General features: G+C 37.4%; 1 protein-coding gene and 2 long non-coding RNA genes across 3 annotated transcripts; 1 reads left to right on the top strand and 2 right to left on the bottom strand.

Annotated features, from left to right (window-relative positions):
* Positions 1 to 26,592: 26,592 nt before the first annotated feature.
* LOC145069281 (uncharacterized) lies at positions 26,593 to 29,575 on the bottom strand. The gene is made up of 2 exons (XR_013689415.1): positions 29,451 to 29,575; positions 26,593 to 29,337 (listed from the first exon to the last, which is right to left on the bottom strand). It is a non-coding gene; the product is annotated as an uncharacterized LOC145069281 (long non-coding RNA).
* Positions 29,576 to 30,358: 783 nt separating this feature from the next.
* Positions 30,359 to 31,450, bottom strand: LOC145070306 (uncharacterized). Its single transcript, XR_013689892.1, has 3 exons — positions 31,119 to 31,450; positions 30,910 to 31,024; positions 30,359 to 30,768 (listed from the first exon to the last, which is right to left on the bottom strand). It is a non-coding gene; the product is annotated as an uncharacterized LOC145070306 (long non-coding RNA).
* Positions 31,451 to 49,683: 18,233 nt separating this feature from the next.
* Positions 49,684 to 53,966, top strand: LOC145066396 (putative chlorophyll(ide) b reductase NYC1, chloroplastic). The gene is made up of 10 exons (XM_079013627.1): positions 49,684 to 50,112; positions 50,419 to 50,497; positions 50,587 to 50,722; positions 50,992 to 51,066; positions 51,182 to 51,377; positions 51,686 to 51,754; positions 51,853 to 51,992; positions 52,344 to 52,466; positions 52,974 to 53,166; positions 53,439 to 53,966. The coding sequence occupies exons 1-10, from the start codon at positions 49,807 to 49,809 to the stop codon at positions 53,625 to 53,627; spliced, it is 1,506 nt and encodes a 501-aa protein (XP_078869753.1). The 5' UTR covers positions 49,684 to 49,806; the 3' UTR covers positions 53,628 to 53,966.
* Positions 53,967 to 72,089: the final 18,123 nt, after the last annotated feature.

Genomic DNA, 72,089 nt, shown 5'->3' with positions numbered 1-72,089 from the left:
TTTTTCTCAATGGAAATTATTTGAGACATGATTGGTGTTGTATTAATAATAATAACCTATTTTGTTATCATATTAACGGTATTTACGACCTTTGATATGATATTAGTCATATTTATTTTTTTAAAAATTCAACAAATTACCAATTAATGGTACCCGATTAATCCCCCGATTAATCTCCGCCTAGCCGATTAATCCCTAGACCCCAGTCCACCGACTAGCCAACGTCGAGCGTTTTTTGCAACCTTGACCCTAGTAATGTTTTGAAAAGTTCAAATCACTCCCTTATGGTTTTATTAATTAATTAAGGTGTATAATTAAAAGAGGTTTAAGAAATCCATAAAATTTTAGGTTAACAATTTAATTGAATTAAAAGTATAATTGTTAAATTAAACCACCTAGTATTTTAAAAGTGTAAAATACACCCAATACTATATATAAAACATTAAAAGTCTAAACTTATATATGTATGAGTAAAAGTCAGTCTTACCGTTAGTAGGCCCCATTCACAAAGCTGGTCTATAAGGGGTGTTTAAGGAAATTGCCTATAAAATGGTGATTGAATGGGTATCCACTCTTACCCACCGCACTCTTGACTAGTGGAGGGTCGTTAGCCGAACGGGTAGGATAGGACGAAACCTTCCATTATAAGTATAATGAATTATTAAAGTAACTAAATGTTTTCATAAAATTCCTAATCTTAGTTACTTAAGCAAAAGTGAATTGATGCAATTCCATGAAATTACACTTTGTGCCCTTGCAAAGACGTTAGTGGAGTGTGTGTGGTTTACCGGCACACTAAATGGTTCTAAGCACAGGTAGCAAAGGGTGACTCAATGTTTGTCATAGTTCGGTGGAGAGTGTGTGGTTTACCGGCACATCGAATAGGTGACTGTAACATGTGAGGGCACCGTGTAAGTTTGCATGGTTATTCACACCCGCTTTGTGATCCTCGGCATCCCAGTCACAAACAAGAGGGGCATATCGAGATTTAAACATGCCATTGAAAGTTTAATGAATCTCAAAGGATCTAGGAGTTTTCATAGATTTAAAACTTAAAATTTCTTTTTTGTTTTTCATGGTGGAAATTAGTGAATCGTCATTCACTTACCTTCAAATGTTCTGCAATTTGGGTTACGGCATCCCTCTCCCGAGTTGTAGAATATTGTGTTGGTCCTAGCATTAGTATCTCATTTGGGTGATTTACTAAGGACTCAATCAATCAACTAACTTCAATTTATTTTCTCCCGTTTTGTAGATGTCAAAGTTTGACAACTATGGTCTTCTCAAATCCCGTGGAACAAGCATTCCACATTAAGATGATATTCCACGATTCGATCAAGGAACAAGAGATCATACTTCACTTCCTCCTCCTCCTCCAATTATTCTCCCTAACCCACAAGTTCGAAGGCTTGAAAAGTTCAAGATCACTCAAGCCCTTTTGGTAAGTAAACATAAAGAAGGAAATCCGATGTGTGCACACGTCCTAGGGATGAAGTCACACATTGATAGGTTAAGAATGTTGCGATCCGTTGTCTGTGAGGAAATGGCTGTTGATTGGGTTCTTCAGTCACTTCCTAACTCATATAGTGAGTTTGTAAGAGAGTACTATATGATGAACCGCGACGTGACCCTTATAGATCTCACCTATATGCTTATTGCTGCTGAATCAACAATGGTTTGGCGCAATAGAAAAGCAAAGTTGATTGGTGAATCTGCCTTCAAGACCTCCATGGATATAGACAATGACAACGAAAGACATGCTATGATCGAAAAGTTTGATCATAAGAGAAAGGCAATGTCTGAAGTAGTTCCATGTCATGTTCCAAAAGAGTCAATTTGTTTTTATTGCCAAGAGAAAGGGCATTGGAGACGAAGCTGCCCCATTTACCTAAGAGATCTAAGAGATGGGAGAGTCGAAACGTATGGCTCTAATATAGGTAAAATCCATTAATTAACTCTTTTAAGCTTCTATTCTAGATTCTTAATACATAATGTGATAAGATCACAATTGATGGAAGAAGTGAGCAGAATCTAACCGTTAAGGAATGGATTTCGATCGCATTTCTCAAAGATTAGATTCTTGAGCTACTACTTAGAGTTAGAATTAGATTGCTAAGAAAGATGTATTAGAATATTTTTTCAATGAATTGCATTGTAAGGACAAATTTTTCTGCAATAAAATAAATTTTGATTTTATATTATTTATTTATCCTTGCAATGGCATATATGAAAAATTGATGTTTGAATATTAGCAATAATGGATTTGGTTCTTATTATGTTATTTATGGAAAGTCAAGAATTACCAAATAGGGAGAGTTTCTCATCGCCCAAGTTTCAATTGGACAGAAACTTGGAATCATGCAACTTGGTTGCACGATGAATGAGAAATTTCATATTTGGAAATTAGACTAATTCATTGACAAAGTGTCAAGTGAAGGACTAGGAGATCGAGCACACAAAGTTGTGTGTTGATCAAGTTCACCATAAGAGTAACAAAGATATTCGTCATGATTTACTAAAGGTTTAGTAAATATGATTATACTTATAAGATTAAATGTAATTCGGAATTGATTAAAAAGGTTTAAATCAATAGCAAAACGAATAACAAGAATCAAGTAGGCAGAAAGATAAAGGTTTCTCCATTCTAAGAAGAAGGGAGAGTGGCTTTTATGCTTTATGATAAGTCTTAATGATTAAGAACCATATCTCAATTGATCCTCTAAGTGAGTCTTAGTACAATTGTATGTTTAAGAAGAGGAATCAAGGATTGAAGAAATGGTTAAATCAAGAAGTCAATCATACTTCGTTCCAATAACAAGTCTTAAAGTTAAGATTGTGACATTGAGTGAAAAGTATTAAGAAGGTTTGTAATATTCATCAAATGTGGAAAGTTGTGATGTCTTGGATAAGACAAAGACCAACTAGGACCAATTTATGAAGAGTTTTGATAAAAGCTACACTAACTCTTGAATATTTGTTTGTCAAGAAATGTTTTGACAAGAGAATCTAATATGTCAAGGAGTCAGTGGGAGTCTTAATGGTCTTGAAAGGTTTCAAGAACAAATCAAATAAACCTTATCAATCATCACCAGCACACGAGTTGAGGTTTACAACCTATCGTGTTGACATTATTTTGTTTTTGTGCCAATCCAATCGAGTTAATTATGCATGTGAGTCCTATGAGTTCTCATTTGAATGCATAAAAGGCAAGGAACTTGATCAATGAAAAGTACATTGATAAGAAAAGGTGAGTTGCTTAACTACTTGGAAGACGTGGTGGGCAGCTGTGCTACCATAAGGCAAGAAATCGAGATTAAGAAAGTTCAGTCCATATGAGTTTGAATTTGTCGTAAACTTTGGTTTTGACAAATTCACATGGATAGGAACAAATACACAATTTAAATCTAAGTGTCATAATATTTCCTCCTTCATGAAAATGATTGTGAGGAAATACTTTCACTAAGAAAGATTTTAAGAAGATAGTGATTGTAAAATTGCATTCTTGAATTCAATTATGGTTACAGTATCCCTTTCCATAATTTGAATTGTGAGGTTTGGCAGTTAGTCTTAATTGTTTAGACACACATATGAACTATCTAAGGCAAAGGTGTATAAGTTTAAGAGGCCTTGATAAAAGATTATCAAAGCATTAAGTATTAGAAACATGGACTTAAGAAATTCAATAGGTATTGTTTTTCTAGAAGTTAGTTGTTTCTGAATACATGTCGAAGCTAGTGGGAGCATAAGTGTTATGTTTATAATAATCATCATGATAGTAGGAACATAAAAGTTATGATTGTATGATTATTAAGGCACGTATTGCAAGTTGGGAATATTAATTATAGAGAACAAGAGTTATACCTTGCAAAGTCGTAAGGGTTGTAAAGTTGTTTTGCTATACTTAAGGGAGAGAATATTATGCTTCATTTCAAATCTAAAGGATTAGGTTGAGAAATGTTAATAAATTTAGTCAAGGGTACATAGTGTGTTCTTAAAATTTCGATTATGATTACGGCATTCCTCTTCACAATCCGAATTTTGAGAACATAGCAAATAAAATATTATGGCAGAAGATTGATGAAGTATCAAATCTTTATGCATCGTGTCCCATACGCTTCGGGTATTGGATCGATTGCAAATGCTATGATATTTGACCATTCTAAAATTTTCCAAATGTCTAGCGCATTTAGAGGGAAAAAGGACGAGAATCAGTTTTGACTAAAATAATTAAACAATTATCAAAGGACAATCCAAAGTTAGCCGATGATTGGTCACTTGTGAGTAGTTGGAAGTATAGTATTGGAAAATATGGAAATGTTTCCATATTGGATGGATCATATCGACATTATTATGAGTAGATGAGATTCTATTAAGAATGAGTTGTCATATGGAAAATATGGAAACGTGTCCATATTGGGAATTGAATATTGAAAATCTATGTCTAGATTAGAAACTTTTATGCAAAAGGATGTTCAAAGGAATGTACTTTGAGTGAGAGACATCATATCTAAGGAATTGTCTTGTAACAATCTCCGATAGAGGACTTTGTAATATCATTGGCAATAGTCTTTGTGACTTTGCTGCAGTGAATTTACGAAAGGACAATTGCATAAAATGTTAGAATCTAGCATATTCTATAAGTAGCAAGAATTTGATATTCTTTCACTTATGAAAAAGGATTTGGAGTTGTGAAACGAGAATGATTGGAAATGTGCTCAATTTAGTCTATTTCACAAAGTAAGAACCATAGGTAAACATTGTGTGCATGCTAGGAGCATGGGACAAGTGTAATAATTCAAGTAAGAAGTTAATTACCCGAAACAACAAATAATGAGTAATCGATATGGTGATAAATAAAAGGTGTTTTATTTATACTCAAAGGTTTGAGGCCATATGGGATTAGTATTATTCTTGTGTTTCACATTTGCATGTTTTGACTTCCAGAATAATTGAATTTATTAAGAATAATCGAATTATTCGAACGGGCCACAGTCGTTCATATGTTGGAAGTAGATATGAATGAAGACTGTCGTGAATTGGTGTGTGGATTGTCTAAGAGAGTATTAGACATAAGCAAATGTTTGCTGCAACGTTCATGAGTGCTTATGAATATGATTTGAGCATTGGATTAAACCCACGCTCACTTGGATCACTCCATGGATTGTATCACGAGTGATTGGTGAGACGATAACATCTTATATTCTTGAAACCGAGATGTGTGAGTTGTATCTTGCAAATCGGTTGCACATTGATAATATGTAAACGCACTAGTAAATTGGTGTCATAAAACATATTGTTCTGTGTAATTCGGTGCGTGAGTGCAGGCGAGCATTGTGTGTAATTTGGGCCCCTCGATGATTTAGTGATGACAAACGTAAATGCTCGGCCGGGCTAGGGCTAATTTGATTTGTTCAATTAGTCAGTCGTCATAAATCGGGAATCGAGATATAGTACAAAGATAATGATTTGAAATCATATCTCATATGATATCTAGAATGGAGGAATATATGATCCCTTATCTAAGGACACGCGTATCTGATAAGATCAGAGCTGACAGCGGCTTTCGAAAGCTACGATTGCAAATCATGATCTGAAGTCATACGCATAATAGTTATTAGACTTATCCAAGTGGGAGACTGTTGGATTAGTGTCTAAGTCCATAACTATTTTGGTATGTACTTGACCCGATGGTGCATGGTCCTTTTGGGTTGCCTTCACCAAAGCAACTTGATTGGAGAGATAACTAGAGAGAGAGAGATTATTATGATTTATTAATATGTTATAAGAATAATATATTAAAGGAGAAATCATATTTGTTTAATTAATATTGGTCAATAATTAATTAAGAATTAATTTTATGGTCAAATGTAATTAATTAAACTAGAGGGGCTGAATTGTAATTATGTGATAGTTACAAAATAAGGTAAGGATTATCTTAAGGATAGGTTGGACGAATTTGAGGTGATAGGGCCTTAGAATTCGACCATGATAAGGATTCAAGGCTTATCTTATGGGTTGCTTGGTAAGCAAGCAACTAGATAAGGATAAGGACTGAAACCCTATCTCTACACCTATATAAACCCCCTTTGGCTCATGATTTCATCCAGACCTTCCCAAGGCTTCTTAGGGACGAAATATTATACCTATCATCTCTCTTTATACCTTCTCCATTTGCTCTTGGTGTTTGTAAGCCATTAGAGGAGTGACACTTGTGACTCTAAGCCTTCCAAAGTCAATACAAGGAGATTTGGGATTGTTATTGCTACATAACAATCAAGGTAACATTATAAACCTATTCTCATGTTAATATGATTATTTGAATGCTAGAATTAGGGTTTATAGTCTTGGATAACTTGCATGTACAATCGAGAAACCTAGATCCAAGCATTAGGGTTTGTATGAGCACATAGGATGTCTTATGACCAAAACCCATTATTAATTTAGGTTAATTTTAAAATTTTTGCATACCAAAAGTATTACTTAGGATTTAATTTAGAAAATTTTGGTAAAAGTGAAATTAGGATCCCATGTTAGAGTTGTGTTGATAATTGCATGAAGACCCAAATGTTTAGTTGAGCCTATATACGTTCTAGTGCATTTGTGGCTTCCTTATTCCAGTGAAATCATGGGACAAAAACACGACCCTGCTCAGCCCGAGGGATGCAATATGTTTAGCAGCCTAAACCTGAAACGTATCCAGGAAGATTGTTATCGTTAGCCAATAAAGGTTGAGATTGAGCGCCCCTGCTTAAGCATGTAGGGTTTTGAGTGAAAAAAAAGTGATGTACATGTAAAAAAAAGAGAGAATTACAAGAAAAGTTGAGGAATTTTTGGAGCAATCAAAGTGAAGATTAGAAGATCAAAATTCTGAAGAAATTCAAAAGTTGAAGATACCAAAAATCAAACAATAAAGGTGGTGAATTCAAAGAGATCAAAGATCAAATTACCAAAGGAAGTGAAGAATTCAAAAGAGCTCCATAGTGGTATCAGAAAAGTTGTAATTCTAGATTATGTATGCTTGGGTTGCTCAATTAAAAACACCTTGAGGGTAAGAGGTTTTCTGCGGATGGATTCGGAGGGTTGCATAAAATGAGCATAGTTCGGGATGAGTGGGCAAGTGTTTATGAGGATTGTGAGTATTTGGAGTATGGGAGGTCTTTAGGAAAAATTTTAGACACAAATGCATGCGTTGCGGTTTTGGCATAATGGCTGGGTTAGATTGGAGTTGTCATATGTGATTCTAATATGTTTAAAATTTAGTTTTGCTTGGGGGCAAGCAAAAGACAAGTGTGGGGTATTTTGATATGTGCATAATTGGTTCATATTAAGTATACATTATTATTCATTTATTAGCTAAATTATTGCATATTATGGACAAAAGGTACCTAAAAGTGTTTAAATTATGTTTTTCAATCCAAAGATGAAGCTCGGAAGCGAAAGGAGGCGGGAGAAACAGTTAGAAGATCGAGGATGAAATAAAGAAGAAAAACACTAAAAATGGCACTGACTCGGCGAGTCAGATCGACTACTCGGCGAGTCCAATCGAAGAATCGAGAAGATAATGACTCGGGATCCCAGAGAGTTATCACAATACGGGGAATGTGAGAGAGACTCGACGAGTCACCACCCGACTCGACAAATCGGTTCGTATATATAAAGATATTCCTCAGAACGATAGAGGGGAGTTCTAGAACGATTCAGAAGAGTTTAGCTGCGATTGAGAAGGCAGAAAAACCCTAGAAGACGACGAAAGAAGCTAGAATTCAATCCAGGAGAGTAATTGAGGCAAAATTTCATCATTCCACTTATTCTTTTGTTTTATCATTATGGTTAAGCAATTTGACTTTGTTTGTTTGCTGTTATTTACTTCAATTATGAGCTAAAACCTTTAGACTTCTGTTTGGGGATACAAAGTTGACAATATGGTTTGATTGATTGGTAGGATTAATTCTAAGTTGGTGAATTTTTGTTATTTTAGCTTGCTAAAGAACCTTGTGTGTGAATAATAATTAATTTTCTGTTAATAGGAAGATAATTGATTAGCATGAACATCTATTGATTATTAACCTCATATGCTATGTGATCACTATGCCATATGTCTAGGATTAATGAATATGAAACTAGAATTAATAAGAAAATTGAGTAAATCCATGTGCAAGCTTGTAAGATGACCATCAAACAAGAAGTTAATTAAAAGAATAAATTAGTTAACTATTGCAAGTCTAACTTAACCCGAATAATTAATCTAGTGAATTTAATTAAATTAGACAATTGGCCACTGTTTAAGTTAGTTTATTTGCTAAGGATTAGGGTAGTGAATACGAATCTAATCATTTGAATCGGTAATCAACGAAAGAATTAATCCATTGCACCATTACCTTGAAATCAACCATAGAGTCAACCAAGTTGAACTAAACAGAAGTTCCTTTCCAATTATTGAATCTAGTTAAGTCTTTATTTTCTAGTTCTTAAATTAGTAATAGTTAGTAAGTTTCTAGTCTTGTAAAACTAGAGAAAACCCCTACTTATTAATTAACTTAGATAAAATTAGTTTTTAATTATAATTTACCGTTCCCTGTGATCGATACCCTGCTTATTTAGCTATACCACAATTGATAGGTTCACTGCCTTTTGTGTGTTATTTGATAATTAAAAGTAGGTTTAAAACTAAGTGAGTTTTCACACATCAATCTCCTTCCCCGATGGATCCCTGAACTCCATAAGCATCGGGCTCTATACGAGCCCCAATCTGTCCTGAAACTATCACCGCCTTAAAGGCCTCAAGATGACTGTCTATACGCTCCATAATGGCCTCTCTAACCGAGCTGAAAATCACAGGAGTTTGATCAATGATGTTGCGCATGATCTCTGCGGAAATGAAATCCCTCATCTGATCAATAAGCTGCCCGACTCCAAAGCCCGAGCCAGATCCCTCCCCGATACCTGAACTGCTAACTGGTAACTCGCGCAATGTCACCATGTTGAAAATATAACAATTCCTGATCAATTTACACACTACTGCTGAGGGATCTCTCACACACTCTACTAGTTCCCTGGTTTTGCCTTGGCCCCTCTTGAATCGAGTACGGATCCTCTGCTTTTAGTAGTACGGGCCCATACTACCTTCCACATTTATCCTTACTTTCCTCAAGAGTTACCTCAACTCCACCAAGTCCTCTTTTCTCTACTACTGATCTCTGCTACTCTCATCCTAGGCTTGCCCTAGGAAACCTCTGACTCCACCCAAACAGTCCTCAGCTGCTGAAGGCCTCCTCGTAATGCCAATTAGGCACCACCTGAATACCATCACATGTGACGAGGCTCAGATAATCCTTCGAGTAAAAGACTCGTCCCCACAACGGTTAGACTCAGACGAGAGCTGCGCTATAGGGCCAAATCCAGCACTCTGAGATTATTCAAGCCTGACCACATATGAGGTAACGTATTCACCTAATGGCTAACTCCCATCACTCAGAGTCCCACTAAGCACAGAGCAAGCAGCATTCGGATAAGGGGAACACACCCGTGTAAACTATTCTCATAATCAAGAAATTGTACTAGCATACAATGCTGAACTCATACTATCAGGCAAAACCTAAACATGCTATCCTACTGTTGTCTACTCAATACTAGCATGCAATTCTCATAAGGCTGAAACACATAAGCAGGCACATAAGGCATCCTCCTAGGTCCTTAGTCCTATACTAGCATGTTGTTCTACTGAAACCGAAACTGGAACTAAAACTGAAACCGAAACTGATAATCATAAACTTGTATGGATAATTTGGGAGTACTTACTTGAGCTCGGCTGATTGCATGCACCACACCCTTTTCTCTTACAAAAACTCCTTTCTTTCTGAATTCTTTTGCTTTACTAAAACTGTTTTCTTTCTCAAAACTCTTTTTACAAAACTGTCTTTCCCTTTTGAAAGCCTTTATTCCAATCCCTTAGTTTGAGTTCAAACACGCCCGAGGGTATGTCTGAATCCCTCAAACCAAGGCTCTGATACCAACTTGTAACGACCCAAAAATCATGACTAAATTTTTTTTTTAAAAACATTACTAAAACCATATTTATAAAAACGTATCATAAGTCATAACATAACTTTCGAGTATTAAATTCAAAACATAATCTCATTATCAGAGTAAAACATTCCCCATGCTAACTGACTATGGTGTGTGCACTGCAATCTCTCCGAGCTCCTCTTTTGAAAACTGAGTACCTGAAACCAAAACTAAAAATCGTAAGCATGAAGCTTAGTGAGCTCCCCCAAACTACCACATACCATACAATAACACATAAAACACATAGTGTGCCTTGCCCACTGCATCGGACCGAGGTCCGGACTAACTAGGGCCTTGCCCCTTGCATCGGACCGAAGTCCGGAAACTGACTAGGACCTTGTCCCCTGCATCGGACCAAAGTCCAGACTAATTGGGGCCTTGCCCGCTGCATCGGACCGAAGTCCGGACTAACTGGGGCCTTGCCTCCTACATCGGACTGAAGTCCGAAAACTGACTGGGACCTTGTCCCCTGCATCGGACCGAAGTCCGGACTAACTGGTGCCTTTCCCCCTACATCGGACCGAAGTCTGGAACTAACTGAACATAACATAACATAAATATATCAACTAGCATGAACACACATATACTGCATACTGCATCGGGCCGTAGCCCGGAACACATAACACATAAATCCTGTCTGAGCCACGAAGGCATCAAACATACTAACTACTGCATCGGACCGAAGTCCGGAAACTATTGCTAGCTAATCGGGCCGGCATTATGGCCGTAGACCCGTTCCTACTGGAAGGAAACTCACCTGAATCGCCGAGTCAGCCTACTGACTCGCCGAGTTCATAAGCTCAGAAACCCCTTCATTCGCGACTCGACTCGCCGAGTCAGCCCCTGACTCGCCGAGTCTACCGATTTCCGAGTCCTGACCTGACCAACTCGCTGAGTCCCCACTCAACTCAATGATCCGAGTCTTAACTTGAAGGGTTTGGGGTTTCGCGACTTGACTCGCCGAGTCCAAGAACAAACTCACCGAGTCCGAGGTAATCTTCAACAGACTCGCCAAGTTGTTCGTCCAACTCGTCGAGTTCATCTCCATCTTCATACTACTCGCCGAGTCCACTCGAAGGACTCGCCGAGTCTATTCAGTCCTTCATATATTCAGAGGCTTTTGAGTCATGCATGGACTCCAAACTGTAGATCCACTCTTCTAAAGCCTATTTCTTACGTAAAGTGGCAAACTTTACGTGTAGCTAAGGAGATCTAGGTTGAAAACACTATAAACTAGAGTTTGAGACAAAGGGGTTTAACAATCAACCCATAGACTGATGCTTTATGATTCTCTAGGCCAAGATACACATAGATCTGAAGTAGCAACTTCAGATCTGGGCTTCTAACTCGAAATAGTTCATAAACTTGTCCTAAAAGCCCCAAATCTCATGATAAAGGTTGATCTATATGCAAAAGAGGGAAGGTAGCGACTCATTACCTTCAAATGTTCTGGAAGACCTCACAAACTCTGGATCTACTGCCAATCCTTGAATCCCCAATGGGTGCCTTCTTCCTTCTTCCTTCAAATCACCCAAAATGGCATGAAAGCTTGAATGAGCAACAATGGAGGCTTAGGGTTTCTGGTTCTGGACTATAGGGGCCGCAAATGAGCCCTAGGGAAGAGAATAAGCTGCTTAAATAGGGTACCAAGTCCCGAAATTAGGGTTTCCCAACCCAGACCAGACTCGCCGAGTCCACTTGCCGACTCGCGGAGTCGGTCACTTACTTTACACCCGGATCCCGCTCCGACTCGCCGGGTTCCTTCTAGACTCGCCGATTCAACCCTCTTTAACTTAGGGTTTCTCCTTTCCTTTCTTGACCTTTCAGATTTCGGGTGTTACATTCGATTGCCAACTTACCAACTTCCCATCCAATAGTTGACATCCACCACTCGTACTTTTTCTATCCAAAGTACATCCTCCTAGATCAGAATCTGAAAAAGCTTGAATGAAAAATCCCGTTTTCGAAGGATACCAAAGTCCTAACGAAACTGTTCCCTTAAGATAGCGAAAAATATTTTTCACTTCAGTCAAACGAGGTTCTCTGGGATTAGCTTGATATCTAGCACAATTACATACCGAAAACATAATATCAGGTCTACTTGGAGTTAAGTACAATAAAGACCCTATCATGCTTCGATAAAGTGTTAAGTCAACAGCAGGAGCATCTAACGAAGGAGTTAATCTTGTTCCCACTGCCATTGGTACTCTCAATTTCGTGCTGTTGGTCATTCCAAATTTTTCAAGCAAGTTCTTCGTGTATTTTTCTTGATTGATTAAAATTCCATCCTTGTTCTGTCTTATGTTCAATCCAAGAAAATTATTAATTTTTCCCATCATACTCATTTCAAATTGACTCTACATTAGATTTTCAAATTCAATTGACAATGCTGGGTCAGTTGAGCAAAAAATAATATCATCAACATAAATTTGAACAAGCATTAGATGATTCCCAACTTTCTTGCGAAATAATGTGGGGTCTACTGATCCTTGTTTAAATTTAGATTGTTTCAAGAAGTTTGTAAGTGTTGCGTACCAGGCTCTTGGTGCTTGTTTTAATCCATACACTGCCTTGTCTAGTATGTAAACATGATCAGGATGTTCATCATTTATAAATCCTGGTGGTTGTTCAACATAGACTGTTTCTTCAAGTTCTCCATTTAGGAATGCACACTTAACATCCATTTGAAAAACATCAAAGTCTTTGTGAGCTGCATAAGCTAAAAATATGCGAACTGCTTCGAGTCTTGCTACAGGAGCAAATGTTTCTTCATAGTCTATTCCTTCTTGTTGCGAATAACCTTTAACAACTAGTCTAGCTTTATTTCGAATAATATTGCCATCTTTTTCGGTTTTATTTTTAAAAATCCATTTTAATCCGACAATTGAAACATCAAAAGGTTTAGGAATTAATCTCCAAACCTTGTTTCGTTCAAATTCAGCCAGTTCAGATTGCATAGCAACAACCCAATCTAAGTGTTCCATAGCATCCTTTACTGTCTTTGGCTCTATTTTCGAAATAAAGACATTAAACATACACAGTTCTTGGTTCGCATTCAGTACTTCATTTTTCGCACGAATTTGAGCTCTTGTCAACACACCATCTTGTGGATTGCCAATTACCTGTTCTTTTGGATGATTTCTTGTCCATTTCTCAAGTGGTGGATAATCAGGATTAAATTCCAATGGTGCATCTTCATACATATCTTCATTTTCAGATCCTGCAACAGAAAAATTATCATTTAGTTCATGAAACTCATCATTTTCATCAAAATTAATTGTCTCTGTTTCATCATGCTCCCCCTCAACATGATGTTCATCTTGATGCTCCCCTCAAAATGATGATCCTGTTGAATTTGCGAATGCTCCCCCTCAATTTGATGATTCAAATTTTCATTCTCCCCCTCGAAAGTTTGCGATCTGTGTTCATTGTTAATCGTATGCTCCCCCTCCATATGAACTTCAGGCACACTTTCACAAGATACTGAACTTGTAATGATTGTTGAATCATCAGTATGTTTTGAGGATTCTGATGATTGATTATCAGGAGCATTGTTTTCCGCATCAATTGCCCTGTCAGGAATTCCAAAAATTAAGTCATAATAAAAATCATTTATTTCAGAATTATCAATTTGTGTATCTGAATCAACAAGAATTGATTTATTTTCAAATTTACTATCCATTTGTTTAAGATAGTAATCATCAAAAGTTAAATTGAAAGTTTCTTCAACTTTTCTTATTCGCTTGTTTAGCACCCTGTATGCTACTGAATTTTGCGAATATCCTAAGAATATGTCTTCATCAGCTTTAGCTTGTAACTTTGTCAAATTATCTTTGAGATTCATTATGAAGCACCTACAACCAAAAACATGAAAAAATTTGACATTAGGTTTTCGATTGTTGAGGATTTCATATGGAGTGATATTGAATCTGCGATGAATAAATGATCTATTCTGAGTAAAGCATGCAGTTGAAACTACTTCAGCCCAAAGATATTGAAGTAGATTCGCATATGTTAACATGGTTCTGGCTGCTTCGCATAGAGATCGATTTCTTCTTTCAACAACACCATTTTGTTGTGGAGTATATGGTGATGAGAAATTATGCGAAATTCCTTTGCCTATGAGAAATGAATCAAGAGTTTGATTTTTAAGCTCAGAACCATTATCACTTTTAATTTTGCGAACATTCTTCTTAAGGCTAATCTCAATTCTTTTGATAAAATCAATCATCGTTTGAGCAACTTCAGATTTTAACCTGAGAAAAAATACCCATGTGAATCGAGAAAAAATCATCAACAATAACTAAAATGTACCGCGTTTTATTGATTGTAGCAACAGTCGACGGTCCACATAAGTCAATGTGAAGAAGTTCCAATGGTTCTATGATTTTTGAATCTATCACAATCGGATGACCTTTTATATGTTGTTTTCCTTGTTCGCAAGCTGCACACAGAGAATCATTGTCAAATTTTAGTACAGGTAAACCTCGAACTAAATCTTCAGTGACAAGTTTGTTAATATTGCGACAGTTCAAATGTGACAATCTTCTATACCAAAGCCAGCTGACATCATTAGATGCCTTTGATAGTAAACACACAGCAGGTTTGCCCACGATTGGGTTGATGTCCAGTGTAAACATATCACCATATCTTTTGGATTTGAGAAGTACTTCATTTGTCTTCGCATTTGAAATGATACTTCCTTCTTCATTAAACACAACCTGGTTTCCAGTACCCACAACAAATTGCGAAACACTAATCAAGTTATGTTGAAGACCTTCAACATAAGCAACCCTGTTAACAGTGAATTGTCCATTTGTTACTTTCCCATAGGCTTTCACTTGACATTTGTGATTGTTTCCAAATTTGACTACTCCTGCATTTTCCAAACTTCGATAATCTCGCAAGTTTTCCTTCCTTCCAGTCATGTGACGAGAGCAACCACTATCTATATACCATTTCGCATCATATTGCTCGTCACATATCACCTGCATTTATTGAAAAAATTTATGAACCCAAGACTTATTGGGTCCACCATTAGTATTTTTGAACAAATGATTTGAATTTAAAAACCATGTTTTCACTTTGTCTGTGACACTATCAATTATATCAACATCATCAGATCGAGATATTGAAATATAGTTGTTCAACAGTTTTGGATTTTCATTGAGTTTCATCTCATCTTTCACAACATTCGCAACTTTGATAACTGGTTTCCATTTTTGTACTGGAACTTGCGAATTATAAGATGATGAACTACCAGTGCAAGAGTTATTTGCAAACTTATCAAATGCATTTTTTATTTGTTGCTCTGAAAACTTCCCACTTTGATATTGTTTTCCTTTCCCTTCAAGCCAACGATTGATCATACCTACATCAGATTTTCCTTTTGTATACGAAACTTTGGTTGGTTTTGAGACTGAAGGATTTGGAAAATTTGGTTGTTTAGGAGAAAACTTCATTTTTGTTTGAGTTGTGACATTCAAAGATGTTGAATCATTCATGAATTTGCCAACTTTTTGAAACTTTTGATTTTTCACAAATTTTTGCGAATTCTCAAATTTTCGATTGTTGCCATATTTGCGAACAAGTTTATCATTATTTTTCATTGGAATCTTGTCAACAGAATAAATTGGTTTATGAAAACTTGTATCCTTTTGTTTATTTATTCTTTGAAATTTTGACGATTTTGACTTTGAAATTTGTTCTTTTTCAACTTTTGATTTATCATTGGACTCAACTTGCCAAAAAATTGCTTTTCTTGCTTTTCTTTTTGAAACATTATTTTCTGTTGAATAATTTCCAACCATCAATTTAAATTCATCAGAATTTAATTTCACTTCAACCTTTGGTTTTTCAACTTTTTCAAAAACTTTCTTTTCTTTTTCACCTTTAACTACCCATTTTAGTGATGATTTTTGTTTTTGAAACACATAAGGATTTTGAGTTAAATTGTTTTCTTCTTTGTTTTGATTTGCAAAAAAACCTTTAGTAGTTGACCTTTGATTATCTTTTTCAACCATTTTGTTGAATTCAGGATGAATTTTCTTAGCATTCCCAGTAGTGACAAAAACTTGATTTGGAAAAATGATGTTATCAGTGCATACAAAATTTGGATATACCACAGTGTTGGTTTCCAAATAATGTGCGCCTTTGTCATTTAAAATTTTGTCAAATTCTTTTGTATTTTCAAACACTTGATCAACCACAACTCGTGGAGGTATTTCATGTGAATCCTTCACATCTTCTTTGTTTTCATCAGTGTCATCAGATTTCCAGCTTTCAACTTCCACATTATCAAAATTACAATGTTGCGAAGTAGAGGGTTTTTCAATGTCATCTTTGACCATCGAATCAACTATAATTTCCTTACCTTTGATCTTAGATGTGATATTAATGATTTACAATTGAGAAAAATCAACCTCTTCTTCCTCTTCTATCTCACTGATTTCACTCACATTATCTGAATTGTCATCAATATCAGCATAATTGAGTTGAGAATCAAGATTTGAGGTTTCAGTTTTATTTAAGATTTTCACTTGTTCATTCTTTGTCAAACTTTCATTGACAATACTAACCAACTCATCAGCATTCAAAAATTCATCAATTTTGACAATACCATATGCGAATCTATCATCAAGTATTTTGTCAAATTGAGCAATTGTGTTTTCGCAATCATAAGACACAACATCAACTATTTCACGATCATATTCAAGAAAAGGTAAAATTTTCCTATCTTGTTCTTTGCTAATTTCAGAAGAATGATGTAAAGCAGTTAATTTTGCATACAAACGCTTAGCAGAATTACAGTATATATTTCTTTGTGCTAGCAACAACCTAACTTCATTTCCAAGATTGTCCCTATCACAATTTACATTTTTGATTTGAAATTCAAGTTTGTCTACTTTGCTTCGTTTTATTTCTAACTCTCTTCGTGTCTCAACTAGTTGCATATTTAAATTTTGAGCTTCAGTACTAGCAGACACAATAACAGAATCAAAGTAAGCAACAGTATCATCAAAAGAAGTAATTTCAGTATCATAAGCAGATAAAGGAATATTGAAAGATTCAAGAATAGCACGTACCTTGTTGGTCATTGGTGATTTGTCTGTGGATTTGGATACAAAGCACCTTCCTGAAACATTCTCTTCGCAATTTTCTTCAAAGCTTGCGAACATTTCTCTATGAGTTGGATGCCTCATTTCTTCGTCATCGGATCCTGAAGACCATATCTGATATGTTCCACTTTCTTCCTCATCAGACTCACCCTTCGCAACAAGTGACATTCCTTTTGTCTTCGCACGCAACTCTTCAATCTTTTCTGAATAGTAAGCTTCATCTTTCACATTGTTTTTTTTTCTCCTCTTTCTTTCGCAACATGCAATCAGCTGCAAAGTGATTCGCACCATTGCAGTAGTGGCAGTAAATTCCAGAATCACCTTTCAATTTCTTCGCATCTTTAGCATCTTTTTGCTTTTCATCAACTTTTTCCATTTTCTTCTTCTCCTCTCCTCCAGCATTTGCGACTCCATTCTTCGCATCATTTGCCTTTCCTTTTGGATTCAAAGGCTTTTTGAAAAACTTCTTAACTCTGTTGTTTGAGTAGAATGCCACAGCTTCATCATCTGAGTTCATTAAGAAGCCTTCATTGTCTGAACCATCTGCTTCATTAAATTCAACTTCTGATACCTTTGAAACAAGAGCCAAAGGTCCTCCTATACTTTGTTTTGATTCTTCAAACATTTCTGAAACTTCACTTTCATGTGTTTTCAGCTGATTGTAGAGATCATTCAAGCGGGTTGTATCAAAACTCTGTTGATTCTTAATCATCATACTCACACTTCGCCATTCCTTGCGAAGGCCCATGATGAAAGTTAAATTGAACTCCATGAGAGACCTAGTGATTCCATACCTATTGCAGCGAAACACAAGCTCATTCAGACGATCATAGTAATTTTCAAGAGTTTCAGCATCCTTTTGTCTGAATTCCTTCAGTTCAACTAGACATTGCTTCACAGAGTTGATCTTCGTCTTTTCGTTACCTTGATACTTCTCTTTTAGAGTGTTCCAGATCTCCTTGGTTGTTTTACAACTATGGATGTAATTGTAAACCACAGGAGGTAGAGCACCTCTTAGTTCCCTCATGCACCTCTTTTCATTATTCTTCAAACGTTTTTGTTGTTCAGCAACTTCAACAAAAGTAATAGACGGTCCAATTGGTTGAACATTAGCAGGAGCTTGCACTGTTCCATCAATACAATTCCAAAGTTCTTCATCAATTCCATTTAAGTAATCCTCCATTCTATCAGCCCACTGATCATAGTATTCAGGGATTAACATCGGAATTTTGGTTGAGGAACCAAGAAAGTGAGAGAAAGAAGTCATTGTATTCATGTTGAAGTTTGCCATTGATGAACACGGAAATTTTCAGAAAGCTTGAAAAACTTGATGAATTTGAGAATTGATCAACTAAAATGATCACAAATCGCTAATCGATCACTCGATTGAACAATTCAAAGGCAGAATCAATTCAAATCTAAAGATCAAATTTGATTTTCAAAACAAAAATGCGCGGAAAATTTTGAGTAAAGTTGCTACTCAAAAAGCAAATGATTCTAACACGAAAATCAGATCGATGCAGTTTGAATCCTGCTCTGATACCAATTGATGAGAATTGTTATCGAGAATATGAAAGCAATTATGATTGAATGATTGAAAAATAAGAACACAATGAGTAAATATTAATCAGATCTTATATTGATGAAGACTGATTACAAAGCTTTTAAGCAGAAAGAATTCTCGAGAGAAAAGTTATTTCTACTTCTATCCTCAGTCCCTATTTATAGGACACCTGAGTGTACAAAAAATATACTAAGTCTATTACAATACGCTTCGCATAAAACTGACTTAGTAAAATAACTAAAAATGTGAAACTAAACAAACAAACATTTCGACTTTTACAAACCATAACCTCTACAGAGGGATGTCGTAATCTCAATTGCAGAACATTTGAAGGTAGGTAAATGACGATTTACCAATTTCCACCATGAAAAACGAAAATTGAAAATTTGGGTTTAAATGAATTGAAACTCCTAGATCCTTTGAGATTCATTGAACTTTTCAATGGCATGTTTAAATCTCGATTGTGCCCTTCAAGTTTGTGATTGGGATGCCGAGGATCACAAACAAGGTGTGGATAACCATGCAAATTATCTTGGTACTCTCGAAGATGCATATCACCTAATCAATGTGTCGGTTAACCACACATGCTCCATTGATCTATGATAATCTACGAGCTACCCATTTTCATCCTTCATTAATCCCATATTAGTGTGTCGGTTAACCACACACGCTCCACTAACGACCAACAAGGTGCAATGTGCAATTTCATGGATTAGCACCAACTCCACATTTTTCCTAAAGTAAATAAGATTGGGGAATTTGTAAAAGTGTTTAGTTACTTCATATTTCATTATACTTATAATGGAAGGTTGTGTCCTATCCTACCTATTCGGCTAACGACCCTCCAATAGTCAAGAGTGTGGTGGGTAAGAGTGGATACCTATTCAATCATAATTTTATAGCTAATTTCCTTAAACACCCCTAATAGACCAGCTTCGTGAATGAGACTTACTAACGGTAAGACTGACATTTACTTATACATATATAATATTAAACTTTTAATTCTATATAGTATAAGGGTGTATTTTACACTTTTAAAATACTAAACGGTCTAATTTAATAAATTATACTTTTATTTTAATTAAAATTAAACCATATCATTATGGATTTATTAACTTTCTTTTAATTACACATTTAATTAATTTAATAAAGCCATAAGCGTATAATTTGAACTTTTCAAAATACTAGGGTCTTAGAATTTAATATTTTAAAATTAATACCTTTTAATTAAATTTTAAATTCCAAAACTTGAGGACAAGTTTTGAAACCTTTCAAAACATTAGGGTTTAACTAATTAAATTTCAAAAACTAAAACTTTTAAGTTCAAATTTAAACTATAAAACCTAAGGGTGTAAATGGAAACTTTTTCAATCTTACTAGGTCAAATATTTGACTAATAATAATCCTATATTATCCATATTTAACCAAATCCATAAATTTTGATGAGGATAAACATTCCAAACTTAAAAAATCGGATTTTGGCAAGAAAAACGAGTTTTGGCAATTATCCTCAACAAAATCTGGCTAGAAAATTGAAATTCCCAGCACCAAACCCTTGGACTCGTCGAGTCCATTATGAAACTCATCGAGTAGGACGTACTCGTCAAGTCCATACATGGACTCGGGGAGTCTGCCAGTCAGAAACAAAAAAAACGATTTTCCAGATCTTTGGTGGTTCACTTTTGCATCTATTCACTAGAAAAACGACTTAGGCTCTGATACCACTGATGGGTTATCAGCATAACATCATTCCTATGGTGTTCATGCAACCCTAATTGCTTTGATCTAGGTTTTTCTAATTAAACATACAACATTGAATACCAAAGCAATAAACCCTAACTGACTAGCATAGAAATCTAAAAATCACATATGATTAGGGTTAGAAAGTTTACCTTGTTTGTTATGTAGCAATAACAATCACAATCCTTCTTGATCTTGACTTCTGAAAGCCTAGTGCCTCAAATGTTGCACCTCTAATGGAATCACAAACACTTAATGCAACAAGATGACTTGGAAAGGGAAGGATTTCAGCTAGGGTTTCTCATAAAACTCATGGGGACGAAAATCCTATGTAAAGGGTTCCTTATATAGTTGTGTGGGTTGCTAGGGTTTGTGAAGGAAACCCTAATTTCTGATTAAGCCCTAAGCAACCCATGGATTCCTTCCTTAGAGCCCTTGGACGAAATCTTATGGGCTTCCCCATAAATTTCGTCCACTCCACTCTATGGAGTCCATCAGCTCAACTAGCGACTAACAATTAATTGCAATATCAATCCCCTTTATTTAATTAGTCTCTTTTGATCACCAAATTAATTTCTGATCAATACTAATTAAATACTATGATTTCCAAATAATATATTAAACTTGTAATATATTAATAAAACCATTTTCGAGTAACAATTTAGTATTCATATAATAAATTCTACTCTCTCTCCTCTTGTCATTATATCAAGTTACATGAATGAAGGCAACCCAAAAGGACCATGCTCATAATCGAGTCAAGTACATACCAAAATAGTTATGGGCTTAGACACCTAATCTAACACCTAACTCCAAATCATGATTGGGGTACCTCGTATCGTGAGGCTTCAGGTGCCTAGAAGCGTAGGCTATCACATGCCCTCTCTGCATCAACACAACACCCAATCTTGTAATGTATGCATCATAATAGACTAATTCTAACATTTTAAGGAAAAATTCAAGAATGATAATTATACCTCATTTCGGGATGTTACAGGTCACGACGTAAGGGTCGATTTTGGATAAGGTTGACTAGGGATGGAAATTTCACCCAACCCGGTGGGGAACCCGGTTGACCCGCCCCAATTGGGGACGTATATTCCCAATTAAAACGAGTACCGGGTACGGTGTCATGGATCCTTATTATGCTAAAACCAGGGATGGGCCTGGGGCCGGGTATAACAATCCCCAACCCGCCCTGCCCCCGCTTTAATGACTATATATATATATATATATATATATATATATATATATATATATATATATATAGTATATGGATCATTTATTGAATTTGAATTAAGTCCACTAAAATGAATTATCTATATTAGATCATCAGAGATAGAGTCCGTAAATCAAATTATGTTCCCAATTCCATAAGTTCGTCAATCGTCACTTCGTTCGACGATCTTTATACCAAATCGTCTCTTTTCGCTTTGATGCTTGTTAAACTTGATGATTGATGCAAATAGAATCTGATTATGGCATATGGTTTTGATCGCTTATTTGACTTGGTTTTTTTATGTAACTTGAGTATATTATGTTGATCGATAGGGGATTGGTTGGGGATGGGACAGGGATGGGCTGGGGAAAAGCCCAAAATACAAAGGGGAGGGGATTTGATTCCCCACATCCGTCGGGGATGGGGATGGGGATGAGGTTAGAACTCGAGGATGGGGACAGGGATGGTCAACCCCTCACTAAACCCGCCCCATTTCCATCCCTAAGGTTGACTGTTGACTTTGACCTTGATCGTTGACTTGTTGACTTTGAGTTGATTTTTGGCCAATTACTGATTCTAGCGTCTAGACTAAGATGAAACTCCGTATGCTTGATTAGGTGGTGTTTGACATTTGATCTCTAATTGTGTGAGCGGTTGACTTTGGTCTGCTTTAGCAAGGTGAGTCTTATCACTATACTCGTGGGTCGAAAGAAACAATACTGACCCACTGGATTGTGTATGTAGGATGCTAGCTATCTTTGTGACTCTTGCATGTGTATGTATGATTGTGTATGTAGGATGCTAGTTGTCTTTGTGACTCTTGCATGTATATGTACGATGGGTTGGGCCCGATTATATGGGTTGTGCCTGATTATATGGGTGGGCCTGTTTATATGGGTTGGGCCCGTTGCATGTATGTTGGGTTGGACCCGTTCTTGTTTGTTATGTAGTATTTTTGGAGGAAACTCACTAAGCTTTGTGCTTACGGTTTTTTCTAAATGTTCAGGTGCTTCTGATTCAAAGGGAAGAGTTTAGCACGATCGCATTGCACACCCCTAGAGTTTTATTCAGCACTATCTTTTGATTTATCATTGATGTTTGGGGATACATCATCATACTCTAATTGTCTTTTGTTTGAAATGGATGGATATTAGTTTTTGGTTGTTTTAAAAATGAAATTTTTAACTTGAATTTTTGGGGTGTTACATCATAACTCATTAGCAAATATGACATTTTATTGAGAGAGAGAGAGAGAGAGTGAGAGAGAAATAAAGTTACCTATATTTTAGGCAACTAATTCAAATTATCTAATAGAAATCAAATCAAATCTCTAGTTTTATTCAATAGCTAAACTAAACCAGAATTTTTTTAGAATACTCTTCAACACATTCAATTATGTTTTCTAGTTCATTGTCATATATTTTGCTTTCATTCTTAAAGAAAATGAATTCATTCTACACATTCAAAACTATTTTCTAGGGATTTTAATATCCATTATCATTATTCTTCTTATTTTGTAGTATTCATTCTTATAATTCTTATTCATTTTATCCTTCTTTTACTTTGCAATTAGATTTAATTCTTTAAAAAATGTGTTTAGTGATAAATGTTTTGGAACCACTAGACCACTACTATCATGAGAATCATATAATGAAAAAGAAAAAATACATAAAATATAGATATGAAATCTACTTTCTCCTAAAAATAAAATAAATTACAATTTTAAATATGTCATTCTCAAGATAATGATCATAAAATACAAATACAAATCTAAAATTCTATTGAGAATGAAAGAATTAAAAGACAAAAAAAACATAAATTATAAGACAAAAAACATAAATTATAAGTGCAATTATGAAATTTCATGGAAATGATATGAATTAAATGAACAATGTAATATTCTTAAAAATATGTTGTTGATGCAATCTTTAAAAATATGTTACTGATTTATTTTTAAAAAATATTTTATAGATATATTATTCAAGAATATGTTGTTGACTTATTCTTTAAAAATATGTTGTTAGATTCATTCTTTAGGAATATGATGCTTTCTTCAACAATATGTTGTTCATGCATTCTTGAAAAATATATATTGGGGTGACGTTACAGGGGTGACAATACCACCGGAAAAAAAAATAGTTAGACATAATTATTAGAAACTCATAAATAAATATAAATTTTACATAAGACCAAACAATTTACAAGTAGCATTTTGATTTTAAAAGCAGAAAACAATTGAAATCACCAAATACATACATAGCAACCTTGCATAATTTTGACGATTGTTAGCCAATAAGAAACTTAGGCTCAAACTAAATTTTGATCATATTCAATATGTTTAAAACACATTGTTAGTATTTTTTTTAATAGTTTGGGTCCAAGCGAAAAGCATGCAACTATTGAGAAGTGTAAGTAAAACTTACAAGTTACAAGAATGCACTTGCTTCAAGCAATCACATGCCTTCATCGTGCTTGCTACAATGACTTCAAGAATTTTCTTATTCTTTGGTTTTATCTACATTAATCATATATTTTATAATATTTCCAAACCATCCCTGAATTATTAAAAACATTTTTTTTGAGAAAGACAAGATTTTATATTTATGCAATGAGTTATATATTCTTTATATATACTAGTAATGTGAACAAGTCGTGCTAAGCACAACCCACGCGTGGTGTAAATTTTAAATTAAGTGGATATCATGGAGGAAGTCACTGAAAGTAAATCTCTATTATGGCTGCGATAGTTCAAGTTAAAGTAATTTAAAGAGCATACGAAGACCGAACACCCACCTCCGACACCTGCCAGTCACCACCGTCCACCTACTGTTGAGTTGTTATGCACTTCTGATGTTCTTTCTTGTTCACAGAACTGAAGAAAATCAGGTATGCTCCTAAGTGATCTCCTGCTTGGCTGTTATGTCTTCTCTCTTTTCCAATTCTAATGGAAATTAGCAGCCAATCTATTGAGTATTGAAACTGGAATATTGAATTTGTTTCCTCCGTTCCCTATTTTGCTTGTTGTTGGGATTTGGTTCACAACTAATTATGATTTTACACATATTTAAATGGATTTTTGTAGAGAATTGCTAATGTTTGTCTAGAATGAGATGATTGGAATTTGGGAATCAACCAATTAGGATTTCACACACTGTTAAATGTTCTCTTTTGCAGAAATTTGCTAATGTTTTGTCTAAATTGAGCTAATGAGTGATGAGTGATGAGCATTACTTATGATTATCTAATATTTGATTTGTATTGTCCTAATTTTGACTTAAGTTAGAGGCTGATTTTGAATGATTTTTTCCTCCATTTTGATTTTTATAGATACAATCATGATAATTTTTGGTGTTTTGGTGTTTAATTGCTGAAATTAGGTTTGTTTATTTGTAAAAACGTTAATTTTAGTTTCTAATACTTTCGGCCCCCAAATTATATATTCAAGCTCCGCCCCTGTACATAGGAAACAAAGATTTCCATCATTTCTTCACCACAAAAAAGTCAACTTGAATCCCATATGCCAATAATGCTCAAAAGCATACTTTAGGGAAAAACATGAATTGGGGAAGGGCGGTTAAACGCGCGAATGATTTCTTCCATGATGACACGAACGAATGATTCTTCCATGATGACAGTACATCATCCCTGTTCTTACAAAAGGCCATAAAAATAAACATAATAGTTTTGAATACATACCTATATGCATTGATATTACCAATCAAATTATAAGGCTAGCCCATAAACCAACGTCAACAGATTGAAATAATTGTTTGTAAATTAAACCCAATGACTTTAGGAATGCAAATAAAATCCCCTTTATGCCATTTTCATTTACATCATGTAAAAGTATAGTAAATAAGCGGGTGTTTGGTTTACCATGTTTTTGTAAAGAATGGAAATAATAAAATATATGAAATTTGAAGGAATTGTAATTTGTCAAGTGTTTGATTGGAAACAAAATGAAATTACAAACTAAAGTAAAACTTAAACATTGCAATTTTAACCGAATGGGGGCATGGGCATCACTAAAAAGTGTTCATCTTTTAGAATAAAACAAATCATCCACGAAAAAATGTAGTCAGAAGCGACTTGTAAACAGAGAAAAAAAAAGAATACGTTTTCCTGGTAGACACGAATTCTAGTATGTAAGGGTATTTTAGACATTCGTGTCCAGAAGCCACAACACTTTCTTGAGACTATGAGCTTAGGTTGCATTCTATTAGCTTGGATTTCTTGAATTTATTTTCATGTTTAGGTTCTTTATAGGTATGATCATACTATTCTTTTGTATTTTAAGAAACCATTTCTAGTCTATGATCAAATATTCAATGGACATATGTATGTAAGTAGTATAGAACATGTAAATTAATAGAAGAAAGTCACCTCAAAGTGAAGCTCAAATTAATCTGGATATTGGTGTCCGCTTGTCTTTATTATCCAAGCTTCGGATGAAACAGTGGTTTTTAGAATCATTTAGGCCGCCCACCACCTTGACATGGAGTTAGTATTACTCATTTCCTTCCCTCTATTTTCTGTCCACATAAACTTCAAATTAGTTGAAAACATTAATTGATAAAAGAATAGCTCTAATGATAGGCTTCAATGGCGAGGGAACTTTGCAATTTTTTTGAATTCAAGCCCTAATCCTCTTAAAGCCTCTTGCATACTAAAATGATTTTTTTTATCAAAATGTTGAATCATAAAAAATATATAAATGAAATATGAACGGTTTGTTTTAATGGGTGCTTACCGTCTCTGGCATGTTGATCATGGTGTAAGAAACGGAGACTTTTGTATTTCAACGATCTACTAAGCGGTGACTGGGAGCCAGGATTTGAGAGATGAACACCAGATTCAGTAGGGAGAAGGATGTGGAAACCATAAGCTTGTATACATAAATATTTAATTAATTATATAGTTCAATACATATCGATTGAAGGCAAACGGGCAACAAGCTGTGCCGCTAGCCCTTTCTAGATAGCAAAACCAATTCTTTTGAAAACTACATTTGTGGATCTAGGAGATATGACATTAGAATGCATGACCCATTGGACTCTATTGAGGAGCTCCACCACCTCTGGTGCGAGAAAACCAAATGTATGGAATGCAAAAGGAACAAACACATGTTGATTTGCTATACATGCATTCTCGTGCTTTACCACTTTGCACGCAACGACTTTCAAAGCGGCATGCCCAGCTATGAAACGCCCGCTCCCCAAACCAACGAGAGGAGAGACCCCAGTAAGATCCATGCACGCATGCTTCCCTCCTATCCATCCAAAGACCAAAATGTCAGCCGGTCTAAGTGTGGACCTTCCATCCTGCGGGTTCGTCAAAAAGTTCACTGGCGCTTCTTTCTTCACAGAAATGTCGGCACGGCGACAAGCATCAAAGAGAACATCCTGAACCACATCATGTCTATACTTGAAATCAGGGAGCTCTCTACAATGAAACGCGTGTTCCCCAAAGGTATCCAAACATTCCTTGCGACAAACTGGACTTATCTCATCAATTGGGAATATGGGAATCATGAGGCGGTAACGAAGGATAGTTCGGTACTCCACAGGAGACATATGTTGGCCAAGACCATCAATAGGGATAGTTAGCAGAAAATCCTGAGCATGAGGCGCCCGCAAACACTCAAAGTCTGCTTTCTGTCTGACAGTCATGTCAAAGTCGACTTCCATATCTTGGACGATTTTGCTAAAAAGGGCACACGCCAAAGCTTTTTGGGATTTAGGGGGGCGGTGTCCTTATTAGTGAAACCACTACAGTCAAATCCCGGAATCGTATTGCGAAGAAGAGTCATAGCACATAGGTAATCTGAGTCCATACCACATACGCCACTGTCACGTAAGATGCAGTCTTGTAATGCCCAAGATTGGGCCCTCGATGCTACAAATGCGTAGGAGAAAACCTCGTAGGCCGAGTAGAAACCCAAACCACCGAAACGAATAGGTAAGGAAGCCAAGCGCCACCGAATGTCTCCAAAGAAGGGGCCTCCACAAACCACCATATCCTCGATAGACCTGCGTAATCCTTTGTCAAAGAATAACGTTGCCTCTTCTATGTGTATCGGCTGGCATGTCCTTAAACCAAAGAAAAGTTTTGCAATGCCCATACATGATCGGAGCAAAAGGAGCTCACTCTACGGGTCACATAGTTGTGGAAGAAGGCCCATCAAATCAACAGCATTGACCGCTCTCTTCATGGCCAGCCCGCTAATAAACCTTGCGTCTCTGCTAAAAGCCCCCCCCCCCCAAAGAGCTTCACCCCCAAAGAAGGTCTCCTTATATCCGTTGGGAATAAATTGGCATGAAGCTTCCTACCATCACAGGAGGGCCAAAAAATCTCTATTTTCTAGATGTTCAACTCCAAACCCAAACCTGGACCATGCAACCGAATTATGTTCAACACTCTAGCCACCTCCTCTGAATCCCCAATGACAGTCCCATCATCTAGATACCAAGCATGGAAAAGGAGCTTACAATTGTCTCTAATCTTATGCACAAGCGGGTGCAAAACGAGGGCAAAAAGAAGAGGACCCAAGGGGTCACCTTGTTGCACCCTAGTGGCAGACCATATATGTTGGGCTCCGATATAAAGTCTCGCTGCTTGCCCGTACAAGAAATTCACCCACAAAGAAATGGAAGGGCACAACTTCCTAACCTCGTGGAGCAATGTTGATCGATCCACCAGGTTAAAGGCATTCGAAAAATCCACAGTCAGCATTACAAGAGACCCATCAGCAAGGTGTTCACTCAACACCCTATTGGCACTGTGTAACACAGCCTCAGCACCGCCAGATACACCAACCCCGAACTGAAATCATTAAGGTACTTGGCCATTTCTTTACCCACACCTTTCATGGCAACCTTGGAAACCAGCCGTCTCCATATAGTGCCTACTGCAATCGGACGGATCCCGTTGTCAGGTTTAAGTAGAGGCGTAACAAACTCTGCCAAAGTGGTTGGACATCTTCCCGCTAACCATAAATTAACAACTGAAGTGATAGCATGTATGAGATTTGTGGCAATAGCAGACCCTTCTCCACAAATAGCGTCTAGTAAGTGTTGAGCCCTCAAGCCATCTCTCCCGCAAGAAGTTCCTTTAGGGAAGGATTTGATGCAACCAAATACACAGTCAAAGTCTGCTACAAGGGGAGGTTCAGAAATTATGGGGCTCGGCATGGATGGGGTGGTCTGAAAGGGTGTTTGTCCTCCAAAGCTTTAATAGTATCACCATTATATGGTGCAACACCCGATGAGCATAACACTTTCACTGCTGCGGTAAAATGACCATCTGCAACCTTACGGAGACAGTGTCTAATGTTGGTGTTACTTGATGTAGCCTCCTTCTGAAGGATGCATCCACCTTGTCTCATAGCTCCACCCTCAGGATTGTCTAACATATTTTGAACTAACTTCGTGATACCACCCTCTTTCCCCCCATGTATCCAAGGACTGCAGGATGGAGCTTTGCTGTAAGGATCTTCTATTCCCAGACCTACATTCTTGTCTATTTTTAGGTCTAAACACCTGCAGTGTGCATAGAGGAAGAAGTAACAAACACATCCATGCCTCAACCGAGCCAGGTTGGGCAATCACCTTGTATAGAGCGGTCTTCAAAGCCTGAGAGAAAGCAAGACGACAACAAAAACCATTTCATTATTATTCATCAAAAACCATTGTTTAATATATTTTCATTAAAATCAAGAGAAATTCATAAAATTATAAACACTTACGTAAATTCCATTGCTTTCTTAATTAATTAAGGCATAGTAGGCTAGTAGCACATCACCACTTGTTGGTTGTGCTTCAACCATCTAGATAGAGATTATATAAGACTTGGATTGAATATTCCAACACATCAAATCTCTGAAAATTAATATCCTAGATTATTTCATTATATGGAGAAGTGGAACAATTTTATAATTGCAAATAAGACAAAAACACTCCTTTTTAATCCAAAACTCGTATTAGAAATCTCTTCTAAATCCTCTAATGTCTCCATTTTACAAATCTTTAGCTATAAATTGTTTTCAAGTTTATTCTTACATAAAAATAAACAATTGACGGGCATGATAAGTGATTGACATTAACAAAAAAAGATGATACATAAGCAGATTCAAATGAATCAGAAACACATATTACTCTACCTTTTAATAATCATAATTTGATATAGTCGAGATCTGAAGTAGGATATCCTAAAGATACCAAACAAAGATCTGTTAGAAACAAAAAGAATTCTCATTTAACGATCATGAAAAAAACTAAAAATTGAGTACAAAGATGTGTCTGTGATTGATTAGTGATGTAAACATAATTCACATATGAGTTCATCATGCATATATTCTATTTAGATCTCAGTCTGTAGAATATAAGGATGTAAGTGGAAAATTAAGGGAATATTATAAAACTGAATAAAAGAAAGAATCATAATAAGAAATCAAAATTTTAACATGGATTACATATGAACTTGATTCTCAACTGGAACTATCGAGTAATTCAAACCAAATTTTCTAGTACCCAACTGAAGAACAAAATAACCCATACAGTGATATATAAAGATTAAAAGGGTACCTGATGAAAGAACAAAAAAAACAGTGATAGATAAAGATTAAAAGGGTAATTGCTAAGCATTGAGCTTTCATTCAAAAAATTTAAGTATGGCTAAAAAATAGTGTTTATCAAAAAAGATAAACAAGAAAATAACTAATATAAGGAAATCAACTTCAAGAAGCTTTTCAAAGATACACATTAGCTACCTTCAGTAGCGGATCTGGTGTATAACAAGTGGGGTGTATGGCCCCACTTAAATATTGCTTATATTCAAAATTTTAGCAAAAAATCAAGTTTTTGTTATGTAATTAAACAATTCGCACCCAGTTAAGTTTTCTTTGGCACCATTTTCACTGAAAAAACACCCAAGAAACACTAACAAAAGTTCATATTTTTCTATTAATTTTTTTATATTTATCCCTCATATATTTTGGCCCCCTGTTAGTTTTGGTTCTGAATCCGCCACTGGCCACCTTGTATCTCCTTCAAGTATGAAATAATCTATTAAATATGAAAGAAAAATATATATTAAGGATGATAAGTTGGTGGTTATGTGTTTTTCAATTGAGGGTAAAGAGAGGGTGTTACCAACAGAGACAATATTAGTAAAAATTAGAACAAAGAAATTGTTAAAAACATTACCTGATCAGAGTAGTATTGGCCCTTCTTTCTCCAAATTTCTTTGACCCAAAAGGGGTTGCACTGAATGTTTAGAATCGGGTGGAAGTCACACCCAGTTGAACAAAAGTCTAAATACCTTTTTGGGGAGAAGAAGAAGCAAATATTTATCACAGTAAGTAGAAACAAGAAGAAACGGAAAGAATGAGGTTTCGACAGAGAGAGGGGATTACCTAAAATCTTTGAGGAAGAAGACATGGGTTGTCCCTACCAGTTGATTAAAAACCAGTGTCCGAAGAGGGTCAATGATTGGAGTTCCAGAGATTATATGAGGGAAATGGTGGTGGCGCTACAAGAAAGAGAGAAGAATGAGGTAAATCATCTGGGGAAGAAACGTCTTGGGAAGAACAGCACCGATGGTATTACATTGTCTCAAACATGGAGCAATATGTGTGGCGCATAAGGGCGATGCTGGTGTAACGTGTCCCATACTGAGGAGGGAAAGTTGACATCGTTTGCTTAAGTCGAACTGATAGTGATATTTTTTATTGAGTGGAAATTTGACATGTTTTGCTCACTTGTCAAGCAAAATCCAAATGGATGCCTCTTTATACATGAGACTGGCTCTTTTTCTGATATGTCATGTCGTCTGTCTGGGATAGTAGGATTGGGTCTTTTTGCACGGGTCTTTAGCTGATGTGGATATCATTTGGGTCAGCCACTACTGATATGGTGTGCTATTGGGGCAGATAGTGGGATCCAAGTAGACCTCCTTCATTACTTGTCATTGGATTTTGATTTATGTGGCTTATAGTGACATGGCAGTCTCACAAAGCCTCTCATTTCAAATGGAGAGATCTTATGATAGAAGTTATATATATATATATATATATATATATATATATATATATATATATATATATATATATATATATATATATATATATATATATATATATTACTTGTAGACCAATTTTTGCATGACATCTCATATATCTTTTCAACTATTAGTATGTTTAACATTTTAGTAATTAATTATGTTTTTATCACTTGATGTATAAAAATTGTTTGTTGGATATAATTATTCAATAAAAACGATGGTTATCGATAAAAGTCTTATTGAACAAAATTTGAAACTAAAGCCATAAAAATACACCAAATTAAATGAGAGTTTTTTCAAAAGTTATTTGTGGCTACAGAGAAATTGTAATCATTTTTTAGAATTTCATATAACAACTTTGGGATACATCAACATTGTGTAACACTTTTAACATACATCGGCTATGACTTACAACCACTTCGTATAACAAGTTCATTATATAGCAGTTTCCGCCATGCAACAACTTTGGCGTACAATAGATGTGGGTATAGAACAATTTGGGTATATATATGAGCTTTAGCCATACAACAACTTTGGCCACAAAACAATTTTATGTTATAGTGGTTGTTTTACTTTTCATTACAATAGGTTTGCAACTTTGCATTAAATTCTTTGTAAGATCAAACATATTTTGGGGTTTTCTACGTCAACTCACTATTTTTGTATGTGTTTTTTCATTGTAGTTCTAATTTGTAATTATATAGAGTTTCAGGTCTTTGCCTCTAAAGTCTCGACCACTGTCAGTGGCTTGCCCATTTGAACCATCCAAGGAGCGCGACCCTATTGATCCCCCATAGTTTGTCATGTTTAGGATCAAACCAAATACTAGTGTGTATTCCATGCAACTGGACTTGAACTAGACCATATTATTAATTTTTCTTTGAGACTAATATAATTATATAAATTCCAATTACACTAGAAGGAATTGTTAGTTTGTCTTTAATTGTTGATACTTTATGAAAGAAAAGTCATGTTCCATGTAGACTTTGATTATAGTTTATTTGATTTTGAGACATGTTTGTATATAAAAAAGAATGAACTTTTGTTAAATGTGACTTAAGAATTAAAGACCTGAAATAAACTAACATCGGTTTTCATAGTGATAAAATTTGGAGTAGGTTAAGGGATGTTAGGCCCAAAATTATACACAACAAGTACTTATCCCATGGGGTGTAGGGTGGAGCCCAACCCACCCCCCCCCCCCCCCACACACACACACACATACCGTATGGACATGTGTTAATGACTTGATGTGTATCTAAAGTTGGGCCCATCCTGTATTGTTGTTTAGGGTTTTTATTTCAGATTCACAATATATATATATATATATATATATATATATATATATATATATATATATAGGCCTAGGTTATTTAGTTGTTACTAACTATTGTGTGTCAGAATGCACAGATCTGGACCAACGGATGGAATTAATCAATGGACATGATTTGAGAGTGTATGATATTACAATGGGATAGTATGTACCATATATTCACACAAATTTTAGCAAAAGGGTATTTTGGACAATTAACTACAGTTATAAAAGGAAATTTCAGATTTTTAGGGATAATTAAATTCTCCTAATTCTAAAATCTGAATTTTTTAATTAATTCAGTTTTAGTTCTAACGTAATTTGTAAACATAACCGATTTTATTCTGTCAGAATGTTTTTTTGTTAGAATGATGCTCTTTCAAAATTTTATTCTATTAGAATATTATTGAAGAATAACAAAATTCTTGAATCCGAGGTTGAAAAATAACAACATTATAATATATTCTTATACATCCGAACTTAAATACAATTTCATACATATTCTTGCAGACTAAAAGTCTTATACATTTTAATATAGTTATACATATTTTAAAAGAATATCAACAAAAATGAATAAAATTCTTAAAAAATAACAACATTATTAAAATGTGAGTATGATCAAACTTTATTCATTCTTCAAGTTGTTCTTATTAGGTCTTTAACACATTCTTCCAGCCATTCCTATCACAAATACAACAAACACTAATTATGGTTTAAAACATGTTACTTGCAATTAACTATCACTTTATATATTCTGGTAGAATATATAGAATATATTCTGGCAGAATACATAGATTTTATTCTCGCAGAATATATTTTGACAGAATACATAGAATACATACAAAAGCATCGTATTTACTGCTAATATAATTTTAGTTTCCATATACACAATAATGAGGGACAATAGAAATTGGAATTCAAAATCACAAATTGAACCAAAATAATACACAAACAAATTAATTACCTTTTTAAACAATTTTCTAGAACAAGATGAGTAGCTTTCACCAATCTATGTTGGCATATGATATCAAACCTTTACTATGTTGGTATATGAAATCAAACAAAATTAATTCACTCTGTTGGCATATGAAATCAACCCCATCAGCATATACACAATATGGTATGAATTAGTGATATAAACAAATCTAAGTTGTGAGAAGAATGAAATTTGAAACCCTAGATTTACCTTCACTTCCTGGCGAAAATCTTAGCATTCTTTTGTATATTATTCTACCAGAATATAACAATCTGTGTTGAATATTCTAACATAATAATAATGAATCATCTGTCTTTCGGTGCCAATTATCAAAGTTTCATGCCTCGAATTTCATTGCAGTAGAGAGAATATGGACTTTTGTATCCCATAATCTACAAACTGGATATATCTTGTAGCTACGATTATCAAAATTTCTAGAATAAAACATAAATAATGGTTAGGAAAGTGTTCAATACTTTTATTGGAAAGATTATAAATGTTTGATGATATGTCAACAAATATACTTGAAGTTGTAATCAAGATACTGAAAAAAAAAACAATTATGTGTCATATCATGGAGTTTAATCCATAATAAAAAATTCACAAATAACAACTAAAACCATCCAACATAAAACATTCTTAAAGAATCATTAAACTAAAAACACAATTACCAAGTAAAATTCTAACAGAATGTGTATATGATATAGAATGTATATATTCTTGAACCCAACAAACACCTTTTGGTTCCTAAGTTGTATGAACAACACTTTCAGTTGTATGTTATGGAATATTAAGATTCTTGAATACTAGAGTGCAATAATATACATAACCAAATCTAAAGAAAATCGTTGTGGAGTGATTGTTTTTGTTACCTTTGACTTTAGAGACAAACTTTGTAGGTTCATATTTTCATCGAAGACATCATGTATCTTCAGATTTATCAGCTTCTTGAACTCCCTCTTTCCTAAAACTTATGTTTTTTTTAATACATCAAGCCAATCTTGTTTCATTTATCTGGTTCAAGTCTCCATATTGTGTTCTTTTTTCCTGTTGATAAGACCAAAGACAAAATTCACCATTACCAAATTACATATCAAAATTTTGCTAAAAAGGATATAAGAATATGATTACCTGTGATTAGAAGTATAGAGAAAGTACGTATGATGTTTTGCAACTAAAAGATATAAGAATATGTTTACCTGTATAGAATAGTGGCAATTCAAAAATAAGAAGTAATTACCGTGTGTTTAGCATTCAAATCAGATTTCATAAGTGTAACGTCCCCAAAAACACAGTCTGAAAATTTCGTTTAATTTAATAATAAAAACCATAGTCGATAAACCTCATATAAAAATCATAGGCAATGTATCTCAAAATATTAAAATAACTATCAAGTATATCAGAGTATAAACATCCCAAGCTTAACAAATGGTGTGTGCACTGCAATCTTCCCGAGCTCCTCTTTTGAAAACTGAGTACCTGAAACCAAAGCTGAAAACTGTAAGCACAAAGCTTAGTGAGCTCCCCCAAACTACCACATACCATACAATAACATATAAACACATATTGGGCCTTGCCCACTGCATCGGACCGAAGTCCGGAAATTGCATCGGACCGAAGTCCGAAACTAACCAGGGCCTCGCCCTCTGCATCAGAACGAAGTCCGGAAACTGCATCGAACCGAAGTCTGGAACTAATCAAGGCCTCGCCCTCTGCATCGGACCGAAGTCTGAAACTTACTGAACGTAGCATATCATAATCATATCTACTAGCATAAAAACATATATTGCATATTGCATCGAACCGAAGTCCATAACACATAACACAAAGACATGCTTGAATCACAAAGACATCAAGCACACTGAACTAATGCATCGGACCAAAGTCCGGGACTACTGCTAAGTAAACGGACCGACATTGTGGTCGTAGACCCGTTCCTCTTGAAAGGAAACTCGCCTCACACTGATGAAGTCCCGCTGACAGAACCATAGCTGCTGGATGACAGATTCCAAATCTGTCAATATCAAAATAACACCCAATTAATAATTGGGTCCCAACACATATACCCATTAGTCCATGCTTGGGGTAAAAGACTACTTTACCCCTATCTTTGCTTGACTCAAGCCCAAGGCCCAAATCAAAGGCCCAAAAGTCTAATGATGGACCAAGGCCCAACTATGGCCCAATTTTCCCAATTGGGCCCAATTTTCTACATGGTCTTAATCAAAGGCCCAATCATTCATTCTTGTCCAACACTTGACATTCTTATAGTCCAACATCTCATAATCATCAAGGCCCAAACTATGGCCTTTCTATGGCCTAATTTTCCAAATTGGGCCCAATCCTTCATATGGGCCTTACTCTAAAGCCCAACTAATTACTCTAGTCCATTTAATTATTTTTTGATGGCCCATTAATAAACCAATTGCCAAAGCCCAATGGAAAGGCCCAACTTAAGGCCCTAGTGAAATTAGGGTTTTGTATAAAATGACGATTAGGGTTAAGTGTTTCTTACTTAACCCATTAAGGACTTAATTCATTAAGTCCTTCACTCTACTAGATAAATGATATGGGATAATTTGGGCTTAATGCACAATCCAATCCCAATGGCCCAAAAGTGGGTCCCAATAAGTCCAAGGCCCAAATACTCACAATTAGGGTTTTCCAAACCCTAATAAGGGTTTCCACCCAAACATGGCCCAATAGGCCCAAAATAAATCTTTAAGCCCATTAGGGTTTTGCTAGTGGGGCATCACCCACTACCACCTTGGGTAGTGGTGGTCAACGGCGACTCACGGCGGCGGCCACCACCTTACGGTGGTGGTTGTGGTTCTTTTCATTACATCTTCTACTAATTACAATTACAAGCTTTTAATCCAGAAATAAACACACACACTAACTATTCTAACACACACACATGCAGCCACTCTAGTGGTGGCCGGCGGTGGTACAAGGCGGCAACCACCACCTCACGATGGTGGTGGTTATGATCTTGGGCCAACGCAACACCAAAAGAACTTCAATCATCAATCTAAATGCACCCGAAAGCCCACAGCCACCAGAGATCGTGGCTAACGGTGGCGGAATGGCGACAGCAGGTGGTGGAATGGTTTTTCTTCATATTTCCCTTTCCAAGAATACCAATACAATATTAAATCACAAACTAGGCCTGCAAACACACTAAATCACGCACACAGCCACCCTCCCACGGTGGCTGGTGGCGGAAAAAGATATGGCAGCCACCACCTCACGGTGGTGGCGGTTGCTTTCCGTCCAAAATATTGATCATCCAACCCCAAAACACGATCAGCAACATATATACTCGAACTAATAAATATCCGACCACCTCCTAAGTGGCTGACGCCGCCGGAAACGGCAAGATCAGCGGCCAACAGCCACCGGTGGCGGCTCCAACATACCCGACGTAGAATCCTGAAAAGAACGAGGAAGATAGAGGAGGCAGATTGCGGCGGAATTACCGAGTCATCCCGGTGGCGCACGATTCGCACGACGACGACACATCGGGTTCTTCCTAGCCTTCAGCGGAACTCTTGGTGGCTCGCGTCGTTGTTGGCATCTAGTCATGATGGTGGTGCTCCTCGGCGACCAACTTCATCTGATCGGAATAACGAGAAGGGAAGCGACGGTTGAGAAGGTTCACGTGAGGTGGTGGCGGCTCGAACCACACATGGCAGCTAGTGAACTCGAGTAGCGGCCGCAATGGAATAGTAGGTTTAGGGTTTCCTTAAGAAAACGAGGGGGAAAAGGTTACCGGGTTTAATTCCGCTCCACGTTCAAACATATGAGAACTTTTTACAAGTTCAGCTCTCCTCCCAAGATTTGTTCTCAATTGAAGTCTACAAGTTACCATACAACCCTCCACTTGTGAATTATTTGCAAAACTAATCCGAAAATTATCTTTTAACCCTTGCTTCCATGATTCCCTTCATAATAAGTCCCGAGGTTACCAATTAGCCCCCTAGGCCTTCAAATCTTTTCAATTTAAGTCAAATAATTACCAAACGCACCCTGACTTCCGAAATCCTTTTCAAATTAAATCCAGAGCTTGTACTTTTAACCCCCAACTTCTAAAATTGTAACAATTAACCCTCGAGACCAACACCTTGCCATATAATTATTGATTTTAGGGCTACTATATACTCCTTAATCTATTTATTCATTTATTTAATAAATTGGGTATTACAACTCTCCCCCACTTAAATTAGATTTCGTCCTCGAAATCATTTCTTACCATTCCTTACACGCCAAACTGCTCAAGAAGCATGGCTACAATCTTGGGCACACCCTAGCCTTCTTAGGGTAACCGTGACCAACCCTCGTAGAGTTCTAAAATCCACAGATAAATGAATTCATCTCAACAAGATCACATCTACTCATTCTGAAATCTGTAGTCTCGAGATGGTCTGAATCCCTGACAGACCATTCATACTAAATCCTTATATATGAACCCCGCGGTGGGTGACTTAGCATTACTCATCAATCTGTTACGCTTACCATCCATGAGGTCCTCAGATACCATTACTACTGGAGACCCAAAACTATTTGAAACACTGATCTACCTAAAAACACTGAACTACCTGAAACACTGACTGCCTAAAACACTGAACTGCCCGAAATTGTATGCTACCACATGGCTGCTTTCCAACATCTACCGAGACCTACCTGACCTCAATTTTTCGCCAATCATCTGAAATATCGGGTCCTAGCCCAACTGCGGAGCCAAAGGACTCTCTATTTAGTCGCCTCACACGACTTCTAAACAAAATCCTTCTCCGGAACTATTTGTTACTAATTATCTTGTCACTGTGGCTCTAACGACCTTCTGATCTAACTGATTGGTTCCATGCGTCGAATCCCGATGTCACCAATCCCAAGGATAAAAGTGATTGCTACATGACCATTGGTAACCTTATGTCATAAATGACCTTAACTAGTCCACTGCTTCCTTGCTCTCATAGTTGTAGTGGCGCTTCCACAGTCTTACCACTGGCTTAACCAGATCTAATCCATCTGGGTAATTCTGAAATCCAATCCGTGGATTTCCATATCCTCACTGCTACACCCGAACTGGTGGGTACTACTGTTCTTTTTGCGTCCTAACAATGCACTCACGCTATCTACCAACCCAGTGAATGCTACGGCTACACCCGCAGACTTACAACACTTTATCACTACCTGGCTGCTAGTGAATGCTACGGCTACTCCCGTAGACTTACAACACTCTAATGCTATTTGGCTGCTAGTGAATGCTACGGCTACACCCGCAGACTTACAACACTCTAACGCTACCTAGCTGCTAGTGAATGTTATGGCTACTCCCGCAGACTTACAACACTCTAATACTATCCGGCTGCTAGTGAATGCTACAGTTACACCCGCAGACTTACAACACTTTCCATACTGGATCGAACACGCGCTTGACCCACACTCAGCTGAACTCATGTCCTGACTGGAATCCCTAACCTGATTCCCTAAGGCTTGCTAGAAAACATTATGGGAACACGATCTCCTTATTGGCAAGTTTTTCCGAACGTCCATCTCACACTATCCTCAAACCATACAGCCGCTTGGGTTGTTTTCCTTCCAAACAAGGATGCAAAACTTATCCCAGTTTCAAAACTGCTCCTACTTCTGAATCCTTGGATGATTCTCCCCCACTTTGATTTAACTAGCGCCTTACGACATGCAATACTAGAAGGATTCTCGATCCTTCTTACCATTCTATGCCCAATTTGCTGAAAATCACGTTTACCATTGCTAGTGTTTCAATACTAGTCAGTCCAAAAGATCACACCGTTTTCAAGAACCCGAATAAATCTCCGGTAATAACCCGCTAGACCCAGGAAGCTCCGAATCTCAATTGGAGACCTCAGAATCTCCTACTGCATCATAGCCTCTATATTGGCCGGATCGACTAGAATATCCTCCTGATTGACAAGGTGCCCAAGAAATTGCACCCCCGGGCAACCAGAACTCACAATTGAAGAACCTTGCGAAAATTCTCTTCCTCCTCAAAGTCTCTAGCACCTCCCTCAGGTGCTTCTCGTGCTGCTCCTCAGTCTTGGAATAAACCAAGATGATGTTGTACTTTCCCAATCCCGTAATCTGGGGAATTGCTCTATCACTATTCGCTAATGCTTCTTGGCATGCAATTAGCATATGACATCTCTTGAAAATATAATTCAGACACAAACCGAGGATAGCTTAGAGTTACACTTACTCAACCCTTGGAACAGAAGGCTCCCTTGTGCAATTTCTGGCAAGTGTTGCACCGAATCTGGCCCTGCTGGCCTCTCAGAAGTTGATCTGAAATCTATGGTCCCCTCCCGAGACCCCTCACTATAAGAAACTAATTTGGTTCCATCTTAACAGTGTGCTACAATTCCATATCTCGTTCTCAAGATCAAGAAGTCATATCATTCAGGTTCTTGCACCCCGATATACTCATGATCTCCCTGCTATCATTCTACAATATTTTCTGATAACTTACCTTCTTTTTTTCCTCATCTGCTGCATATTGCAGTACCATATAGGCTCTTTCTCGAGACCTGGTAGTGATCTCTGCCACAGTCTCAGTCATCTGGTGGAGATCTAACAACTCTTGCGCCAACTGTTGCGCCTCAATCGCCTGGGCACACTCTGCCCAGAATCTAGTCTAAAAGTCATCCAAGGACATAGCATCAACCGCATCATTACTCAACTCACTACCAACCTTTTCCTATCAATCTCGGGCTCTATCCCTCAAGAGACAGGAAGTAAGTCAGATCTTGTCTCCTTTTGAGACAACGTCTGGTACGAAAAGTGTTGGCGACATCTGCCAACCATCTGCTGCTAACAATGGGGTCCCTAACCCCCATGACAATCTGAAGCCTCACAAACTCTGAATTCCCGAAACATCAACGTACAGGTCTCTATCATGACCGCTATCTCAATGCATAATGCACTCGGCCTCTCATCACAAATCTTTATAATGTCCTCCTTGATCACACTGAGGATCATAGGAGTCTGGTCGATGATACTGCGCATAATTCTCAGATGGAATGAACTCCCTCATCTGATCATCAATCTGCTCGGCTCTAGAGTTCGAGCCTGATCCCTCGTCGACACCAGAACTACCATCTGGTCTACCACATAGCGTCACTATACTCGGCAACATACCATCACTAACATCACAATACTCATCCAAACTTGAGGGATCTCACACACTACAAGTTTCCTGGTCTCATCTCAGCCTTTCTCGATTCAAGTACAGATCCTCTGCTTTCAATAGTATGGGCCCCTACTACCTTCCACATCTACCTGTACTTTCCTCAAGAACTGCCTCGACTCCACCAAGTCCCTTATACTACTACTGCCGATCTCATGCTAATATCATCCTAGGCTTGCCCTAGGGTAATCACCAACCCACTCTCTGCCATCAGCTGCATAAGAAGTCCCTGCTATCTTCCCCTAACTAGCTCATGAATACTATTACATATTACTAAGACTAGATAATTCTTCGAATGAGAGATCCTACCCTACAACGGTTGGACTTAGACAAGAGCTGCGCAATAGAGCTAGACCTAACCTTTTGAAATTATTTAATCCTCGCAATATGTAACGTAACATATTCACTTACTAGATAGTAAAGATAACTAGAACTCCTAAAAGCACAAAGCAAGCAGCATTCGGGCATTGATACACATAATCTAGCATATACTACTGTGGTTATCATACTGGCTAATCTGTACTAGCATGCAGTTCTAAGCTCATACTATCAGGCATAACCTAAGCGGGCTATCCTATTACTATCTACTCGATACTAGCATGCAATTTTCATAAAGCTGAAACACATATAGCAGGCACATAAGGCATCCTTCCTAGATCCTTAGTCCTAATCTAGCATGTTGTTCTACTGAAACTAATAATCATAGCATAAACTTGTATGGGTAATTTGGGAGTACTTACTTGAGCTCGGATGATTGCATGCACCACGCCCTTTTCTTTTTTCAAAATTCTTTTCACTTTTTCTAAAACTCTTTTCTTTTGAAAACTTATACCACTTCCTTAGTCTGAGTTCAGACACACCCGAAAGTGTGCCCAAATCCCTCAAACCAAGATTCTGATACCAACTTGTAACGTCCCCAAAAACACAGTCTGAAAATTTCGTTTAATCTAATAATAAAAATCATAGTCGATAAACCTCATATAAAAATCATAAGCAATGTATCTCAAAATATTATAACAACTGTCAAGTATATCAGAGTATGAACATCCCAGGCTGAACAAATGGTGTGTGCACTGCAATCTTCCCGAGCTCCTCTTTTGAAAACTGAGTACCTGAAACTAAAGCTAAAAACTATAAGCACAAAGCTTAGTGAGCTCCCCCAAACTACCACATACCATACAATAACATATAAACACATATTGGGCCTTGCCCACTGCATCAGACCGAAGTCTGGAAACTAAATCGGACCGAAGTCCGGAACTAACCAGGGCCTCGCCCTCTGCATCAGACCGAAGTCCGGAAACTACATCGGACCGAAGTCCGGAACTAACTAGGGCCTCGCCCTCTGCATCGGACCGAAGTCCGGAAACTGCATCGGACCGAAGTCCGGAAGTAACCAGGGCCTCACCCTCTGCATCGGACCAAAGTCCTGAAACTGACTGAACATAGCATATCATAATCGTATCTACTAGCATAAAAACATATATTGCATACTGCATTGAACCGAAGTCCGGAACACATAACACAAAGACATGCTTGAATCACAAAGACATTAAGCACATTGAACTACTGCATCGGACCAAAGTCTGGGACTATTGCTAAGTAAACGGTCCGACATTGTGGCCGTAGACCCATTCCTCCTGAAAGTAGGGGTGCAAACGAGTCGAGCCGAGCCCCCGAGCCTAGTCTGGCTCGGCTCGGGCTCGTTTAAGTTATGCGAGGATCGAGCTCGAGCTCGGCTCGATTCGAGCTTCTTGTACTAAGCTCGACTCGAGCTCGTAAATAATTATACAAGCTCGATTTAGGCTCGGGCTCGACTCGATTTTTGTCTGACGTGCCTAAATAAGCTTAAGCTCGGCTCGAGCTCGTTAAGAAGCTCATTTACTAATACCCTAAATCCCTAATCCCGAAATATGTTTTTATTTTAATATAAAATAATAATAATAAATTATTTTATATAAAGGCTCGTTTAGGCTCGCGAGCCTAATCTAGCTTAGTGACATAGGCTCGAGCTCCACCTCGTTTAATAAACGAGCTTAATATTAAGCTCGAGCTCGGCTTGGGCTCGTTTAAAATCGGTTTCGAGTCGAGCTTTTATCGATCCGATCCCGAGTAGCTCATGAGTATCTTATCTCGTTTGCACCCCTACCTAAAAGGAAACTCCCCTCACACTGCTGAAGTCCCCCTGATAGAACCATAGCTGTTGGATGACAGATTCTAGATCTGTCAATATCAAAATAACACTCAATTAATAATTAGGTCCCAACACATATACCCATAAATCCATGCTAGGGGTAAAAGACTACTTTACCCCTATCTTAGATTGACTCAAGCCCAAGGCCCAAATCAAAAGCCCAAAAGTCTAATGATGGACCAAGGCCCAACTATGGCCCAATTTTCCCAATTGGGCCCAAGTTTCTACATGGTCTTAATCAAAGGCCCAATCATTCATTCTTGGTCCAACACTTGACATTCTCATAGTCCAACATCTCATAATCATCAAGTCCCAAACTATGGCCTTCCTATGGCCTAATTTTCCAAATTTGGCCCAATCCTTCATATGGTCCTTACTCTAAAGCCCAACTAATTACTCTAGTCCATTTAATTATTCTTGGATGGCCCATTAATAAACCAATTGCCAAAGCCCAATGAAAAGGCCCAACTTAAGGCCCTAGTGAAATTAGGGTTTTGTATAAAATGTCGATTAGGGTTAAGTGTTTCTTACTTAACCCATTAAGGACTTAATCCATTAAGTCCTTTACTCTACTAGATAAAAGATATGGAATAATTTGGGCTTAATACACAATCCAATCTGAATGGCCCAAAGGTGGGTCCCAATAAGTCCAAGGCCCAAATACTCACAATTAGGGTTTTCTAAACCCTAATTAGGGTTTCCACCCAAACATGGCCCAATAGGCCCAAAATAAATCTTTAAGCCCATTAGGGTTTTGCTAGTAGGGCATCACCCACTACCACCTCGGGTAGTGGTGGTCAACGGCGGCTCACGGCGGCGGCCACCACCTTACGGTGGTGGTTGTGGTTCTTTTCATTACATCTTCTACTAATTACAATTACAAGCTTTTAATCCACAAATAAACACACACACTAACTACTCTAACACACACACACGCAACCACTCTAGTGGTGGCCGGCGGTGGTACAAGGCGGCAACCACCACCTCACGATGGTAGTGGTTATGATCTCGGGCCAACGCAACACCAAAAGCACTTCAATCATCAATCTAAACGCACCCGAAAGCCCACAGCCACCAGAGACGGTGGCTAACGGTGGCAAAATGGCGGCAGCAGGTGGTAAAATGGGTTTTCTTCATATTTTACTGTCCAAGAATACCAATACAATATTAAATCACAAACTAGGTCTGCACACACACTAAATCACGCACACAGCCACCCTCCCACGGTGGCTGGTGGCGGTAAAAGAGATGGCAGCCATCACCTCACGATGGTGGCGGTTGCTTTCCGTCCAAAATATTGCTCATCCAACCCCAAAACACGATTAGCAACATATATACTCGAACTAATAAATATCCGGCCACCACCTAAGTGGCTGACGCCGCCGGAAACAGCGAGATCAGCAGCCAACAGCCACCGGTGACGGCTCCAACATTGTAGCACCTAGTTCCTGGTATGTAAAATTTATCTAAGTATCTTGCATTTTTAGCCTTGGACTCGGCGAGTTGTAGGCCCGACTCGCCAAGTAGAGACAGGTTTGGGAGCACGTTTAAGTTGGCAACTCAGCTAGTCCACATTCTGGACTCGGCGAGTCCCCGCTGACTGATGAAACCCTAAATTTCAAGGGTTTGCACCCTATTTAAACCAACCTTATGCGCCCCAACCTCGCCCCCTTCACCCTCAGAGCTCCCAACATCGTCCAAACCCTTATTCCTTGTGAGATTGAAGTGTTTTGGTGTGTTTCTTGAAGATTTTGAGAGAAAAGAAGAGTAGTTCAAGAAAAGAAGGAGGCCATACATCCTTGTGTTATCTCAATGATTTCCTTGAGGTATAACTCAGTTTCCCTCTGTTTTCATGCTTATATTCCTTTGTAGCTCCATTAAAGTCCTTCTTAAGCCATTTCCAAGATTGTTTACGAATTAGGGTTTGTAATAAGTTGATTAACCCTTAGATCTAGGCATGATTGAGCTCTAGGAGCTCAGATCTACTGCCTTTATGGAGCCATATTGCATGAAAGCCCTAGATCTACTCTTTTAGTGCATTTTGAGCCCTAAAACCTTCATTGGCGTTTATTTACACGTAAAGTTGGAAACTTTACGTGTTAACCAGGCCCTAGAAACCCAGATCTATGTATGGCATGAGCTGGATTCGAGCAAAATCGAGTATATAGTGTTTGCATGTGAAAGACTCGGCGAGTCATTCTTCGGACTCGGCGAGTCGAGTCGCGAGTCCCCGAGTTTTCACCCTTTTCGTGTTTGCGGAGTGGAGTAGTGAGTCATGGGGTGTGACTCAGTGAGTCGGAAGCCAGACTCACCCATGAAGGAACTCGGCGAGTCAATGCCATGACTCGGCGAGTCCAAGGCAATCTTCTTGCCTCAAGAACAGACTCGGCGAGTTGTTCATACAGCTCGGCGAGTCTCAACATAGAGTGTTCTTCGGGTGAAGATGACTCGACGAGTTGTTCATACAACTTGGCGAGTAGGATGAAGGACTATTGGACTTTGGTTTAGAAGGAAAACTCGTCGATTTAATGCCTAACTCGACGAGTAGAGACAGGATTATGGTCAGACAAAGGGGTAGGGACTCGGCGAGTTGGCAGGCCAACTCGGCGAGTCGGGTCAACTGGAAGTTGACTTTGACTCTTGGTTTGGTTAGGGGTAAATGGTCATTTTACCTTGAGGTCGGTTAGCAGTATTTGACTAAGTGTTTTGTGGGAATTATAGCCGGAAGATTTTCGGGGCAGCAGCAGCAGAAGACAGTTAGTTCCTACACAGACCAATAGCTACTTTTCGAGGTGAGTTTCCTTCCAGTAGGAACGGGTCTAAGGCACCAAGGTCGGCCCGTATAGACGATATGATAGTGTCGGAGTGTGGGCAGAGCCCGTATCTCTTAGTTGAGTCTGATGATGCTATATGCTAGCGTGGTAGAATTGTTTATACTCGTTGTCTGTGTGATACTTGTATATTATGGTTTAGATAGCGGAGTGTGGGCGAGGCCCATATCTCCTAGATAGCGGAGTGTGGGCAAGGCCCGTATCTCCCAATTAGCGGAGTGTGGGCGAGGCCCGTATCTCCTTGAGTTTGGGCGAGGCCCGTATCTCCTAGCTGTTCATTATATGATTGTATGGTATGTGGTATTATGGGGGAACTCACTAAGCTTCGTGCTTACAGTTTTCAGTTTTGGTTTCAGGTACCTCTTCTTCGAAGGGAAAGGAGCTGGCGCGGTAGCGGCCCATCACACTCATGCCTTGTATTCCGCACTATAAGATCCTCCTGGGAATTTGTGCTCTGATTATATTATGTTTTTATAAAATGTTTTTCAAGACATGCGATAATTTTTATGAAATGATATGATCGGTGAACGTTATATTTCTAATGGTTGCTAAGCATATGCTTTATAAATGAAATTTTTGGCTCGTATTTTTGGGACATTACAAACATACCCGACGTAGACTCCTCAAAAGAACGAGGAAGAGAGAGGAGGCAGATTGCGGCGGACTTACCGAGTCATCCCGGTGGCGCACGATTCGCACCACGACGACACAGTGGGTTCTTCCCGGCCTTCGGTGGAACTCTTGGTGGCTCGCGTCGTTGTCAGCAGCAAGTCGTGATGATGGTGCTCCTCGGCGGCCAACTTCATCCGATCGGAATAACGAGAAGGGAAGCGACGGCTGAGAAGGTTCACGTGAGGTGGTGGCGGCTGGAACCACACATGGCGGCTAGTGAACTCGAGTGGTGGCTGCAATGGAATAGTAGGTTTATGGTTTCCTTAAGAAAACGAGGGGAAAAGGTTACCAGGTTTAATCTCGCTCCACGTTCAAACATATGAGAATGTTTTACAAGTTCAGCCCTCCTCCCAAGATTTGTTCTCAATTGAAGTCCACAAGTTACCATACAACCCTCCACTTGTGAATTATTTGCAAAACTAATCCGAAAATTATCTTTTAACCCTTGCTTCCATGATTCCCTTCATAATAAGTCCCGAAGTTACCAATTAGCCCCCTAGGCCTTCAAATCTTTTCAATGTAAGTCCAATAATTACCAAACGCACCCTGACTTCCGAAATCCTTTCTAATTAAATCCAGAGCTTGTACTTTTAACCCCCAACTTCTAAAATTGTAACAATTAACCCTCGAGACCAACACCTTACCATATAATTATTGATTTTAGGGCTACTATATACTCATCAATCTATTTATTCATTTATTTAATAAATTGGGTGTTACAATAAGCAAATTAAATCATCATGTTTATGGAATAACTAATCATAAACAAAGTCAAAGTAAAGAAAATAAACACCTTATTAGACTAACACAGGACTAGATTAAAAAAACTACATTGGCTAATTTTCAAATTTGTATAAATACTTATCAGTATACATCATGTTTATGGAATAACTGATGACAAACAAAGTCAAAATAGAGAAATATAAAGACCTCATCAAGCCAACACCAAACCAGATTAACAAAACATCATATTCTAATTTCCAAATGGTTATAATACTAATCAATGGACATCATGTGCAAATGAATGGATGAAATATTTGATTCAAGCATTTTAACAAACAGTTGGCAGACAATAATCAGATGTCTTTTGAATTTTAGAAATTATAGTAAAAAGAATGGGTCTTGCACTGGGAGTCTTTGGAGCTGTTCTAAACACTAAAAAAATGAAAATAACTGATTAAGGAACTGTCTAAATCTGCTTAAGATCAACAGCTAACACCAGGACCATCTCGCAAGAACAGTCTGTGTCACCGGTCTCCATGGTGGTGTCGACTGTTTTGGTGGTTTTTCAAGTGAATTTTGATCAGATAAGGAAAAGAACTACCTGAGGTCGATGGAGAAGCAAGGAAAAAGTGATTGGGAGCTGTTTGAGAGTTAGATAAATTGAAGGCAAGGATGAGAACTGGTGAGGGTGGCTGCTCCTTCTTCGGTGAACTGTGCCGACAGGGCCTACTTAGGATCGGGGGTTGCTTCAACTGGCCATGATGCTGATTGGGTCACTTTGTCATCAAAAATAGAAGGAAGAAGAGACGTTGGGTTGGAGATGGCAACAACTACGGTTGATGTTGGGCTCTTTTCTGGTGATCAGGAGGAACATGAGGGTGAGGGAGTTTAAGGAGATGAAAAGAGGTGGAGGTATGTCGATAGAATGAGCAGAGGGGTGATTTGTAGGGTTTTAAATTGATTTCCCTTATTTAAAAGGGGTATTAAATGTTTTCAATAATTACTAAAATTAAATAAGTAAAGATTACTATTATACCCCCAAAACAATTTATTAATTATTTAATATTTCCTAAATTTTGATTGGTCCTAAGAAGCACACAATAGTTGTTAAAAACATTTGAACCTAACTCTTTCTTTTCTCTCTCTCTCTCTCTCTCTATATATATATATATATATATATATATATATATATATATATATATATATATATATATATATATATATATATATAATGACTGATAGTCAAGGTTTTCAATAGTAGTGTTCCATTGCTTTCAAACTCATGTATGAAATGTTTTCTCATGTTGTGAAGAAGCATATCACATTGATAGAACCACGTTAAATATTATATATTTCTATGTATGATTTATTTTTGTTTATTCCTAAGTAACAATTATTAAAAGTTGAAAGAGATAACGTAGAAGAGACCGACCGATAATCGATGACGACTTCTCCTTAAACCAACCGTTGCCTAAACCTCATTGCACTCCATAGGACCACAAACCCATTTCATTTTATGCAAATTAGGAATGTATGCCATCTGACTTTTAGGTTCTAATACATACTTATCTTTAAATTGCCTTATTAATATGACTACCACTGGAAATAAGATGATCAAACTTTGACAATAGTAACCAATATACACATGAAAATACCATATGCAAATTGTGACATTCCTTTAAATTAAAACAAGTACTAGTTTGATGATTGTATTATGGAATACAATACGTTTTGATTATTGTTCTTATGTATTTGATGATTATGATCTTGCTTTCCAAAGATAAAGAAAATGATTTTAGACAAGTTTGCCCCCGAGTTAACAAATGGTGTCAAAACCTTGGCGCCATTCAGAAGGGCAGTTTGGGAACTTCAATCAAGAAGAAGCCAACATTCTGAACCAAACTAAAGGGACCAGAAGATGATCATCCTGTAACGTGTGGCCTTCGCACTCTCGTATCTTTATATATTTTTGATTATTTTTTTTTTTTCAAATTTCATAAAATCAAATGCACTAAACCGGAAACCCCACCTCCATCTCACAAGAATCGGATCCATTGCACTTTTTTAGGAAACCTCTAGAATCTCGGCAAACCCGAATTCCTGTAATGGCGACGGTGGCCAAATTTCCGACAATTCCGACGGATTGCCACCACAGAAGCACTCAATCGGCGCCTCTGCAACTGGGATTCTGCCGGAGATCAATCTTTTGGGATCCAATACCAGTTTCTAGACGTGGGCTGTATGTGCAACCCTGTAGGTCGTTTAAGAGAGATGATGACGAAAAAGATAAAGGTAGTTCCAGAAATTTGGGGGATTTTAAGCTCGATGGTAATAAGTTAATGGAAGCTGTTAAATCTTTGATTTTACCAAAGGATGATTCGATCGAGAAGCTGGAGGAGAATTTGTCAAAGGTTAGTTCTTCAATTTTATTCCCCAACAATTCATAAGTATATATATAGTTAATTTATTTGTTATTTATTATTTATATGATTAATTGTCATTGGAATCAATATATTATATGTATATGATGATTAACTTATGTATTAGTTTATATTTAAAATATATTTTTTAATAATACCAAATATAATATTTGTTTAAACCCATGGGTCTACAACTAGTTTTGAATTTATAATGGTATTATTGTTGATTTTAAAATTTTATGCAAAGTAACTTGTTAGATTATTTGAAACTTTTTTTACTTTCTTGAAAACATGTAGATTGCGCTTCATCTAGGGAGATACATCGTGACCATGATGAGCACGGGGGTAATTTTGTCAATTGGATTCAATTTGTCGGGTTAGTTCACGAGAAATGTTTTTCAAAACAAGATTCTAAAACTTTAATTTCACAAAATATTAATATTAAATTGGAATTTTGATATGAAGGTGGAGAAGGTGAAATGAATGATTTAATATGGTATAGTTGGGTTGGAGGCATTATAATTGGAACCATGATTGGTTCCAATATGGTCTTGGATGAATTTAGTCGCGCGGGTCCCAGGAATGTTGTCATAACCGGAAGGTACAAAAAATAGCATCCTACTTTCATTTCTCTTCTTCATATTACAACATTGTATTTTGAAAAATCTATCAATTAAATATATAACAGTATCATCCAAATACAAAACAATTTTCACTGGTATAATTAAATAGATCTTTAAAAGTGCAATTTCCGAATAAAGAAAGAATTGAAAGTACAATGTTGTAAAATATATATATATTTTTTAAAGTATAATGTCTTACAATAAAAAAAAAATCAGTAAAAGTAGGTTTTGTAATTACTTGATATAGTACTAGGGGACTAGGAAAAGCACTTGCGCGTGAGTTTCTACTTTCGGGGGATCATGTGGTTATTGCTTCAAGAAGGTAAGTTTTTAAATTTTGTAACCTAAGAATTTCGAGATTGTTTTACGTAAAAAGTTTATTAATCGATATTTGTCTTTATGTTTTTTTTTTTTTTTTTTTTTTGTTCTTCTTTTAGCAAAGAATCTGTCGACATGACAATTAGAGAGCTTGAGGAGAATTTACAAGAAGGTTTGAACACCAAAATGAATTCATCTACAAAAAATCTAGAATATGCAAAAGTGATAGGCACTTCATGTGATGTTTGTGACCCTAATGATGTTAAGAAATTGGCAAACTTTGCTGTTGATCAACTTGGTTCCATTGATATTTGGGTGAGTAGTTGATGTTAAGAGAAAATTACAAAATTGGTCCCTGTACTTTCTGGTTTTTACTGTGTGTAGTCCAAAATTGAAACATTCGTTTTAATTTTGGTCCTTATTTCAATGTTTCATATCAATTATGGTTCTTGAAATCTTGAAATAAGGACTAAACTTGAAAAAAATTATTTTAAGTTTTGGTGTAAACAAGTTAAAAATCAGAAAGCACAGGGACTAATTTTGTACTCAACTCTTTTTGACGTAAGTTTAACTTTTTATAAGGGTTTTGTTTTTTTTTTTTTTGCCATTTAATCAATAAGTAGATAAATAATGCTGGGACAAACAAAGGATTTAGACCATTGTTGCAGTTTAGTGATGAAGATATACAACAGGTTCGTTGTTTCTTATATTTGTATATTTCAAACCCCTTTTTTGTAACTTTTTTAATTTTAGAAGTGATATTTTTTTTCTTTCTTTTGGGTGTAAATAGATTGTCTCTACGAATTTAGTTGGATCTATTCTATGCACTCGTGAAGCAATGCGTATCATGGGCAACCAACATCGAGGTGGTCATATTTTTAACATGGATGGTGCTGGATCTGGTGGGTCAAGCACCCCTTTGACCGCTGTGTAAGCCCTTTATCCAACTATCAAGCTTATCTGACATGACATGATATGACATGACATGACTAAAATTACATGATATGACATGACATGAAATGACACATGACATGACATGACTAAAATGACATGATATGACATGTCAATGAGACAAATTTGTTACATCCAGAAGCATGGAACAAATGCATAGTCTTGTCGTGTATAACAAATGTAGTCTAATGGTTTTCTTGATTTCTAGTCTTTTTTTTCAAGATTTAGAATTTGGTTTCTTGTTCAATTTTAACAGATGATGGTGCTCTTTTTGTTATGGATTTTCTTGATGAAACTTGCATTCTTTGATCTTTTTTTTGTTTGCAATAGCTACGGGTCAACAAAATGTGGTCTTAGACAACTTCAATCATCATTATTCAAAGAATGCAAGAAATCTAAAGTTGGAGTTCATACAGCTTCTCCAGGCATGGTTCTCACCGATTTGCTCTTGAGGTATGCAAACCATTTCCTTTCTACTTAATGGACACATGACTTAGGCTATGTTTTGCAGACTAGCTGAAAAGCTAGCTGGTAACTGAAAAGCTAGCTGGTAGCTGAAAAACTAACTGATAGCTGAAAAGTTAGTTGGTAGCTGAAAAGCTAGCTAACAAAAAATGACGTTTGGTAAAAACTAGCTGGTAAGCTAGCTAAAAGATATAAAATAACATAAAAGATCATTTAGAAAAATATGTTTTTTATAATTAATTAAAGGTATATTCAAGAGGTTTTAAAAAAGCTTCTAAAAAGTTACTCAAAGTAGCTTTTTAAGCAGCTAGCTTATCAGCTGCTTTTTGGCTTGCCAAACATGATAATTTTAAAAAGCTCGAAAAATAAGCTAGTTGTGGCGTGCCGAACATAGTCTTAATCCATTAAGCTATATATAAGTATTTCTTTTCAAATATATTATGCATACATTACTTTATCCAAACAACACTTAATGACTGTCTTTTTGGAGTGCAGTGGATCGAGTATTCAAAACAAGCAAATGTTCAACATAATATGTGAGCTTCCGGAAACTGTTGCTAGAACTTTGGTCCCACGTATGCGGGTCATAAAGGGAAGTGGTAAATCCATTAATTACTTGACCCCACCAAGAATCTTGCTTGCTTTGGTCACCGCATGGTTAAGACGAAAAAGATGGTTTGACGATGAGGTAAACAAAAAAAAATTCTCAAACTACCTGAACTGGGGCCCACACAGTCCCACCCCATCATGTGAGATGTAAATCAGGTACACAGTGTGTATCTGGTTGACATAACAACCTAGTGCTCACAAGTATACAACCCTAGAATCATTTTAGTTCCAATTTCTTGTGGGTAGCTTTATTTACTAATAAAGTTTCAAACTTTATACAATCTTTTTGTTATTTACCCAAATGGGTATGCAAAAAAGGTATTGAATTTTTTTTTTTTTTGGATTGTGTAGGGGAGAGCATTGTATGCTGCAGAAGCTGATAGAATAAGAAACTGGGCAGAAAGCAGGACTCGGTTTTCTTTCACAGATGCCATTGAAATGTACACAGAAAACACTTGGGTTTCTGTGTTTTCACTTTCGGTTGTTTGTGCATTCATTATTCTCTCAAGTACAACAGGCAATGCATCACCAGGGACTTAAAACATTCATCATATGTTCTTGAATTTTAATGAAATACAACATTATAGGATATGATCTTGCTTGATTATTTTGGTGCTTTTTTCTCCAAATCACATCCACCCATTTGTTCTAAGGGTTGAAGGGAGGATATGGTATGTGGATCTTTTGGAGTTGCATGAAGAATGTGTGTTCATGGGGATATCTATGTGAATCTTGTAAAGGAAATTAGAAAAGGCAATGGTTTAATAGTTAATGCCATTGACATCTTGTTGGACATAGATTGTAAATGTTTGGGTTAGTAATATTGTACACATCATAGTAAAACTTAATGGGTATGGACTTATGTGACGTTATTTGTAATTTTTTGTTTTATTTTTGCTACTTTTTTCACTTTTGAGGAAACCATTTTTATACCCATTTGCGGTTGATGCATCTAGCAATCATCGTTGTTGCCTTCTCTAGAGTCTAGAAACCGACAACTTGTTACGCTCAACATGATATTTGAGAACAAAAGAGGTACAACCGAAGACATGTAGAGAAGACTAATCACCTATATGTCTATATAATTTTTCAAAATGAGAAAAAACGTGAATTAGGAGTTGTAGGGATGCAATTAATGACATAAGTAGCGGGTTTTGAAAGTGTTTCTACTTTCTACTAGGAATGTTGACAACAATAAGGGACAAGTTGTTTTAATAAGATGTCTATGTTTTTAGCAACATCATTTTGTTGGGGATTATCGGTACAAGAAGATTGGTGTATATTTCCATCATATAGGCAAGTTATTGTGGAAAAAAAACGTTAGAGGTATATTACTTTTTTAAGTCATATTTAAAACATTTTATGACTCCCGGTTGCTAAACTTTAGAAGGGCAAAAAAGTTAACGAAAATGGAGAAGAAATCAAACATTCGATAAGCTGAACTGTAACAAAGGAAGTCATTAATAAATGATATTACAGCTGACTCTATCTTATATTTATTGTTTACTTTTGACTTTGAAGTTTTTATTCTTTAATTTTGACCTTAAATATTTTTATTTGTGTTGTAAGTTACTTTATGAAACATATAACAATGAAAAAACATTTAAAACACAATCCGTTCATATTATATATCAAAAACAAAAGTATTTAAGGTTAAATTTGAAGAATAAAAACTTTAAAAATTAAAAGTGGACAGTAAATATGGAATGGAAGTACATAATATACATGGAATAACTAAGTTGTTGATCTATGTAATTATCAGTCTCATACACATCGTCTAATGTTGTATAATCATTAATCAACAATTTTGTCATATCGTTGGTTTAACTTGTACCCCACTAATGTAATTCCACATAGATTTGTTATGCAGAAAATGAGAAAATTCATCATAACATAACTCAAATACCATAGTTTTTACCATATTTTTGGGTTTACATGGGTGCTCAGATGATGAGACTTACCATTTTTCCAAAAAAATATTTAGTGGGTTTAAGTGTGCTGCTCAGATGATGTGATTTATCATTTTTTTTACCTCGACATGAGAGACTAGTGATTGAGTTGCGAAATTACACATCGAAATTCCATGGTTCAGATCCTAACACACCTAAATTATTGCTAGTGTTTTACGATTAACCTCCATAAGCCTTGAGACATGTTTACATGGATCAAATGGTACACAAAATGCTAGTGTTGACATTAATGCGATATGGTTCTTTATATGTATATATGTTAAGAGTCTTCTACCCATAAAAAAATATAAAAAAAATCGAAACTCTATATATCAAACATATAAAACAACTTTATATATTATTGTTGGGCCAAACAAGTCCGTGAGTGAAGATTGGTATGTATAGGCGCATAAAAAGAGGGGGGCACCTATATCATGAGTCAACTTTATTAATTAGATTTGGGCTCAAATTAAGATCCACTATATTAACACTATATTTTATCAATTACTTACGCTCAAAAGTTGGCCTAGATCCATTGTCGGTTTATGATTCGAAACTGGCTCCAAGCCGATCCGATTTAGGAACTGGTTTGATTGAAAACGGTACAACGATTTATATCGATTTGAGGATTTTATAAGTGAAATCGGTTTTCAAACTTATAAAAAACGGTTTTTATATAGTAAAAAATATCATTTTCATCCATACTTTCTTTAATTTTTTTTTTTTATACAAGATTTTCGAGGTCTTTCAATATCGGCATAGTCATGAGTTTCTCTTATTTGTCTGTTTCTGATCAACCATGAAAGTTTCTTTAAATTCAAACACCGAAAGCAAGTTCTGCAAAATACGAAAAACATGCAAACAGATAGGTTTTTACAAACCGGTTTCACCCAATTTAGCTTCAAACCGATCCTAACCGCTTCCTATAGTTTTGGATAATTTTACTCGGAAACCAGAACAATCAAGTTTTAACTCGATCCGATTTTAATTTTTATGTCTTTTGTGGACCAAAACCGATCCACTTTGTGCACCTCTACATTTACACAAACCATCATATAAATGACACACGATGCAGGAATAACAATACAAATTATTCTACACATTATACACCACATGATTCAAAGTTTTGGCATAAAGTAGCACATTAGGGATGTGATGGTTTACTCCATGACACTTGTAATCAATCAGCATCCAATCGAGCATGTTTTATGGGTGTTAAGATTCAATGCTAAATGAAGATGTGCAATTCATGTATAATAGTATCCTTAAAGACATAAAATTAATTAATTGATATTTGTTTGATAGAATAAAAAAAAATCTAATTCGGGTCAACCGGGGATACAATAGTAGACCGATTCCTTGGTCAATATTTATATGCACGCATTATGCCACAGCTAGTGACTAGCCGATTAAAAGCCGGCCCATGTGATGATGTGAACCTATTCTTCAAAAATAACAAACGTTTATTTATTCTTATATTAGACATAAAGTCTTATATATATTTTTTCCTATTATATATGATTCTAGTATTTTATTTTATTATGATATTATTGAACTTAGATAAATTTATCAATTATAGTAATGAAACTTGTTTTGAATTTGGATACCATTATTATGATTGAATAGATTTTTCAAAATATATAGTTAAAACAAGAATATGTTGATATGACAAATATATTTCTAGCAACATTATTTTATGAATTTAACTTATTATATTAAAAATAAAGACATGCAAAGGCAGAGAATAGAACAAGATAATCTGATAATAGGATAAAAGCATCAATGTGATAACTTTAGAATTTTTTAGGGGCCACATTTTAAAATATCTACGATCACCTTAAATATAGCCCACAAAAAGGTGTCCTGAAGCGAACATTATGGAGAATGGAGAAAGCCACTAAGAAAATAAGAGCGTGGATGAGTTTTTTTATTGTTAATTAAACTAATAAAATATGAGTCCAAAATTTATAGTTTTTATTTGTCAAATAGGGACGTCTTTCAGATTGTATATGGCTCATATCAAGAATATCAAGGAAATGGGTCAAATTTACGTATGGTTTAGTTTACTCTTCACGTTTTAGCTATATGTAATCCAACGATAAAAGATCATGTTGTGTTTCAAGTTCAAGAGTCATGCTAAATTTAAAAGAAAAAATTGTAAAAATGGTCATGTCATATGTATTTTTTATGAGGTTTATTCTAAACATTAATTTTTTTGGTTTTGTAGTTCTTTTTAGCTAGTTTCGTGAATTTAGTCCCCTAGTAAATTGAAATGATTTTAATACCATTGGGGTATTTATTTTCTATTTTTCTTTTATTTTTTTTAATTTTAATACTTATTTATTTATTTTATTAACTAAAAAACAGTAGATGACCTCTCTCTCTCTCTCTCTCTCTCTCTCTCTCTCTCATGAACATCATGAAAAATGAAAACCCATATGTGTTCTTGAACATACATCACGTCCAAAAATGATTTCGTGTTCATTGTTCTTATGTTCTTCGATCATTTGGATTTGGTCTTAAAAAACAATTACATGTTCTTTGTTCCTGTGTTCTTCGATTTTCAAACTCCATTTCAGATTCGACTCGATTTCATATTCGAGCGCATGTGTGTGTATGAACTCAATCCAACATAGGCCACACCAAAATCGGTCTTTGGAGCTGAAGTTTGACGCTTTGAGAAGCTCCAATGATTACTCAATGTTTGATCCATGATGATTTTGTTCTCTCTTATGAACAGTGAGGGATGAACACAGTCAAAAAAATCAATTTATTAGGGGGATCAACACCCACACCCAAATCGGTTTCCATAAATGAGAAGACACGCGCACTCTCTCAAATTGATTACCAAAAACAAAAACACACACACAAACTCCGACACTCACTCTCCCTTATCTTGTTTATTGGAAACTTGGGTGATGATCTTCAATCCTCATGCAATACCAATGGCTAGTCTAGTATGAAAAATCTTTGTGGAAAATGAAGACGAACCTCACGGATGTCATCAATGTCGTCGTTAGACGCCTCCACCTTCAAGAAATCGAGATTTGAAAATCTGTTCTCAACCCACCTCCAATCCATTCGATTCTGATAATGAAATCAACGAAAAATAAACCTTAAACATATAAAAAAAACCTCTCCTAAACCCACCATGTTGCATCAAATATCGAGGAAGATCTCGTCACCAATTCTCCCTCCATCTAGGTCTGCTCAGATCCGACTGTGTTCTTGATGTGGTTTTCGTCGGAACCTCATTGTTTTAAATGGAGAAAGTGATGAAAGAGGGTAAAAGAGATGAAAGACCTTGATTTTGGTGTTGTCTAAAATACATATGTGCATGGGGTCCGAAGAGATAGGGTGACGGAGATGACTTGAGTTTAGATGAACAAGATGAAGATCAGTTTTGATGAACACACATACACCCTCTCTTTATTTATTATTAAAAAAATGAAAGAAAAATGAAAAATAACTATATGAGGGGCATTACAATCATTTCATTTTACCGAGGGACCAAATACACATCGAAACTAAGCTAAAAGGACAATTTTTACTTTTTTTCAATTTAAAATTACAATAGCTCACCTTTTAAAAATTGAGCTTAAAATTAAAATTTGCATTTGGCTAATAAATAAGAGGCTAATGTATGCAACAACTCATATTGTGTTCCAACACCAAAGTTCCAAATTTACGGCAACTTAACGACATTTATTGTTTTTTGGTTTTCAGTTTCCATTGGACTTTGTCTCTCGTTTTGATTGTCAGGTTAAATTTAACAAGTATTCTATTATTCGAGATTTTTAAATCTAATGGTCTCATATTTTTATATTTTGATCGTTCATTATTAGATATAACACACCAACAAATGTATTTTGAATGACTTAAATTTTGGCTTCATATTAGTGTATTATGAAATTTAATTTTTACTTTTAGTGATTTGAATGATTTCTTAATTGTTAGTTCTTTCTAGTTTCCGTAATTATGTTCATATTTTGTGGTATCTATTTAGTTGATTAGAGCATCTCCAAGACTTCAACTCATTCTTATTTTCCATTATTTTCTCCATTTCTTCCTTCATTCTTCTTTAACCCTACCTCATTTATTCCCCCATTTTAAGGAAATGAATACTATAACACCATTTTGGTTTGGTGTTATATTATTCATTTCCCCCAAAATGGGGGGATGAACTTTGAGTTGTCGATTTTATTCCTTCTTTTTATATATTTACACATTTCTGATTTTTTTATCCACTAATTATAATTTAAATGTAATATTTAATACTTATAATATTATGTTATATATTAAAGTATATTAATTAATTATAAATATAAAGTTTATTTTTGTTTATCAAATTCATATTAAAATTTAAATACATATTGAAATTTTAAAACACGATAACGTATTTTATAAAAGCTTATAATTAAGTGTAATAAATATAATCTTATTTATTTAATATTATTGTAATGGAAAAAATATAGATTATATATTTGTTAAAATCAAATTAATAGAAAGGATGTGTTTGACAATTTATATAAGTTAGAATAATATAATATACTTTTTGAGGATAAAAATAGGGTAAAAAAATAGAGTAGGGTTGGAGATGAAACACTATTTACCTCATTTTTTACTCAATTTTTAGGAAAAAAATGAAAATGGGTTGGAGACGTCTCAGAGCAATGTTTATGATTTCACATCATTGTTAATGTTCATATATAACTTTCATAAATTATGCCTCTTAAGCATCTATTAGGTAGTGAAAATGTAAAATAATAAGGGTAAATTACACCAGTCGTCCCTCGTAGAGGTGCCAAAAAGCGTGTTTAGTCCCTATTTTAAATAATTAACTCGGACAGTCCCTCGTTTGTTTAAAACTTGCACGTTTAGTCCCTATTACCATAAAATGACTATTTTACCCTTAATAATTTCTTTTTTCATTTTTTATTTATTTATCAGTTTTAAATTAAAAAATAACGAAACAAATATCCCCGCCCCTACCCTTTTCATTTCCTGCAACAAGATTCTCCGGACCCACCACCACCTATCACCGCCAGCTCTTCCGGCACCACCACATATCATCGCCAGCTATTCCCCTGTTTAGCGCCTTATCCATAACCCTAATCTCACAAAAACGACCATCGATTTCACAAAAAACCACCATTATCACCAATCACAGCTACCAATCTCCATAAAAAAAACTACCATCGGGACCATCACCTACCTTACTTTCTCTACTGATCTTTTCCTGATCAAACTTTTAACTCAAAAGAAAGAAGAATGGTGAAGAGGAATCTCTGATTGAGAGATAGAGGAGCGAAAGGAGGGGTGACAGAAAAACATACATATGCGATCGATCCACCCATCAGCTTCACGTCGGATTCAATTGCAATTGTGGAGCTCGATGATCTCCATATCTCTGCCAATCTATAATGATGCAGGAAAAGATCAAAACCCTAGCCGCCGCTGGTGGAAGTTGTGCAGCTCGACGCATATGTCGAAACCCAAGCTGCCGTTGATGGGATATGTCAAAACCCTAGTCGTGGAGAGTTGTGTTGATTTGGAGACGAAGACTGCGGCATTGTCATCAGGTGGTGATCATCAATCGGAGAATCGAAAACAATGGGAGATGAGCACTAGATCATCAGTGACTGGAAAAAAATAGAAGGAACTTCGTCTATCATTACCGGTTCTAACCACGACGGTGATAAAACGATATTACACATATGACGTGAGGTTATTCATCACGGAAGAGAAGGCTGTCACAACTGGAAATTTTGTGTCATGTAATCTATACATTCAAGCTAATGTGAATCAAAAACTTCAATCAAATACATCATGCAAGTACTACAAATAGTCATCAAGCAATTGGAAACCTTAGAAGTCCTTGTTTAAGTCCATTTTGGGCTAGGACTCCCTTATTGGATCCAAATGGACCAATAAGCTTCCAATTTGACTATCAAGGGCTTAGAACCCTAATTGGATTCAAATTGGACCCACATTTATTTAATTCAACATTTTAGGTCATGTTGGACCTAGAATGAAATGAACTAAAAGCCTTGATACATGAATAACCTAAACTAGTCCAATAAAAATATGAAAATCCTACCATATTCTTTTAGGCTTAAAACATACTCAAGATTAACACTAATATTGGGCTAAGGGGCAAAGGCCCAAATTTTTTTCCTTTTCTTTCCAAATTCTCGGCCCAAATGCACAAGCCCAAGAAGATGGAAGAGTTGACTTGTTGTGCCACATCATTATTGTCCATAGGATTTCCATGCAAGATATCCCATTCTTCCATGCAAGTATCACTTCAAAGATCACCTCACTTCTTCCTCTCTCTCACTCTCGGCCACAAGCACACACACACCACAAAAAAAATCTCTCAAACTCTCTCTAGATCACTTAAGAACACTCCTTTCTCCCCTCTCCAAAAATCTCGAAAATTAGGGGCTTTCAAGAGGATCTTGCAAGTTAATCATCATCTAAGGTAAGATTATGCTTGGATCTATGGTTTAGATTCTTTTTGTTATCAAAATCCTTTCCTAATCTATGCAAAAATCGTGATCTTGCATCCTAGAACCATCTCAAACTCGAGATCTACCAAGGAAAGGTGCTAAGGCCAAAAATCATCAAGTTTTCCTCCATCTTTTCTTCCAAAAACCGAAACCACACCCAAGGTGAGCTTCATACCCCCTATTTTCTGTTTTTATGAGTTTTGTGGGGGGGAATACAAGTGAAAGTGTAGATCTATATGTGTTTTGTATGCCTTGTATGATTTCCATGCTTATATGTATGCATTTGTGTGTTATAATGTTGGATCTAGCCATAAAACCCCTCAAAACCGAGATATATCTTATGTTAAATGATTTTAGCTTCAAATATATTTCTAAATACAAAGTGTTTCAAGAAAAATGGTTAAGTGGTTTAGTAACAATTTTCTTTGGGTTAAAAACACAAATTTTGGGCCTAAAATGTGAAAAATACAAAATTAAGGGCCCAAATTGACATATCACGATTTCTGATGGATGAGGTGTGTCAAAACAGTTTCAACAAAACAATTTCTGGAAATATACTCATTTAGAGGATTAAAAACATAAATTTCAAGCTTAATGGGCTAAAAATGACATTTTCGGCCCAATGAGGCCCATCATGCGAGATTTTCTGTTTTGGAGGGCCAAAACTGTGTTTTTCTGTAAAACAGTGGACTATAAGTGTTCCAAGTCCTTTTTAAAGGTTTAAAATGCTTTTTAAATTTAAAAAGGACCAAAGTTGCAAAAATTTTACAATTTGGGCCAAAATTGTCAAAATTGCGAAAAAGAAGGGTTATAACCGAGAAAACTGAAATTTCAGGGACTTAAACTGTTTTCTATGAAAAATATGCTGAAAAATACCAATTTCAATAATTTTTGGTGTTAAAATGTCAAGAAAATTGATTTAAGGACCAAACCGGAAGGTATTTAACTAAAGGGTTGAAAAAGTAAATTTTACAAACAATGAGGGGCTGAAACAGAAAACTTCCAAGGCTATTTCAATACATGTAATTTATCAAACCATGGTACCGCGACTATCGACGAAATACAATACACTACAATACCAAAATCGTTGTGAAACGAATTGGTTCGGTCTCGAACCAATGAAAATCCGAAACTACTAACACGACGACACTACGATTCATACAAATAACGTTTGGGAACTCAATTTACATGCGAGTGTGCACAGACGTCTACGCACCATCTTTGGGCCCCAAAAGTGTAAAATCTTGTTTGTTGGGCCTAGCTAGCCCAATGACCTGATCTTAAGGCCCGAAGACATTTTTTTTTCTACGAAGTGTTGGGTTTCACCGACTTGGCACAACGTAGAGGGACTTTCAATGGCATGTATACTACTGGTCCCCAAGGGTCCTTTGGTATTGCTAGTAAAGTCTACATTTCGCGAGGCGGGTCGGGGACCCCTCGTACACATTTTATCCCCAACCGGCTATTAGAGTCATCGAGGTCTTCGTGCCCTCTTTCTCTTCGGATGTGGGACGACACGTAGTCAGGGCGGCTGGATAACGTGATTAGTACGGACGACGCCTTCGGGATCGTTAGTATAGCTATAAACTGGGCGTTTGTGTAATGCGGGTTTGTAGTAATTAATCATGCTCAAAAATAATCCAACGTCGCCTGGGAATGAGACTACTATTTTTGCAATGGTTTCAACGCAACTTCATGGAACTCAAAGGATTAGGAAAACATCGGGTTTTCCTAGGTTTCTCAATACATATCGGATTCGAAATGCATACAATTTTAACGAACAATTTTTTTTAAGTATAGAAACAAACAAGCATACCTATGGATCTTCACAAACATTTTCGAAGGCTTTTCATTTCAGAAAATATCGGATTTTCTGGCGGTTTTCAAACAATACAAAACATTGGAATTTAAAACACTACTTATGAACTCACCAACATTTCTTATGTTGACGTTTTTCAAAATACTTGTATTCTCAGGGAACCAGTGAACCAAAGGAAAACATATTCGGTGATGGCTTGCAGTTTGATTATGTACGAATCGAACAATTTATTTTTGGGAATGTAATGTTTAAACAATGTATGACATGTAAACGCTACTGGTTGTACTATATTAATGCACGGTGACGAATGTTGTTATGTTTCATATATATTCAATGTTATGGTATTCAATTGAGTCACGACAGCCCCCGGACGTTTCCGCCGTCTGGTTCGGGGGTGTGACAGGTTGGTATCAGAGCTTTGTTTATAGTGAACTAGCATGTCGAGCCACACATTGATATGCAACTATAAACCAAAAAGAGGGACTAACATAACTCTGAACAAAACAAGTAAATAAAACACACTTGCTTGCATTAGGGATAAGGACCTAACGCTGAATCAAACACAATAACACTGGTATCTCGGTTAATTCGGGACTGTTCTTAGTGATACCAAGGAGTGAATGTAGCCTGATCAACTACATTCTCTCCAAGGTAAAACTAACACACGTCTTGATGAGATCGAGATAGCTAGGGAACCTAAAACTATACCCTTTATCACCCAAAAAGAGAATGTTTGCTTAGCCTGTATAATAGTCATAGTACCCTAGGAATAATGTTAGCATATTTACGTACTCGCGCAGACAGCATGGCTGGTTTTCATCACCCTGGAGACCCCTACTTCCCTAATCAGGGAAACAACGGGTGGCTAGAGGAGGAGGAGCCTGAGGAAGAGCCTGAAGAGGAACCTGAGGAGGACCCCGAAGAGGAATCTGACGGGGAACCGGAGGCAGAAGTCGAGGGCGAGCCTGCCGAACCCGAAGAAGACGAAGAACATTTCTGAGAGGAGCTCGATGACAGCGAAGGGGGTGATTCGGACGCAGAGTCCGAGGTCATCGACCCCCCTTACCCGATCAGGGTGCCTGCTTACCGTGTGGGCCCCACTGGACCTACCCCTCCTTGGGGCATTGATCTCTGGAGATGGAGCAGACATCAGGGACAGCGACCCCCGTTTGGCATGTCACGTGAGTTCTTCGACCTGAGGGACGGAGGACCGGCCGACCGAGCCCTACCGGTCATGGTGAGACGATTACGGGACACCGGCGACCTTGCTCAGGGCACCGCTGATCAAGTATGCCAGTTGTGGACTAGGGTCGAGCGTGCGGAACAGGAGACGCGTGACGTCCTCTGGGAGTTTCACATGAGGCAGGTGAGGTGGGAGTCTCGACTTCAGGACGCAGAACGCCTAGTGGCTCGTCTTCAGGGAGCGTCCACATCTTCAGCACCACCTCCTGACGCAGCTCATCGCGGTTAGGGATAGACTTATCATAGTAGGTCATTAGGAACTATGTTATGTACTCCGGCTCTATGTTTAAGTGACTACACTACTCATGGAGCCGTTATGCTGTCGGATTAGTGTCACATATGTATGCTCCTACGAGCAAATTTCCTTGTATTAAATGCGGATAATATTAATGAACTTTTGTGTGTTTTGCTATGATATTACCAGTTGTTATGTGTTGAGACGTTATGATTGTATGCTCGATGGTAGTAATGTTTAGGTTCGTATCATACACCTAGTTAGTAGGATCACAACCTCACAGAAACCACGTACACTCAACATCTTTCCGTTTCATGACAGAAAGATGCCTCGCCCAGCTACTCGCGGAAATCCCGAACCAACCCCGCCCGAAGTTGACACCACTGCTTTCCAGGCAGCCGTGTCTGCTGCGGTCACAACAGCTATGGCGCAACTTCACCGAGGGAACAACGGAGGAGGTAACGGGCAAGGATCTGGAAGTTCGAACAACGGGACGAATCAAGGACCCACTAAAACGTGCACCTACAAGGATTTTGCGAACGCCAAACCCCGAACTTTCAACGGAACTGGAGGAGTGATTACCCTAAAGCGATGGATCGAGAAGGTAGAGTCGGTATTCGAGATATGCGAGTGCCCCGAGCAGATGAAGGTGAAGTTCGCGGCCTGCACTTTTGTGGACCAAGCACTCACTTGGTGGAATGGACACGTAGAAGCTATGACGCTCCCTGTCGCCAACTCTATTCCCTGGGCAGAAATGAAAGAAATGTTAATGGCGGAGTACTGCCCCCGAGGCGAAATACAAAAGATGGAACAGGAACTATGGAATCTCACTGTGCAGAATGGGAACATTGATGCCTACATAACGAGATTTAGCGAACTATCTCTGTTGTGCCCGGGTATGATTACATCAGAAGGAAAGAAGATTGAACGATTCATCTGGGGACTGACATCCCCCATTCAAGGGAATGTGATAGCTGCGAACCCTGAAACGTTTGACAGTGCAAAGAGATTGGCAAAGAGGCTATATGATCATAACCACAAAAAGGGCGAGAAGCCAGTGGAGACTGAGAAGAAAAAGGAGGATGATGGCAAGAAAGGGCCGAACAACAAGAGAAAGGGGCGTCAGGGCCCCGAGACCTCTAAAAAGCAGCAAACAGTGGCAGTTAACGCTGTCACTGTGCCGGTTCCAGCCACACCACATGCTCCAGCCTCAGCTGCTTCAAATGCTTCAAGACCCTATTCCGGTAATCTTCCCAAATGCAACAAGTGCGGTTTCCATCACCAAGGAGAATGTAGGGAGTTCCATTGCACCAGTTGCAACCGAAGGGGACACACTGCAAGGTTCTGCAGGACTTATCCTTCTCAGAACCAGAGTCAGGGAAACAACCAGAACAACAACAACCACCGCAATAACAACAACACCAATGCCGGCAGCAACAATACAGGGCCTAGCCACACCTGTTTCGGGTGCGGAAGGACGGGACACTTCCGTCGGGATTGCCCTAACAACAACAACTCAGGAAACAGAGTAGCAGGAAGAATGCTGACTATGGGTCAGAGTGATGCAGTTCAGGACCCCGCAGTTGTGACCGTTACGTTTCTCCTAAACCACACTTATGCATGCATCTTATTTGATACCGGAGCGGAGCGAAGTTTCGTAAGCGAGAAGTTTAAACATTTATTAAAACAACAACCCCAGAAGCTAAATGAAACCTATACGGTGGAAATGGACAATGGGAAAACCGAATCCACTAGGGAGAATCTACATCGGATGTACCCTAACCCTCAACCAACATGTCTTACGAATAGATCTGATGCCAGTATCAATTAGGAGTTTCGATGTGATTATCGGCATGGATTGGTTAAGCCCCCACCATGCTGAGATTATGTGCCATGAGAAGGCCATTCGCCTTCGTCTCCCAAATCACGAAACCCTAGTAATTTACGGAGACAAACCCAGTACAAATCTTCGTCTCATCTCGTGCATCAAAGCACAAAAACACTTGCGAAAGAACAATTTGGCGTTCTTGGCTCACATAGTGGACAAGACCAAAGAAGAAACTAACATCCAAGACATTCCAGTAGCATGTGAATTTCCGGACGTGTTTCCCGAAGATCTTCCAGGAGTACCCCCAGAGAGACAGGTTGAGTTCCGAATCGACCTCGTTCCAGGAGCAACTCCTCTTGCTAAATCACCATATCGATTGGCTCCTGCTGAAATGCAGGAATTGTCCAGCCAACTCAGTGAGCTTTTGGACAAGGGATTTATCCGACCTAGCTACTCGCCATGGGGAGCTCCGGTGCTCTTTGTCAAAAAGAAGGACAGATCTTTCAGAATGTGCATCGATTACAGAGAGTTAAATAAACTCACTGTCAAAAACCGCTACCCACTCCCACGAATCGATGATCTATTCGACCAGCTCCAAGGAGCTAGTTATTTTTCTAAAATAGATCTACGGTCCGGATACCACCAACTCAAAGTCCGAGAAGATGATATTCCTAAAACCGCTTTCCGAACCCGCTACGGACATTATGAGTTCGTCGTAATGCCCTTCGGTCTAACAAATGCACCCGCCGCATTTATGGACCTAATGAATCGAATCTGTCGACCGTTCTTGGACAACTTCGTCATTGTGTTTATCGATGACATACTCGTCTATTCTCGAAACAAAGAGGAGCATGGCCAACATCTCCGACAGATCCTAGAAACTCTGCGAACGGAAAAGCTGTACGCCAAACTCTCCAAGTGCGAGTTCTGGCTCCGGAGTGTGAATTTCCTAGGCCACGTAGTTAGCCAAGACGGAATTCATGTGGATCCCTCTAAGGTCAAAGTTGTGGAAGGATGGGCAACTCCGACTACGCCCACCGAAATTCGTCAGTTCTTAGGCCTAGCAGGCTACTATAGGAGATTCATCAAAAACTTCTCTAAGATCGCCAAGCCGCTTACCTTGCTTACGCAAAAGGGCGTGCCATTCAAATGGACGGACCGACAAGAGGTTGCGTTTCGAACCTTGAAGCAAGCTCTTTGTAGCGCACCTGTACTATCTCTACCCGAAGGAACGGAAGATTTTGTAGTTTACTGTGACGCGTCAAATCAGGGCTTAGGTTGCGTTCTCATGCAACGTGGAAGAGTGATAGCATATGCGTCCCGCCAACTAAAGACGCACGAAGTAAATTACACGACCCATGACCTAGAATTGGGAGCCGTGGTCTTCGCCCTAAAAATTTGGAGGCACTACTTGTACGGTACAAAGTGCACCATCTTCACGGACCACAAGAGCCTCCAGCACATCTTGAAGCAGAAGGAGCTGAACATGAGACAACGAAGATGGGTGGAATTGCTAAACGACTACGAATGCGAGATCAAGTACCATCCAGGCAAGGCCAACGTGGTAGCCGATGCATTAAGTCGGAAGGAGTACTCTAATCGCCGTACGAAAACGCACTCGATAACCATTCAGTCTCATCTGGCCACTCAAATTGCATCAGTCCAGGCAGAGGCTATGAAAGCGGAAAATAGAACTAGCGAGGCATTACGCGGGATGGAGAAGAACCTAGAAGTCAAGGAGAATGGGGTATACTACTTTATGAACCGTATTTGGGTCCCAAAAATCGGAGGATTTAGGGAGACCGTTATGAAGGAAGCCCACAAGACACGATACTCCATTCACCCCGGTTCGGACAAGATGTATTTGGACATTAAACAACACTATTGGTGGCCTAACATGAAGGCGGAAATCGCGACTTATGTTGGTAAGTGCCTTACGTGCGCCAAAGTGAAAGTGGAGTACCAGAAACCTTCCGGATTGTTACAGCAACCGGCAATCCCTGAGTGGAAATGGGAGGGGATTCCTATGGACTTCGTGACCAAGCTGTCCAAGACGTCGGATGGATTGGACACCATATGGGTAATAATCGACCGACTGACGAAATCTGCCCATTTCCTGCCAATCAAAGAATCCTACAAGATGGAGAGACTGACGCGTTTGTACCTACGAGAAATCGTAAGACTCCATGGAGTGCCAAAATCTATCATCTCGGATAGGGACAGTAGGTTCACATCGCGCTTTTGGCAATCACTCCACAAGGCAATGGGAACTCATCTTGATATGAGCACCGTGTATCACCCACAAACAGACGGTCAAAGTGAACGAACCATTCAAACGCTTGAAGACATGCTTCGTGCTTGTGTGATAGAATTTGGAAAGTCTTGGGATACCCACCTACCGTTGATCGAATTCTCATATAACAATAGTTACCATTCGAGCATCAAGGTGGCCCCTTTCGAAGCACTATACGGGCGTAAATGTAGGTCACCGTTATGTTGGGCTGAAGTAGGTGACACCCAGCTAGCAAGAACGTATACGTCGGACAGGGCACTAACAGGACCGGAGATCATTCGCGAAACCACAGAAAAGATCGTTCAGATCAGAGCTCGATTACAGGCATCGCGTGACCGACAAAAGAGCTACGCCGATAAACGGCGAAAGCCCTTAGAATTCCAGGTCGGTGATCGAGTATTGTTGAAAGTCTCACCCTGGAAAGGGGTTATACGTTTCGGAAAACGGGGAAAGTTGAACCCGCGATACATTGGACCTTTCGAAATCGTCGCCCGAATAGGCCCAGTAGCATACATACTACAACTACCCGCGGAACTAAACGGTGTACACCCCGTGTTTCATGTCTCTAATCTGAAAAAGTGCCTATCAGATGAAACCCTTGTCATTCCTCTTGACGAAATCGAAATCAATGAGAATCTCTTGTTCGTCGAAGAACCAATCGAAATCATGGACAGGGAGGTGAAGCGTACTAAGCAAAGTCGCATCCCGATCGTGAAGGTACGGTGGAACGCAAAGCGTGGGCCAGAATTCACGTGGGAACGCGAGGATCAAGTGAAGCAGAAGTACCCTCACCTATTCTAGCATTTTCAAATCTAGCTTTCAAACAGAATTTCGGGACAAAATTCCCTCTAACGGGGGGATGATGTCACAACTGGAAATTTTGTGTCATGTAATCTATACATTCAAGCTAATGTGAATCAAAAACTTCAATCAAATACATCATGCAAGTACTACAAATAGTCATCAAGCAATTGGAAACCTTAGAAGTCCTTGTTTAAGTCCATTTTGGGCTAGGACTCCCTTATTGGATCCAAATGGACCAATAAGCTTCCAATTTGACTATCAAGGGCTTAGAACCCTAATTGGATTCAAATTGGACCCACATTTATTTAATTCAACATTTTAGGTCATGTTGGACCTAGAATGAAATGAACTAAAAGCCTTGATACATGAATAACCTAAACTAGTCCAATAAAAATATGAAAATCCTACCATATTCTTTTAGGCTTAAAACATACTCAAGATTAACACTAATATTGGGCTAAGGGGCAAAGGCCCAAATTTTTTTCCTTTTCTTTCCAAATTCTCGGCCCAAATGCACAAGCCCAAGAAGATGGAAGAGTTGACTTGTTGTGCCACATCATTATTGTCCATAGGATTTCCATGCAAGATATCCCATTCTTCCATGCAAGTATCACTTCAAAGATCACCTCACTTCTTCCTCTCTCTCACTCTCGGCCACAAGCACACACACACCACAAAAAAAATCTCTCAAACTCTCTCTAGATCACTTAAGAACACTCCTTTCTCCCCTCTCCAAAAATCTCGAAAATTAGGGGCTTTCAAGAGGATCTTGCAAGTTAATCATCATCTAAGGTAAGATTATGCTTGGATCTATGGTTTAGATTCTTTTTGTTATCAAAATCCTTTCCTAATCTATGCAAAAATCGTGATCTTGCATCCTAGAACCATCTCAAACTCGAGATCTACCAAGGAAAGGTGCTAAGGCCAAAAATCATCAAGTTTTCCTCCATCTTTTCTTCCAAAAACCGAAACCACACCCAAGGTGAGCTTCATACCCCCTATTTTCTGTTTTTATGAGTTTTGTGGGGGGGAATACAAGTGAAAGTGTAGATCTATATGTGTTTTGTATGCCTTGTATGATTTCCATGCTTATATGTATGCATTTGTGTGTTATAATGTTGGATCTAGCCATAAAACCCCTCAAAACCGAGATATATCTTATGTTAAATGATTTTAGCTTCAAATATATTTCTAAATACAAAGTGTTTCAAGAAAAATGGTTAAGTGGTTTAGTAACAATTTTCTTTGGGTTAAAAACACAAATTTTGGGCCTAAAATGTGAAAAATACAAAATTAAGGGCCCAAATTGACATATCACGATTTCTGATGGATGAGGTGTGTCAAAACAGTTTCAACAAAACAATTTCTGGAAATATACTCATTTAGAGGATTAAAAACATAAATTTCAAGCTTAATGGGCTAAAAATGACATTTTCGGCCCAATGAGGCCCATCATGCGAGATTTTCTGTTTTGGAGGGCCAAAACTGTGTTTTTCTGTAAAACAGTGGACTATAAGTGTTCCAAGTCCTTTTTAAAGGTTTAAAATGCTTTTTAAATTTAAAAAGGACCAAAGTTGCAAAAATTTTACAATTTGGGCCAAAATTGTCAAAATTGCGAAAAAGAAGGGTTATAACCGAGAAAACTGAAATTTCAGGGACTTAAACTGTTTTCTATGAAAAATATGCTGAAAAATACCAATTTCAATAATTTTTGGTGTTAAAATGTCAAGAAAATTGATTTAAGGACCAAACCGGAAGGTATTTAACTAAAGGGTTGAAAAAGTAAATTTTACAAACAATGAGGGGCTGAAACAGAAAACTTCCAAGGCTATTTCAATACATGTAATTTATCAAACCATGGTACCGCGACTATCGACGAAATACAATACACTACAATACCAAAATCGTTGTGAAACGAATTGGTTCGGTCTCGAACCAATGAAAATCCGAAACTACTAACACGACGACACTACGATTCATACAAATAACGTTTGGGAACTCAATTTACATGCGAGTGTGCACAGACGTCTACGCACCATCTTTGGGCCCCAAAAGTGTAAAATCTTGTTTGTTGGGCCTAGCTAGCCCAATGACCTGATCTTAAGGCCCGAAGACATTTTTTTTTCTACGAAGTGTTGGGTTTCACCGACTTGGCACAACGTAGAGGGACTTTCAATGGCATGTATACTACTGGTCCCCAAGGGTCCTTTGGTATTGCTAGTAAAGTCTACATTTCGCGAGGCGGGTCGGGGACCCCTCGTACACATTTTATCCCCAACCGGCTATTAGAGTCATCGAGGTCTTCGTGCCCTCTTTCTCT

The sequence above is a fragment of the Lactuca serriola genome, chromosome 8 (genome assembly GCF_051521515.1).
Source record: "Lactuca serriola cultivar US96UC23 chromosome 8, Lser_US96UC23_V15, whole genome shotgun sequence".
In the NCBI taxonomy this organism is placed as follows: Eukaryota; Viridiplantae; Streptophyta; class Magnoliopsida; order Asterales; family Asteraceae; genus Lactuca; species Lactuca serriola.
Note: the sequence above shows the minus strand (reverse complement) of the source record. Positions and strands in the feature narration are given on the sequence as shown.

Excerpts from the sequence above, each read along its gene's own strand:
- LOC145066396 (XM_079013627.1), top strand. The coding sequence starts at position 49,807 with ATGGCGACGGTGGCCAAATTTCCGACAATTCCGACGGATTGCCACCAC. Across the intron at positions 51,755-51,852 it reads GTGATGAAGATATACAACAG|ATTGTCTCTACGAATTTAGT; the intron begins GTTCGTTGTTTC and ends GGGTGTAAATAG. Across the intron at positions 53,167-53,438 it reads AAAGATGGTTTGACGATGAG|GGGAGAGCATTGTATGCTGC; the intron begins GTAAACAAAAAA and ends TGGATTGTGTAG.